The sequence below is a fragment of the Dermacentor albipictus genome, unplaced genomic scaffold, assembly GCF_038994185.2.
Source record: "Dermacentor albipictus isolate Rhodes 1998 colony unplaced genomic scaffold, USDA_Dalb.pri_finalv2 scaffold_66, whole genome shotgun sequence".
Lineage (NCBI taxonomy): Eukaryota > Metazoa > Arthropoda > Arachnida > Ixodida > Ixodidae > Dermacentor > Dermacentor albipictus.
The window spans coordinates 399,022-471,110 of record NW_027225620.1 but is presented as its reverse complement, the minus strand read 5'-3'; the positions used below and the strand labels follow the sequence as shown (position 1 = coordinate 471,110).

Genomic DNA, 72,089 nt, shown 5'->3' with positions numbered 1-72,089 from the left:
CGTGTAGTTAGGCCACCTCTTCATCAGCAGCTTCGCCATTGTCAAAGCGGGAAGAAAGATGCTTTCTCTAAACCTGTTTCAGCGGGATTTCAATCGGTTTAAGTGAAGCCCTGTGCACTAGTTAGTAGGCGCAAATTTTGTTCTCTTTCATGGTATTCATATTAGGGAAAAAATGACTCTTGCAGCGAACAAAAACAGACAAACAAGCTAAGTAGTCTCACTTTCACATACACGGTGACGCAGTCACGCACACAGACAACCGTGGAGTTCCTTATCATTCTTTAAAAATGCGGCTAAGGCCATTGGTCTACCTTCACAGGAAACATTAAAGTGGTGGTAAGAATAAAACGTTACCAATACAAAATACCAACCTGAGCGTAATTTAAGTTGATCATTTATTGTATTCAGTGTGGAAATCTTTGGAATAGAATCATCTGTACGAGGATGACATCCCGTAGAGAAACCGAGGGTTAGTGGGCAAACAAGACTCCTTAACGCTTGCCGCAGACACTATCAAGATATAGAGCTGGAACTGTGCGCTGGAAGGCGCCCCCACAATGTCTGCAGTCATTATGCTATGCCAGAAAGCGCGAGGAAGGTGGCCAACCACACCACTGGAGGTTGAAGTAACCCGACGTGGTTGCTCAGTGGCTATGGTGTTGGGCTGCTGAGCACGAGGTCGCGGGATCGAATCCCGGCCACGGCGGCCGCATTTCGATGGCGGCGAAATGCGAAAACACCCGTGTGCTTAGATTTAGGTGCACATTAAAGAACCCCAGGTTGTCAAAATTTCCGGAGTCCTCCACTACGGCGTGCCTCATAAACAGAAAGTGGTTTTGGCACGTAAAACCGCAAATATTATTATTATTATTATTATGAGGTTAAAGTAACGCCGGCTGGAACAACTATTACAAGCGTCAAGCAACTAAGCGCTCTAGAGTTATGATTTCAAATCGACAGTCGGAGCGCGGCCGCCCTGCAATAGCTTAGGCAGTCGATTGCGCAGATCTCACACTTCGTCCACCGCATTACCAACAAGTAGCGCTGCCGAAAAGAGAACGATGTACTGTGAATTTCACAAGCCTTCATCATCAGTTACTGTCATGCGTATTAGTCTGCCGGGTATGTTTGCCTGAGTCAGCAAAATGAACGCAGGAGCTAAGTTTTTGGCAGAAACTAGAGCTTCATTGAGCAAAACATTGAACTGCCATTTACCTAAAAAAAATCAGTGCCATTACACGCCTTGAAGAAGGATGACCAGCGAAGCTGTGTATGTGGGCCCCTTAAAGGGAAGATGAAACACTTTTCGAAAAAAATGAGTTGTCAACGGTATTCTACAGTTTTGAGTCCCCTGAACACAAATATCTGGTTCAAAAAGGGCGGAAATAAGTGCAAGCGGCAGTTTTTTCATGAAAACACGCACCAGCGCCTCATGGTATCGCGCGAACGCCGCTGTTGCCCGTGATTGGTCGTGGCCGCTGTGACGTCACTCGCGGCAGTCGCCGGTCAGCGCCGCCGTTTCAGAGCGTAAGCACGCTGTTCTGTTCTGGTTCCATAGCTGAGTTGTAAGCATTATGGAACGTTCTCGCTGTCTCGGACAGCTTGTATTTTCGCCGTACATGTTCGAACCGACAGCCGATACGAAAAACGATGGCGGCAACGGCGGCAACGACGATGTTGAGTGTGCCAAAAGCGAGAGCGATGTCTGCATCTTCTCGCGCGTTGGAAATCTTAGCCGGTACGTATGTTGTTGTTTTTTTCATGTAGCTGCACGTTCCAATGACGGGAGAAAAAATGCGCTAATGTGTCACTGGGAACTTGCTGCTGGAAGAATGCCGAAGCACCAACTTCTTATTAGATTGTAAACACGGGTGCAATTCCGCGATGTCAATCACCTTGCCGCTGCTTGTCTAAAGTCCCGTGGTTTTTTTAGTGTTGATACACGATCGCGAACATAACTGCCGCGTTTCAAAGCGCGCACATGCAGTGCTGCGAGGTACAATCATGGAAGTTGCTTATCATACACATCCAGAGATGGCCAGAGGTATTATATGTGCAATATTCATATTATGGTTCGACGACTTTGCGATTGCGGCTCAATCAAAAATCAGTATGCCTGCTCCATGCTAGTGTTGACATAAACATATTAGGCAGTTTTAGCACCGCCGTGTGGTAAACACGATAACTGCAAGCGTACGTCGAATGTCACTAGGCAAGCCTATACTCCATTTCATACCTCAGGTGCAACGCTGTGGAAGCTACGCCCGAAGTCCGGTCACCAAAATTTATTACTGCGCGCGTTTCCGTAGCGTGCCAGCGGCGTTTGCTCGCGCGAGCATGCACGTGAAGCTGCCGCGACGGGCTGCAATTAAAAAATGACGAAAAGGAAATTGATTTAAAAGAACGTGTTAGCAGCCGTATTGTTTCTATGGGTAAATTTTTTTTCATTCAGAACTGAGCTTATATATGAAAAATTTTCTAAAAAATCGGGTCAAGAAACACCGAACTTTTTCTAAGTGCGAACGCAGCCACTGCAATAAGTATCTCAAGCCTCTACAGCGTTGCACCTGATGTATGAAACGGAGTATGGCAACGCTAGCAACAACGCGTTTCCGCATTTGTCGTAAGGCAATCCGGCTATCGCGGAAATGGTCCGAGCACAGCACAATTGATTTCGTCGGCACGAACTTATCTCCCCTCACCACACTGCGCTGCAAGCTGCTTGTCCTTCGGGAACCTGTGAAACACCACATCGCCTCACCCGCCTCGTTCGCGCAGCCGAATGCTGCACAGAACGAGGGCATGTTGGGCGCCCTTGGCTGTAGGCACTCACGCAGCACCGAAAAGAAAGAACAGTTTACGAAAATCGCAAAAGAAAACAAACGTGAGCGGCGGCGGCAAATCTATCGTAGCGTCGTTCAGTAAAGCGCAGGACGGAAAGAGGCATGCCAACACATGCCAGCACGCCGGTCCGGCAGCTCGGTCTCCGCGCGTGACGTCGCTCTCGCCGGTTCTCTCCTCTGGCAACCACCTCCACCGGCGCGCCGGGAAGCGATGGGGGCGTGTCCGCGGGGGTGATTTAGAAAGCGATTTCCGCCCCTTATATTAACAAAACAAACAAAAAATTTCGGAACCGTAAATTATTAGGTCTGTTCTTCCCAATCCCAGCAATTCATGGAAATTGAAAACCGTTTCAGCTTCCCTTTAATGGCGAAATGCAAGTCCGCCGCGGGTCAGCCCAGCACTGCACTATCTTCGGGATCCGCCCACGTATGGGGAGTGCTTAATGGGTGCTTCACCTCCGCCGTGAGTTTGCCCGGCATTGCGCTATTTTCGGTATCGGTTCACGTATGGGGAGTGCTTAACGCCAACTTTATCTCCGCCGCGGGATGGGATGGTATTGAACTATCTTCGGCCTCAGCCCCATAAGCGAAGTTCTTCACTCCTGCTTCACCTCCGCCACGGGTCGGTCTGGCATTGCACTATCTTCGGGATTGGCCCAAGTATGGAGAGTGATTTACGCCTGCTTCTCCTCCGCCGCGGGTCGGGCCGGTATTGCATTATCTTCGGGATCGGCCCTCGTATGGGGAATGCTTAGCGCCTGCTTCACCTCCACCGCGGGTCGGGCCCGTATTGCACTATCTTCGGGAATGGCCCTCAAATGGCGAGTGCTTAGCACCTGCTTCTCCTGTGCCGCGGATCGCACCGGCATTGCACTATCTTTGGGAATGGCCCTGGTATGGGGAGGGCTTAACGCCTGCTTCACCTCTGCCGTGGATCGGGCCTGTATTGCGCTATCTTCGGGATCAGCCCTCGTATGGGGAGTGCTTTACGCCTGCTTGACCTCCGCCTCGGGTCGGGCCGGCATTGGGATCGGCCCACGTACGGGGAGTGCTTAAAGGGAAGCTGAAAGCTTTTTCAGACAAAATTAGTGAAGAGCAGTACGTCGTGGTTTTCAACCCTCTGAATTAGAATATCGCATCGAAATTGAGCGAAAGGAAGCGCAAACATATTTTATTTGGACGAAAAGTGCAGCAGCAGACACGCCCAGCTCGCGCGCCTCATTTCCGCCTGTGATTGGTCGGGCGCCTCGTGACGTCAACAATGGTGTTCGTCTGGACCGACTGCTGCCGCTACACACGAAGCACGGTGCAAGGTAGTTCGGCGCTGCTTTGCTGAGATGGTCATGGTAAATTTCGAGAGCTTGCGTTTCTCTGAAGAGTTTGGCGTTAAGTCCAAGCTCCACGAGAGCGATATTGCGCGCGACGGTGACGGGCGACGGCTTCGAGCGACAAAACGGGCCGTTGCTTGAACAGATTGCTCGGTGTTGTCGCTCGATCGCTCGTTTCTAGAAATCTAGAACTCGTCGCTCGTCGCCTGGAAGTGCTATATGAGCGACTAGCCAATAGTGCGAAGCCGGAATTGGATGTACATAACTCAAATACTACTGTTCGTCGCACGGAACGAGCAAACTATTGAATTTTACACGTGCAAGAATAAGAACCTAATGGAAGACCTTCAGAAATATTTTATGCTCCTTTTTCAGTAAAATACATCAACTTAAATTGATAAATCATACGTCACGCTTGTTTCGGCGCGTATATTGCTGCCCTCATACCGCGAAGTCGTCTCTCAAAGCCGTCGCTCGCGTGAAGTTCGGCTTGCAGGCGACGAGTGAACGCGACAGCCATCGCCTCGCTTGTCGCGCTGTCGCTGTCGCGTGCAAGATCACTTGTGAGGGGTTTATACTTTACTCCCTACATGTACGAGCCGATTGCGAAGAGCCGGCCTCTCCAAGAAGCAAAAAATGCTGGTGCAAGCACTGCTTTCCATGCGAATGAAGGCGAAGTGTTAGCATCTCCTTGTGTTGGGAATATTCTTTGGCGAGTATGTTTTTTGCTAAGCTGCATTCAGCGTTCCAGTGAGTACGTTTCCGGGCAAACAACTGTAGTGTTATGTTCCTGCATGCCTCCTCTTAGAACGTAAGCGGTGGTGCGATCTTCGGCCTTTCTGCGCTGCCCCAAAGCTGTCGGCAGTCTACACAGACGGTTTAAACGCGGGAAAAGTTTACCGGCTGTTGCAGCACGTGTAGTATAGAACCTTCATCAGCAGGCCATGCGCACGCTACTCTTAACCGGCGAATTCCGTCGGCTACGTGGGATGGTCGGTTTCTCTATGTGTACGAGAGAAGGGGGAGCGCAGCGTCCTGGCGTGAGCAGGCTTTCCAACACATGCAAACTTTACGCTTGCACTGCGTTGTGGTAGCTGCATGCAGGCTGTTTCACAACACACGTGCGAATAGAAAATTCGCGGCGCTTGGCGATGAAACCTGCGCCAAGAGTGGGAGATAAACATGCACCTTCCGTTCAGCGGGCTAACACGAAGGAGAACCCAAAGCACGCATTATTGATAAACTCCGGTAGTAATCCTCACGGAAGTGGTCAGAGCAAACACTGTTGTTCTTGAGCGCTTGAAGTTGTTTCGCTTCACAGCAGCCTCCCACTTAGCTTAAAGCTTCTTGTCTTGCAGGAACTAATGGAACATAGGAACATCGTCGCCGCCGCTGGAGTTCGTGCAAGCATAGGCTGCACAGAATTAAGGCCGGCATGATCGGCCTACAAGTTCAATTGATGCTGCGCACGTCAACTACCACTCCTATATGCACACGAAAAAAGGAATGTAGGGTCGAGCGAAGCAGATTAGGATGGCACGCACGCCGAAATAGACCCGGTCAGGCACGGTCGCGAAGACTGCGAAGGAATGGAACACCAGTGCTGACGTAACTACGGTGCGGTTTCCGGTCTCCGCTCGTATCGCCAGCGTCAGCTGCAGCGCGCGGCGCTCGACGGGGGGCGGAGCTACGGGCCAATTTTAACCGACGATTGTGTCGCTCCTTAGTGAAAAATCCCCCCCAAAATTTTACCTGCATGGTTTATAAGGTACCCGCATTCGTATATGAGCGTCTTATTGAATTCGGCAGACTCTTCAGCTTCCCTTTAACGCCTGCTTCACCTGCACCGGTGGTCGGGCCGGTATTGCACTATCTTCGGGATTGGTCCACGTACGGGGAGTGCTTAACGCCTTCTTCACCTCCGCCGCGGGTCGGTCCGGCATTGCACTATCTTCGGGATTGGCCCACGTATGTGGAGTGCTTAACGCCTGCTTCAGCTCCGCCGCGGGTCGGGCCGGTATTGCACTAGCTTCGAAATCGGCCCTCGAATGGCGAGTGCTTAACGCCTGCTTCACCTTTGCTGCGGGTCGCACCGGCATTGAACTATCTTCGAGATTTGCCCACGTGTGGGGATTGCTTAACGCCTGCTTCACCTCCACCGCGGTTCGGCCCGGCATTTCGTTATCTCCGGGTTCGCCCCATGTATGGGGAGTTTTTTTCTTACAACGGCACGAAAATTTCCTTGGACGGTAGAGGTATACAGCTTCACTGTTAAAAGAACTTGGAAGTGCATCAGATTGAACTATATAGCCATTTACTTGGATAGTAACCAGTCTGATGTTCGAGCTGTGCGCCAACCCCCCCCCCGTCTATGTTAATCACTATAATGGAAAGTAGCGTATTAAAGCTTGGACCTGCGACTACCGCTTCAAGACCCTTACAGTACCGGTGCGTCATAGATGAACGTTGTTGCCGGTACGGCCTGCAGTCTTCCTTCGTCGATGTCCGATGTCAGCGTCTCGCCTAATAACGTGTCAAGGAAGGAAGGAAGGAAGGAAAAAGTGGAGAAGGAAAGGTAGGGAGGTTAACCAGTTTAGCTTAACCGGTTTGTTACCCAACACATGGGAGAGAGGTGGGGGAGATTAAAGATGGGGAAGGGGAGGGGGAGAGAGAGCACATAGCACAGCACAGACACATCGTCCGTTGGAGTCCATCAATCTGGCATGGTACGTGACATCACTCTCACAGCCGCTTGTCCAATCCCGTCTCTTTGACGGGATTGGACGGGTATTGACGGCTGCTCTGTTTGGTCTGGCTGTTTGGTGTGCGCCAAACAGCCAGTTTAGCTTAACCGGTTTGTTACCCTACACATGGAAGAGGGATGGGGGATAATAAAGATGGGGAAGGGGGAGCGGGAGAGAGAGCACATAGCACAGCACACACACATCGTCCGTTGGAGTCCATCAATCTGGCATGGTACATGACATCACTCTCACAGCCGCTTGTCCAATCCCGTCTCTTTCAAAAACCGAAGAAGTCCTTTGTCGCCTTCACCTGCGATGTCTTCTGTCGGCGGCATGTGAAAATCGTGTCGAGGGACAATGGTCTACGGTCAAGGTGCACTAGAACAGATGCCAGGGACTGTCGCTGAACATTATATTCAGGACAGTCGCACAGGATATGTTCCAGCGTCTCCTCGCAAAGACAGGCGTTACAGAGAGCGTTGTCGGCCATTCCAATGCGGAAGGAGTAAGATTCCGTGAAAGCCACACCTAGCCATAAGCGATAAAGCAGAGTCGCCACTCTTCGGCGGAGTGCAGTTGGCATATAAAGATCCCTCAAAGAGCGCAGATGGTATTGACGGTTGCTCTGGTTGGTCTGGCTGTTTGGTGTAATAATGTGCCAAAGTTGCTGTTGCACTCCGGCAGATCGGCATTCGTTCTAGATGGTGCTCGGCTTGCTCGAGACAGCAGATGTTCCGGAACAGACGGTAAGCGCTTCACCGAGCCTGGGCCTCAAATGGGACATCTTTTGCACTGGGGCGTAAGTCAGCCTGGAGTTCCATGGCCATGTTCTACTCCAGGAACGCTGCACCACGGCCACCTCGTTCCTCGATACACACGCCTTTCTCCCCGTCTGCCAATATGGTTTCTGCTTGCCGGCATGCTTAAAGCTTTTCCTCCCCCTCTTCCTTCAGCACGTCACTTGGTCATCTTTCTCTTCTCCAGTCCGGGCACTTTCCATCGTGCGGTCGGTCTTGTTCTTCTGTCTTCTTTCTTCAAGCAACATTTGTCACTCCTAGGAGCCGCATTACGTACGCCGCATCCTACTTTACATTCACCAGAACAGACACAAATAAATTAAACGTCATGATACAACGTGCGTACAAGCGTGCGACAGGGCTCCCTCCGTTCACCTCCACCAAAAGCTTGAAACAACTGCGTATGTACGACACCGAAGAAGAAATCATTGATGCGCAGCTAACCAGCCAACGGTTGTGGCTCCCGCTCACAATGGCGGATGATCAGTCCATAGTTTTCTCGGTTACCCGTTGCAACCTAGTTGGCAGCCATATACAATGTAGCACAGTGGGAAGCTTTGCAGTCAGTGTCGACTCGTGCAGCCTGCTTATTCTGTTCCGGCCGGCGCTCATGAGATCCTGAAGACTCCACTCAGGTTCAGTGCTTCTTCGTGTGCCTGTGACATACACGCAATAAATATTTTATATTTCTCTCGCCTGTCTGGTCGTTTTGTGGCATGGTGTTGGCATTCGTTCCACTGCAAGATCTATTAGGACAAATGGCGTTATCACGATCATCATTTTTGATGTGGTACTATATGGTCCAGTCAATTGCAGAGATATTGCTTTTCATACCCCTGCCGTCGTATGTCTAAGCACAATGTAAGACCACAAATACAGGAAGTCTGTGTGCAATCTATAAAATTCAAAGACAAAGTGTTGAACATTCGATGAAAATTTCAAAATCAGTTGTTCTACGAGTGACTGTGCTTGTCTGAAGAACGCGCATTGTTGTCCAGGTATGCGACTTCGCAGGACATTGCCAACGCAGTTTGGGTTCAGTCGTTGCGATACGGCGTGTGTTACATGCGTTTGGGAAAAAGTGCCACTATACATTCAAAGCAGCCGCACATTTCCGCGACTAATCCAGCCTTGGTATTTACCATGCAACTGGGCAAAGAATTCCCATTTGATGCCAACGCTGATTTTTTTATAAGCGTCGTAGCAACTGCCCGTACCTGAAACCGAACACAGCGTCAGATTCATGAGAGTAAGTCTAGATAGCCTCTCTCCATGTACTGAATCTGTATGTTTGTCTGAATTTGCTTATCTTATCATTTCCTTTTGTCTGTTTGCATCCCTTGCGCCACTCCATCATGTGACGCTCTCTTGCAAAATCAGTTTCGCTTACAATACTACACACATGCGGTCAAGTGCCATGCGAAGACGAGCACCATGTTTTTCATCACCGTTATCACCATTGCTTTTCATCGCCACGCGCGGAGAAAAAGTTACGATGGCGCGAACTTCACCGAAACCATAACGGGCATAGACTTCCACTGCCTGTGCCAGCACAGCTTCGATTTCGCTGCAGATACGTCAAGTTAGGAAAAATACAGTGGACATAAAAAGTTGCGCCATCGTGTTTAGTGTATCCACTGGAAACGTTTGGTTTGTCGATGATCGTTCGCAGCGGTATAGCTCAGAAGCTGGAACGCTGTGCAATGCAGTGAGTTGAGACAATTGAAATAAATTCTGGGGGCTTTTTTTTCTTGCCAAAACCACGATTTGATTATGAATCACGCCGAAGCGGGACGACTCCGGATTGATTTTGACCGAGCCGCCAATGCATGGCCGTTTTCGGATTTCGCGCCACTTCGAACTCTTCGCCACGCTATATCTAAACATAACACAAAAGAAAGTTGGGACAAACGCGATTCTACTTGAAGCAATAACGGGCATGAAAGCCAAGCAAAAGTACAAGAAAAGGGGCATAAAGCATCGAAATGCAGCCGCCACGGCCGGGATTAGATGCCGCGACCTCGAGCATAGCATTGCAACCCCATAGCTGCTAAGGCACCGCGACGGGCTGGTTGAGACAGGGGCATCTATTTAAGGTACGCCGCGCGTTGGACAAACGTCGCTGAGAACGCCCACCTACTCTTCTCGCCGCGTTTCATAAAAGGCAGGTCAAAAATGACGTTACACGTTCCAGTCCAGAAATACTGCGCGTCTGTTTACTTATCTTCGCGCGACTCGTGTTTGCTGAGCACTCACATGACAGGATGTACCGTCGGGGCAGCTATCGAACCCAAATGGAAAACCCCACGCTTGTACTCTCGCGGGGTGCGTGCGCCCTCCGGTACTCCAAATGCCGGGCTAAACTCTAGGACTTCGTTAACTGTTCTGAAACATATAAAGTCAGAACTTTTCCGGGAACCCCTACTTCAGTACAGTGTCTCCTGTCTAAGTACATACGGAAAAATATATTGTTTTTCTCGCCAGCTGCTGCACCGAATTCATTGACGTTGACGGCATTTGGAAGAAACATTTAAAATGTATCAAATGTATAGACAGTTGGTTTTATGAGTTTGGTGACTTCTGTTTGAAGAAGGGTTAGGAATAGACAAGCTGGAAAAAAAGAATCTGCACTAACATTTTTATTAATCATGGTATACGGTGCAATTTTAGACGGGACGTAGCATGATAGGCGAAACAAATGCCGTTCTAACTATACGGCGTTTGTCCTGTGTATCTCGCTGTGTCCCGTCTGAAATTGTGCCGTAAACCATGATTCATAATACTCATAACCAACCAGCCCAAGTTAGAGTCTAATCACACCCATCTTCCACATGTTGCAACTTATGTGAAGCATACATTTAGGGAAAGGTCATTTATATGCTATACAAGTAACGATGAGGCGTAAAATTGGGATTAATTTCATCGTGCACAGCGTGTAGTAACTGATAGCACTGTTTATCTTCGTGCACCACAAATATATTTTAATGTGTATCCACTCCACCGCTGGTAAGTTATATAGGCGAAATATTTAGGGAAATCAACACATCCGTTGCATGTCATACGCTGTTCCACTTAGAAGCCTTGGTGTTTGGAGATGAATATAGACAGATATTATATGAACACGCTTCTTGATGTGATTAGTTGCCTCATCAGACAGACCATAGGTACGCTCACTGACATTTTTTTGGCAAAAATTCAGTGACATATGCACAGCCTATGCGGCAAGAAACAATATGAAAGCATGCAAAATCCGGAGGCAGAGGTAAACACAGCTTTGATTTTAATAGCGTAATGGGCACAGGAAGGCGCGCTGCTTGATAATTGGCTGGTATCACCGCCCGGATTGACATCTACCAAAACATTTGGGAAAGAGCTCGACTTTCTTCGTTCTTGAGCCACTCGACGAGTTACGCATATTTGCAAAAATCACCTCGTGTGTCGCATTCACTCGAAGGTAATTTTGAGCTCAAGGAGCATGTGACCATCTGACATTGAGCACGCTATCACCGAAGCAATGCTATTGCTGCTGACGTAGCCGCCAGTGCGCAATACTATTGTTTCTGCGGTGTCGGCCATTGTACACTGCTGACATGGTGGCCACGGAAATTCCCAGTGATTCTGATAACTTTGTTTGTGCAGAAGCATCTTGATGTTTTTTCTTCCTGGAATATCGGTTGGAAAGGTACTGGCAATAGCCCGAGCATTGGGACGTGAGTTTCAAAGCAAGCTGGAAATGTTTTTTTGCTGTTTCGGCAGTTCTTTTTCCGTCACTCTCTTTTTGTCGAGTACGGACAGTGCAACCAGGACATTTAAATGCCATCGAAAATTCGATCGTGCATTCTGCGATGACAACTCTAGCGACTGCGTCAAATGATTTGCGCCGTCTGTGTTGAATGAACAATCGAGGACATTGAAAAAAGATTCAAAATTCGTATATGCTTCTCCGGTAAAAATGTGCGAATTTTAGGCCCATATTCACAGCTCCTGCTAATTTTTTTGCGTAAATTTACATGGGTACGGCCATCACTTTTGAGTTCGACACATCGTAGCAAGCCCGGATCTTGGATTCATATTTGCGAGTTTACGCAACGAATCAAGGTTTTACATATGCGAGGCGTTCCTTGACCTTCTGTAGTATCCTTCGTCATTTTTTATTGATCTATTATTTCTTGATAATATCTGATGTTCTTCTCACCTCTGTTTTCATACAAGGAAACGATTTATCGCCAATGGGTCGTGTTTTTATTTGCTTTTTTTTCACCCTGAGAGGAGGTCCTGCCTATGGTTCTTCAACCATGGGCCTTCTAATGTATGCACAGTGCAACCAGGACATTTAAATGCCATCGAAAATTCGATCGTGCATTCTGCGATAACAACTCTATCTACTGCGTCAAACGATTTGCGCCGTCTGTGTTGAATGAACAATCGAGGACATTGAAAAAAGATTCAAAATTCGTATATGCTTCTCCGGTAAAAATGTGCGACACGTGTATTTATCTTTATCGGGCGACCACGTTTCGCCGCTTAACAACTGTAATCGCACAGCGATGGACGCGCCTGCATGTATCCGACGTTTCTGGAAAGTTATCGATGCTTCTACCCGGCTGTCTGTTGTCGCCGAACCTTGTGTTATCTGATTTCATCGCGTGAGGCGAATGGTGTAGAACTTCGTCGAAGGCACGCAGGTCCGAACGATTAGTCTGGAACATTCGACGACTGCTCTATAAAAGCCGACGCGCTTGACCCACTGATCAGATTTTCGACGATCGCCGACTGTGTTCGCCGCTATCGTTGCGCTTTAAGTGCAGCCTGTTTTGTGGGCACAGGTTCGCCCAATAAAAGCCAGTTTTGTCTTTCACAGTACTGCTACTGTGTTCTTTAACGTAACTACCACGTGACATCTGGTGGAGGTGCTAGTGCGTTTATGTACCGAACGCCCCCACAAAGCCGCGATCCAAGCCCGAAGCCCGAGGACAAAACTAACATCGCTCGAGACCAGCGTGCTAGCCGCATACTGCAAGGACTGCCCCCAGAGCACGGACTTCTACCTGAGTCGACAAAGAAGATCGTGGTCAAAACAACCCCAATGGCTGCCCCAGCGTCGCCCGTTATCCTACAACAACCTCGGGACCCATCGACCTTCCACGGAGCAGCGACTCAACACCCAGAATCCTGGCTGAAGACCTACGAACGAATCGCGACCTTTAACAACTGGGACTCCGACGACAAGCTGCGGCATGTATACTTTGCATTAGAAGATGCCGCCAGAACGTTGTTTGAGAACCGGGAGTCGACCTTGACGACATGGGACCTCTTCCGTACCGGCTTCCTGCGCACCTTTACGAGCGTCGTGCGCAAGGAAAAGGCCGAAGCCATGCTGGACGCGGGAGTGAAGCTACCTAACGAGAACGTTGCCATCTTCACGGAAGAAATGAAGCGTCTGTTCTGCCATGCCGACCCGGATATGCCCGAGGAGAAGAAAGTCCGCCTTCTCATGCGTGGTGTGAAGGAAGAACTTTTCGGCGCAATGATACGAAGCCCACCGAAGACCGTAGAAGAGTTCCTTCGCGAGGCCACCAGCATCGAGAAGACACTCGAAATGCGGAACCGGCAATTCAACCGCCGTACTAGCTCTACCCACTACGCAGGAATTCAGTCACTGGCCACGGACGATCTGCGCCAGGCCATCAGGGCCATAGTGCGCGAAGAACTGCGCAACGTCTTGCCTTCGTCGCAGCCTCAAGTGGCCTCGATCGCCGACATCGTGAAAGAAGAGGTGCACGGATCACTTGGAGTTCCTGAGGTGCAACCAGAATCACCACAGCCCCAGCCGGAAGCGATGACCTACGCCGCCGTCGCACGCCGTCAAGGCACCCCTCCGCGACCGCGCCAGGGCACTGTGACGCCGCAATTCCGTCATCCGCCGCCGCCGCCGCCAGCACGCCCACTGTCGCCCAGCGCACCTACGCGAGGAAGACGTACACTTGGCGAGCCCCCGACCACCGCCCGCTCTGCTATCACTGCGGAGAAGCCGGCCATGTGTACCGCCGATGCCCATACTACGACTTGGGACTGAGAGGGTTCGCCATCAACGCGCCGCGTCCACAGCTTGGCAAGCGCCCACGTGACATCGCCGATTACCTCGCCGCTACTCAGTGGAGCCCTCGACGGCCGTCCCGTTCGCCGTCACCAGGCCGCTACCTGTCGCCGCAGCGCAAACCATACACCGGCCCAGCCCGGGGCCGCTCTACGAGCCCATATCCGGAAAACTAAAAGAAGCAACCGATGGAGGTGCGGTTGCTTGTTCGTCGAACTGACGAAGATCCTCCGCCGCCGACGAAGACAACGAAGAGACCATCTCGGCGACATAATAACGACCCGACGCCGTCCCGACGAAGTCAGGAAGCCAAGACTACACCGACGAAAGACGACGAGGCGACGTTCCAGCTTCAGTTCAACACGACGCAGCCGTGATCCGACGCCAAGACCTAATTGCAAGGCCAGACAAAGAACCACCGACCTCGACGTGCTTCTCGACGGCCACGCAGTTACCGCATTAGTGGACACATGGGGCTGATTACTCCGTCATGAGTGGACACATCGCCGCCCAGTTGAAGGAGGTTAAGACTGCGTGGGAATGCCCTCAAATTCGCACCGCTGGAGGACATCTGATTACGCCGACTAGAATCTGCACGGCAAGAATAACCATTCATGACCGGACTTACCCTGCCACCTTCGTTATCCTCCAACAGTGTTCACGAGACGTCATTCTCGGTATGGACTTCCTGAACCAACACGGCGCAATCATCGACCTGAAGTCGAAGTCAACAACGCTGTCGAAAAATAAAGCGATACCACCGGAGAGCCCTCGTAGTCGCCACGCGTTGAGTGTGCTCGAAGATCAAGTGAGCATCCCGCCTCGCTCCAGCATTGTTATTTCGGTCGGCACCGAAATACCCACTGATGTAGAAGGTGTCATCGAAGGCTACCAACGTGTACTGCTAGACCGTGAAATTTGCGTCGCAAGAGGGATCGCTCGACTGCATGGAGGGAAAACTGAAGTGTTGTTAAAAAACTTCAGCCAGGAGTTCAAGCACATCAACAAGGGCACGACGCTCGCATACATCGAGGAAATTCTGGAAACCAGTAACGCGTTTGCCCTCGATGACCATGGTTCCCGAACCAGACTTCGACATAAATCCAAGTCTCCCCGTGATTAAGCGGCAACAGCTCAGAAGTCTGCTTCGATGATACAAAGACTGCTTTTCGACGTCATCGAAGATTCGACAGACAACAGTCGCAAAGCATCGCATAATAATCGAAGAGTGCGCTCGACCACTCTGCCAGAGCCCTTACCGAGTTTCGCCGCGAGAACGGGAAGCTATAAGAGAACAAGTCGACGAAATGCTGCGCGGCGACATCATCCAGCCGTCGAAAAGCCCGTGGGCATCTCCTGTTGTCCTGGTGAAGAAAAAGAACGAAACCCTACCTTTCTGCGTTGATTATCATCGTCTGAACAAGATCACGAAGAAGGACGTATACCCGCTCCCACGGATAGAAGACGCATTGTATCGGCTCTGCAACGCTAAGTACTTCTCCTCGATGGACCTCAAGTCTGGCTATTGGCAAATAGAAGTCGACGAAAGAGATCGCGAAAAGACCGCCTTCATTACCCCAGACGGCCTCTAAGAGTTCAAGGTTATGGCATTTGGACTGTACTTGGCGCCTGCAACGTTCCAGCGAGTGAAGGACACGGTTTTAGCGGGATTGAAGTGGCAGACCTGTCTCGTTTACTTGGATGACGTCGTTGTATTCGCCGGAAATTTCGACGATCACCTTAGGCGGCTTGCCACAGTACTAGAGGCCATCAAGTCACCAGGGCTCACTCTGAAGCCAAAAAAAAATGCCGCTTCGCTTACGATGAGCTTCGGTTCCTAGGCCACGTCATAAGTAAATCCGGAGTACGCCCCGACCCCCAGAAAACAGCTGCCATCGCAAACTTCCCGCAGCCCACCGACAGGAAGGCAGTGCGTAGATTCCTTGGCATGTGTGCCTAGTACAGGCGCTTTGTCAAGGACTTTTCACGCATCGCCGAGCCGTTGACACGTCTAACTAAATGTGATGTTGAGTTCAAGTGGGAAACGCCGCAGGCCGAGGCATTTGAAGAACTCAAACGACGCATGCAGTCGCCGCCGGTACTTGCGCACTTCGACGAGTACCTTGATACAGAAATCCATACTGACGCCAGTAGCCTAGGCCTCGGTGCCGTTCTAGTCCAGCGAAAAACGGAGTCGAACAGGTGATAGCTTACGCTAGCCGTTCGCAGTCAAAAGCGGAAGCCAACTATTCTACGACCGAAAAGGAATGCCTCGCCATTGTTTGGGCTACAGCTAAATTTCACCCTTATCTTTATGGCAGGTCATTCAAAGTCGTCAGTGACCATCACGCGTTGTGTTGGCTAACGAGTATAAAGGATCCTTCAGGACGACTGGCGCGGTGGAGCCTCAGACTACAAGAATACGACATCACTGTAACCTACAAGTCCGGACGAAAACTCTTCGATGCCGATTGCCTATCACGCGCCCCCATTGACCCGCCGCCGCAAGACGACGAGAATGACGACGCCTTCCTTGGATTGATAAGCGCGGAAGACTTTGCTGAACAGCAACGGGCAGACCCGGAGCTAAAAGACCTCGTCGAATATTTGGAAGGGCACACCAACGTTGTCCCCAGGGCATTTAAGCGCGGATTATCTTCCTTCACGCTTCAAAACAATCTACTCGTGAAGAACTTCTCACCAGTCCACGCCAACTACCTTCTTGTTGTCCCGTCAGGACTTCGTCCAGAAGTACTGCACGCCCTACATGACGATCCGACCGCTGGACACCTCGGATTTTCCCGGACACTATCGAGGATACAAGAAAAGTATTGGCCGCGCCTGACCGCCGACGTCGCCCGTTATGTCAGAACATGCCGAGACTGTCAGCGACGCAAGACACCGCCGACAAGGCCAGCCGGATTACTACAGCCAATCGCGCCTCCTTGCTGACCATTGCAGCAGATCGGGATGGACTTGCTGGGACCCTTTCCGACGTCAACAACCGGATATAAATGGATCGTCGTGGCGACGGACTACCTCACCCGCTTCGTTGAAACTAAAGCACTTCCGAAAGGTAGCGCAGCCGAAGTGGCGAAATTCTTTGTCGAAAACATCGTGCTGCGACATGGCGCCCCAGAAGTCCTCATCACCGACAGAGGAATGACCTTTACAGCGGAGCTCACCCAAGCCATTCTGAAATACAGTCAAACAAGGCACAGGAGGACAACGGCCTACCATCCGCAGAAGAATGGTCTTACGGAGCGGCTGAATAAGACCCTCGCCGACATGCTAGCGATGTACGTCGACGTCGAACACAAGACCTGGGATGCCGTCCTGCCGTACGTGACATTCTCTTACAACACGGCGGTGCAAGAAACAACACAAATCACGCCGTTCAAGCTGGTCTACGGCAGGAACCCGACGACGACGCTCGACGCCATGCTGCCGCACGTCACTGACGAGGAGAACCTTGACGTCGCTACCTACCTCCAGCGCGGCGAAGAAGCCCGACAGCTCGCCCGCCTGCGAATCAAGAGCCAGCAGAGGACCGACAGCCGACACTACAACCTCCGACGACGCTTCGTCGAGTACCAGCCTGGCGACCGTGTTTGGGTCTGGACCCCGATACGCCGACGAGGACTCAGTGAGAAACTACTCAGGCGCTATTTCGGACCCTACAAGGTCATCCGACGTTTTGGCGCTCTAGACTATGAGGTCGTGCCAGGCGGCATTTCGCATTCACAGCGGCGCCGCGCACGATCTGAAGTGGTCCGCGTAGTGCGCCTTAAACCCTTTTACGGACGCTGACGAACTTCGTCATTTTTGTTCTTTTCTTTGCTACGAGCGCTTTTGTTTATTACCTTCATTTGTTTGCAGCATCGGGTCGATGCTTTTTAAGAGGGGGGTATTGACACGTGTATTTATCTTTATCGGGCGACACGTTTCGCCGCTTAACAACTGTAATCGCACAGCGAGGGACGCGCGTGCATGTATCCGACGTTTCTGGAAAGTTATCGATGCTTCTACCCGGCTGTCTGTTGTCGCCGAACCTTGTGTTATCTGATTTCATCGCGTGACGCGAATGGTGTAGAACTTTGTGGAAGGCACACGGGTCCGAACGATTAGTCTGGAACATTCGACGACTGCTCTATAAAAGCCGACGCGCTTGAACAACTGATCAGATTTTCGACGATCGCCGACTGTGTTCGCCGCTATCGTTGCGCTTTAAGTGTAGCCTGTTTTGTGGGCACAGGTTCGCCCAATAAAAGCTAGTTTTTTCTTTCACAGTACTGCTACTGTGTTCTTTAACGTCACTACCACGTGACAATATGTCAAGTTTCTAATATTTCCTGCAATCCTCTGAAATAAATTGAGATCTGAAATTATCAGACACCGTAAAATATTTGTGACAGCCTTTAAAGTCTATATTTACCCCGATCTGGTCTCTGAGGATTCTGAAGAAGTCGTTAAGTAGTTGCGTATTCAAAAGGCACAGATGATGATCATCATCATCAGCCTGTTTTATGTCCACTGCAGGACGAAGGCCTGTCCCTGCGATCTCCAATTACCTCTGTCCTGCGCCAACCGATTCCAACTAGCGCCCGCAAATTTCCTAATTTCATCGCTCCGTCTAGTCTTTTCTCGTCCTCGATTGCGTTTCCCTTCTCTTGGTGCCCATTCTGTAAACCTAATGGTCCAGCGGTTATCTAACCTGCGCATTACATGACCTGCCCAGCTCCATTTTTTTCTTTCGATGTCAATAAGAATATCGTCTATACCCGTTTGCTCTCTGATCAAAGCCGCTCTCTTTCTGTCTCTTAACGTTATGCCTAGCAATATTCGTTCCCTCACTCTTTGCGGGGTTCTTAACTTGTTCTCAAGCTTCTTTGTCAGTCTCTAAGTCGCTGCCCCATATGGGAGCACTTGTAAAATGCACTGATTGTGCAGCTTCCCTTTCAAAGATAGCAGTAAGCTTGTACTCAGGAGCTGGCAATGTCTGCCGTATGCGATCCAAGCCATTTCTATTCTTCTGTGAATTTCCTGCTCATGATCAGGGTTCCCTGTGATTATTTGAATTAGGTAGACGTACAACTTCACAGACTCTAGAGGCCGACTGGCGATCCTGAACTCATGTTCCTTAGTCCAGCTCTTTATCATTATCTTTCTCTTCTGCATATTTTTCTTCACTCCCACTCCTACACACTCTGTGTTAAGGTCCTCAATAAGTTGTTGTAAGTCGACTGCATTGTTGCGTTGCACTCGTCTGCATTGTACATGCAAGTATCAGGACTTCCTAATATACGGCTAGAAAATCCATTTGCGCAGTTGGCTCTCATAAAAGAGTACTTTGTTATCGTAAACATAGATACACCTTTAGCATAAGTGGCATCTTGTAGCCTTCACTTTTCATCCTTGATCTCCGCCTCATTTAGTTCCATTTGAAACGTATACCACGTTATTGTCTCACGGTACATGGCTATGATGCCGCCATTCCCTTCACACAAAGTATCATTTTTCGAAAGCCAGTGGCAACAATATTACATCCAGACTTCACATGCTGTGTTCCCTGCGACTAGATTTTTTGTTACAGTGCATTATTCGGGCTTATCATTCCTGGCTAAATTTTGATAACAATGAAAACTGTTGTCCCCGGGGGTTGACACAGGGTCTGAAATTATTAGAGTAACTGATTCCCGTCACATCCGAGTGCGAACGGACGCAACGCCCCTTGAGCATTGACCGACAGTGCTCCTGCTTATTTTTTTTTTATATTACTGCGACAGCTGTTAAGGAAGCTTAAAACTGGCTTTGCTCTGTATGTCCTCCTTTCCCGTTACGCTATTGCTGTGTCGGGACGTGGTCAGGCCACCTTCGCATTCTGCGTTTCGCCCTCACCCAATATGCAGTGTCAAAATCAGTACCCTAGTGGTAAGTGCGAGAGGAATCCGCTAGCATCGCTTCGTATATCTTTCAGGTCCCGATTTAAACGGCATTGCACCGCCCTCCCCCCCTCCCCCCCCGCACACACGTATATGTGTATATACATACATATGCATACGTATATATATTTATATGCGCCGGAAGCAAGTGTTATGCTGGAAACATGTCATAAACGCCAGGTTTTCATAAACGCCACCTAATGACAAAAAAAATAAAACTCCGCCCAACATCCCCAGATGTTTAATAACACCCACATAATCAGTGTGTATGTGTACTCTCGCGATGTTGGATGAAGAAGGTCAGTCTGTACAGAGTCATATATGGCCTCGAACGTATTTGAGGTATATGAGGTTATCTTGTTGCGGCTGCTTTTTGCACATGAGCAAGGTACCCTCAAGTCATCCAGTAAAGGATTTTCTGCTTGGTCTTAGTTTACAATATTTTTTTTGTTATGGTGAATGAGTGAATGAGTCAGTTTTCAGAACCGTACTTATGGAAGCGTGTATGTATATAAACATATTTTGCTCCCACAACCACAAAAATTCCAGGCAGATATCTGTTATTGATCTTCAAAGGATGCAAGAAATGCCACTGGGCCTTTCTCAGAAAACAAACAAGAAACTTTGTATATTTGATGTCATTAAATTCTCGAGGTGAATGATACGTAATACCGCAACGCCCTTGTCATGGGTCATACTGCCTAGTAGTTTCACATTTTCTTATCACTAACATTTCATTCGTGTGGCTCTCAGTTCAAAGAATTTTCTCTGCAGTGGCCTTGCATGCGCCTTTTATCAGCGCATTGTCTTTAGCGGCCGGTAAGAGAATGACATCAGCTATCTTGCACAAGATTGCGCACAATGACTCGAGCGCTTCAGCCATGGTTCTTGCAGGCTACGGCTTGCTATACTGAGTATCGCTGGGCGACACACATCCACATAGCTTAATCAGCAATACTGTGAAGATTACTCGTAAGGTGCGTCTCTTTCCATCTGAAACAACAAGCGTAAATGGGCTAAGAACGAATGCAATGACGTTCTCAGATTGTTAAGGCACCCACAAGATTGCGCAACATACGCTTGTGAAATATTTATTAAGAAGGCCTTCCGTGCAACCTACGCTGTATTCTTCAACGGTGGAGTTGGCGGCTCCCGAGAGAAGTTGAAGTGAATAAAGCTGAGGCGCCACGGGCCTCGCACACTATTTGGTTTTTGAAGAGGTTGGAAAGTTTCCTCCTGGGACGCTTGGTGACCCTCTCTACCAGGTCGATGTGCGGAAACCTCCAGTGCTTCCAGCCAGAGACGTTGAAGAGTGCCTGAGGGATGGTGGCGAGCGTGGAAGGAAGATTAACTTGGGTTTATTTTACGAATTTCTGGGCATTGCATCAAGAAGAAAAAAATTACTGAAATAAATATGAGCGCTCTCAAGGGAACACGAAAACGAGCGCTGCTCTTGGAAAAGGTCTCGAAATTCTGTCGCACAAACATGCGCTGCTGCTTTTAACCACTTTTCCCCCACCAGAGGGAAAAGGGGTTTATCTTCAAGCGGTTCCTGTCAATTTTGAGTGGTGCCACTCCCCTGCACGTTCCGGCAGTCGCTCTGTCCCGCTGACGACGAGTTTTCCGCGTGGTTCTGTGCCATTCACCTCTCGCAGAGATGATTAACCATCTCCGCGATGGCATCGATGAAGTCGCTGTGAACGCAGCGGAATCAGCTTCTCTCGCGGCAAACTTTGCAGCGACTCGTCGAAAGGGAGCGCGCACTTACGTGGACGCAAACAGGATGAACACACACCCCTCCCCCATCCACACGCACACACACACACACACACACACCATTCCCGTGCACACGTTACTCGAAGACCTGTAGCGAGCAGCGCGACGTCGTCGCGTCGACAAGCCCTGCGGTCTTGCACAAAAGGCGATGGGTTGTGTCTTGCGCGCAACATAGGTAGCAAGCGAAGACCTAATATATATATATATATATATATATATATATATATATATGTGTGTGTGTGTGTGTATGTGTGTGTGTGTGTGTGTGTGTGTGTTTGTGTGTGTGTGTGTGTGTGTGTGCGTGCGCGCGTGTGTACAACGAAATTCCTTACGAGCTCTCAGACATGTTGGGCGAAGCGCTTGCTGGCTATGCTGCCGTCAGCAATATAAATATATATATTGTTGTTTCAGGGGTTACCTCAACAGAATGTTTTAGCTCGTAACCAAGACCAATTTCGCTATTCAAACGGATGTGAAACATAAAACTGTTTTTATCAGACAAGCTCAAGCTCTTTGAGTGAAATCCTTTGGGCTTTTAGCCGTTAATTATATCATCCTTGGAAATTAGTTTTGATTTAGGACCTCCATTTAGATATAAATTTGCTGAAGATTACTAATCTCTTTTTCTATATTTGAAGAACGAAATGTACAAATCCATGACTGTGCACCAAGATAGATATATAGCGGTTCTGTAAACTCCATTAGTTAGACATTTGTGATATAATAATCTACAGCTTACGTGAGCTTGCTACAATTTTTGCAAGGTTTTAGCAAAAATCTTGCCGTCACATTAGAGGTACATTTCCGAGAGTAGTACAGCATCAATTTTCTTCGCCTTAGGTGTATGATTAGGGGAATTGCAGATAATTGTGTTATCGTTTTGTATTGCTGATGTACGGAACAGTAGGTAGCTCCTGGAGCTTTGAACATTTTACAAAGTTCAAGAATTCTTTTTAAAAAAATTGAAAAACTGACGACGTACCTAAAGATTTACTGTCTGTAGGTAATTCTAGATTACTCTTTTAACTTCAAGTGTCTTCAAGATCAGTGCGGTCATTGCCCAGAAAAACTATTTATACCTTCTCGTGTATTTAGACACAAGCACCTAAGTGAAAGCATCCTATCTAGGTAATCTAGTAAAAAGTACGCGCTTACATAAATGGGTGAAACCCGGGTTCATGCAAGTACTGTGTTGGTTTGTGATGAATGTTTGCTCAAGCTCACGTGCATAAGTCAGATTTCCGGTCAGTGTGGAGGACGGACGCTTTGAGCAGGAGCTTGCAGGTTTTTTGTGCTTGGGCAGGTGGGGATTGGCGTCTAGTACCAGACTTATGGAGTTAGGGCAGCTTCTACCAATGCAATTAAATGCTTTGTGTATGTTAAAGCCGTGAGTGCGAGCGGAAGACATACCAACAACCATCTGTTTCTTTTTGTGCCTTTAGAATGACGCGTAAATAACTACTTAAATAAATGACGCGTAAACATCAGTGTATAACTTTGAATTTCGTTTTATTCTAGTAGATGTAATGCCGCTTGGCAATGGAATGAATCACTATGCACACACGTCCGTTGGTTTTTTGGTGTCTCCCTGTTTCGTAGTCCCTATCAACACACCTTGCTTTTTAATAAAAGCAACATCATTCACGTAGAAGTCTCTCCAACACTTTCGGTGCAAGTCAGGCACCTTGCCATGATGCATCCCCGTAGAATGTCACATGTCAATAAACATAGGCATCGGCTGGCAACTTGTATCAGTATAGCAGCATCGACTGTAACCCATTTGAGAAATACATTTCCCTGCAAGGGTGCTCGGTGACGCTACAATTCGAAAACAGAAGGGATGTCATTCGTACCACCTCCCAGCTCCAAGCGCTGGCGAAGCATTATTCTCTCGAATGCCGTTGACCCGATTTGTTCGTTCTCTCTTTCTCGAAGCCACCAGCCCATTAGTTAGCCTGCACTTCAAAGGTGGCCTGACTTGGGCTCACTGCGAGTAGCAGCTGATTAAACCAGAATGAACGCCGTCAGGTTATTGCGATCACGGTAAAACAATAACAATAAAAGAAGGCGCTGTATTTCAAGGGGTCAGTTACATCGCGAACGGAGCTTGCGTGCGACTAGTACGCGGTCTTTGCTGTCATTGCACTCAAGGACCGACAGGGCTTTTTTTGAAGCATTCCAAGCTGTTTGTTGCTAGACGCGGATAAACGGCTTTGTTTTGTCGTCATGCAAGCTCCTAAAATAGACCATTATATTGCTATCAGTGATGTCGACTCAGTGATAAACAACGTGGGCTATTGAGCTGCGCACGACAAACAACTCCACGCCCGAGTTAAGGCGATTGTGTCGAAATGTCTCGCTCTTGAAGTTTAAGCGAGGCAGTTGAACGCTGACACAAAAGTAAATTAAGCAAAAGAAGACTGCGTCTATCGCCTGCACTGTGTCCCACGCAAATGTACAGAGTGCTCTCCGCACACGCATGTAACACCGTATGTTGGGCCGCATGCAACACTGTTGTCGTATCTATGAACCACTGAACACCCACAAAAACATAGAAGTCACGAAGAGAACCAACACGAAATATACACGTACGCCAAATGCCTTACGCGGAAATGCGCATGCAGACCTTTTCGCCCACCTAATTTGGGCTAGTAAAGAGGGCCCAGCTCCAGCTAGCTGTTGATGCGGAGAGTCACGTTTTGAAAGCTAAATGAGGCAGGCACGGTGGCACGCATTTACACGCTGGCGTTTTATATTCGATTCTGGTGCGTAGCATCCCCGATGTTGGTTAAGCCAGAAGAGAAATGCAAAGAAACGCACTTGCGTAGTATACGTATTCTCTCAACTAATCTCGCCCGCAAGTTGGGGGCTATCAATGCAACTCCGTATTGAGCAACGAAATCGAACTGAAGAAGGAGAGGCAAGATTTTCAACGAGAACGAAAGAATACTTCACGTCCGCGCAGACCCGCCGTGGTTGCTCAATGGCTATGGCATTAGGCTGCTGAGCACGAGGTCGCGGGATCGAATCCCGGCCACGGCGGCCGCATCTCGATGGGGGCGAAATGCGAAAACACCCGTGTACTTAGATTTAGGCGAACGTTAAAGAACCCCAGGTGGTCGAAATTTCCGGAGTCCTCCACTACGCCGTGCCTCATAATCAGAAAGTCGGTTTGGCACGTCAAACCACATAATTTTTTTCTAGCTCTATACGTGTTGTCATTTCGCGATTTCGCGATATATTGAGTGGTGCGGACAACGTGTCTCGTGCGGCACGTTGCAAATGCATCATAGTGTGGCGCGACTGCCTCGCTAATCAGGAGATCGCGAGAGCCAGTGTGTGGGTGACGCGTGGGCGTGATTCACCGCAGCCGCCGCCGACAGACCTCTGAGACGACGCGTGCTACTCACGCGTCGTCTCGTAGCCAATAGAGACTTTTAGCTTGTACGCTATTCCGGTAAACGGGAGCGGTTTGGGCGGATCACCGGATGGAACGGGAGCGGCCGGAGCGGTGAAGCCGCCTGGTGTTGTAGAGCTCAACCAGACAAATGCAGAGCTAAAACTGCAGTAACCCACCATATCCTGCTTCGCTACTCGTGCAAATTTTTGGCAGCGGCGTAATTGTGAACACGATTACGCCACTGTCGAAATTTACACCAGCAGCTAAGCAGAATACAGTAATTAGCTCTGTGTTTGTGTGGTTGAGCTTTGCGCCACCAGCTGGCGCCACCCATCTGGCCGCTCACGTTTGCGCTCCCGCTAAACCGGCAAACCGCCCACGCTTGCCCGAATACCGGACACGCTAAAAGTCTCTATTGTCGCCGCACTACGCTTTCCTTCTCACGCTTTCGCCATACCCTTCTCCCCGCTTTCCTCCTCGAGTCTTCCATTACCCGCTACGGCCCGCGTTCCCGTTCATCTTTCGCTGTGCTCGTTCGCTCAGCTACGCCGAGGTACGACGCTCACACTCGCCACAGGAAAAGACGCCTAAGATCTGTGCTCTAAACATTCATCTTAAAAAGGCAAGGCATTCACGATTACAACGTGGCTGAAAATTTACGCTAGTTAACGAAGTAGAACACGCTTGGTTACTGCAATATTAGCTCTGTGTTTCTCTTGCTAAGCACCCGCCATGGTTGCTCAGTGGCTATGGTGTTAAGGCTGCCGAGCACGAGGTCGCGGGATCGAATCCTTCACCACGGCGGCCGCATCTCGATGGGGGCGAAATGCGAAAACACCCGTGTACTTAGATTTAGATGCACGTTAAAGAACCCCAGGTGGTCGAAATTTCCGGAGTCCTCCACTACGGCGTGCCTCATAATCAGAAAGTGGTTTTGGCACGTAAAACCCAATATATTATTGTTATTCTCTTGCTAAGCTCCGTGACATTATGAAGCGCCACCAATCAGGCCGCTCACATTTATGCTTCGGCTAACGCGGTAACCGCTTGCGCAAACCGGAATGCCGGGCACGCTAAAACTCTCTATTGCCAGGCGGTGGCAGTCGTATATCGATGGAGACGAAACGCAAGAACGCCGGTGTACTTTGATTTAGGTGAACATATAAGAACCCCAAGTGGTCAGACTTATTCCGGACTCAGCATTTACTTCCGTGCCTCATAATCACACCATGGTTAATGCGCGCGAGTTAACACGAGTTAACACGAGTTAACAAAACAAGCATCGCAAAATGTTGCTTTGGATCTCCATTATTTTTTTTTCTTGCGCTCTGAACATCAGCGTATCCTGATGCTCAAGAGGCTCCAACACCAGACTTGAAAGAGTGTTAAACTTTCTTCGTTAACATTTATTCGTCATTTTCGCTGAAGTCCTTCGCTTTGCCTCATTTCCATTGTGACTTCGGTGTCTTCACGGTGTTCCACGAGGACAGCCGATGAGAGAGTTAGTCACGTTCCATACGGCCAGTCTACCAGGGCATCTGAAGTCGACGAGCATGAGCATCATCTCGGGCCGGTCTTGCAGGGTTGTGAGCCAGGAGAAACCGCAGCCGCGACAGGTGAATCGGTTGCCTGTGCCGATGTTGTAAGACAAAAAATGACAGTTTAGCCAGCAGGGCCAAGCATTGATAGCGATTGCAAGGCTCAGCTTTGTGCTCGGATTTCTCGGGCATTATTCAACCTATACGCGGGTCCGACTAAAGCGGATTTAATACGCGTGTGTGCGTCAAAATTTTTGGCACCCTTTACCCTGCCGTGAACATCGCAGAGCACCACTACGCTGCTTGTAAAAATTCACGCCAGTAAAATTACGCCACTGTCTGGTTTGAGCTTTGATATTCTTTTGTTCCTTTCATATTTAATAGTCTGATAAGACTTGAGGTAAAAGCATGCGCTGTTTGTGTTATGTTTCACGACAGTTGCTTGTGGGCTGCCATTTTGAAAACTGAGGACAACTTGAGGCAAGAATGTCAGATCAGGTATCACTAAGTTTAGTCATAGAATAGTGCAGAAATATAACCCGCAATTACAACATCGCCCATAGCATGGCATGGAATATAGCATAGATATACCGAAATGCATGCAGAGTCTGCATACATTGTTGGGCCTATCTTATTTTTCTTTGAAATTGAAATTTTAAAATATTTAGTCACAATCAGCACCGTACAGCATGTCTTAATCTCATTCAAAGTGTCAGGGAGAAAGAAGTCGCTTTTCACGAAACAGATGAGATAGGCTGGGACTACAATTTAGGTGATTGCTGATTTTTCCGCGGAATCTGCAAGTGATAACGAAAGTCCAACAAACAACCACCGTAAGGCCTCACCTGCGGTGGTGATCCTGGCCTTGCCTAACTGTTTGTTGCGCTCCGCATTCCGCGCCATTGCTTCCATCAGAGGCTGGAAAACGGTGCGGCTGAACTGTTGCAGCTTGTTCAGCGTGAGGCGCAGTGTAAGAGGCGCCACTCCCTGGAAGGCCTTCTCCTCGATGCTCTCCAGTTCACCAGCGTTCAGCAAAATCTGCGTGGGATCACAAAGCCCGAGTAAAATGGTGGCTATCGCGGATCCCCCCCCCTCCCCCCATCCGGTCCAGCATGGCCTCGCTCTGCGAAGTTTTACCACCACCAGTCTATTCGTACACTCAACTCTACACTACGTTTCATGCGTAACAGGCCATGCTACCTAGGCAAGAGAGACTCCTATCCGTGCATGCCTTCACGGGCAAAGAGAAATAAAGTTTCACTCGAAAACGAAGCGTTGGCAGTGAAAGCGGCACCCATTGTTTACCGATGCGTTTTTGTTTGAACCAGACAGCCAGCCACTGCGCAGTATAGAAACGGCACCCTGGCAGGTACCAGTTGGGGATATTCTGTGAGAGTCCACCTAGTGGACTGTCCATTTAGGCCGCTCCGAATTGGGTGCAGTTGTACGAGCGAGATGGAGACTACTGGGTAAATAAATAACGCGGTGACTTGACGGGAAACCAAGCAATAGGCGCCGAGGAATTCTTCATAAATATTCAACCACGGGAGAAATTCACGCACCGCGACATGCGTGCGAATACTTGAGCTGTTGTGTAAATTCACAAAATAGTTTGCTATGTAGCATCCGGCACGAAACACGTACTCGACAGCTACCAGTCCCACCATTTCTCTTAGTGAACCACGCGTGAACTGGCAGCAGACGACGCCGAAACGAAAACATGAAGCAGAGAGTTTAGCGCTGGGATGACGTAGAACGTAGGAACGGGATGACGCAGGCGGAATGTAGAACACTGCCACCATACAGGAAGCAAAAATATGAGAGGGAGCAGTGCCTCACGCGGCCTGCCTTGGCAAGCGAACGATCCGTGAAAGCCACAGTGGAAGCTCACCACGTGACCTGTTGCGTCGAGATCACGGAGCAAGAATCGATACTGGCTAAGACGCTTGATTCCCACTGGATATGCCAGTAGATTTTATTCGGTAATGGCGCTCTTTGGCCACACCTGTCCCTTGCGCCAATAAACATCAAATATTCGTTCATTTTATTCGGTGCACGCTCGTTCAGCTGCCCTGCCTGAAGAGCGGGAACGCAAAAACCAACCGCGCACTTTGACCTGACGATCACACGTTGGGCCGACAGATTTGGCTTCAATCGCGTTGCGGTATGCTCCCTCCTCTTTTATGCGAAGCATATTACGAGAGCTCAACCCAGCTCCTCAGGCGCGGCGGTGTCACCTTCAATGACCTTTGACCCCATGCCATACCACGTGACACCGTGACATCCCGACAGAGGAGAAACGGGGCTCCAACTCGCGCCGTCACTCGCGGCGGTATATAAGCAGCTGCGCTTGTTTCTAGGTGGCTTTGGCTCAACTCTTGCAAGATGGGCTGGGTGGGAATCGAACCAGGGTCTCCGGAGCGTGAGACGGAGACTCTACCACTGAGCCACGAGTACGATGCTTCAAAGCGGTACAAAAGCGTCAAAAGCGGTACAAAACCGCGTCCAATGCGGGGCGCGTAGTCGCTGCGCCGTAGCCCATTGTCTTACACCCCTAGGCGGGTCGACGGGAACGCTGTCGCGTTCCACTCTTGAAGGCGAAGCAGAGTAACGCATGAGTTGTTTCTTCGTCTAGCCGAACCAAATATAGCCAAGCAACAGCAGTTCACCAGGCTAAACAGTGGTTCAACAACTAAAATAAAGGCTAGTATGCTTCGCATCCTGGGCTTAACCTTAGCTAAGCCACAGCCATTTTTTTCATTCCTCCATGGCTGCCACGTTCCACTACAAAAAACGGGCTGTGGCTTAGCTAAGGTTAAGCCCAGGAAGCGAAGCATACTAGCCTTTATTTTAACGCGACAGCGTTAAGAGCTCGTGTCGCAGAAAAGCCGGTGTCGTCGGCGTCGGCTCAGGCGCACATTTCGTTGTCGCGCAGAACGCTGCGTTGCTCGACGCTCACCGCGTCTGATGCGGGGCGCGTAGTCGCTGCGCCGTAGCAAAGCCACCTAGAAACAGTCTCTGTAGCACGCCGCAACCTTCGCTTCTCATTCCAACGAGCAGCTCTGTCTCCAGGAGGCATCTCACCTCGTGAGTGTCTAGCGGAGGCAAGCGCAGCTGCTTATATACCGCCGCGACGCCGCGAGCGACGGCGCGAGTTGGAGCCCCGTTTCTCCTCTGTCGTGACGTCACGGTGTCACATGGTATTGAAGGCGACACCGCCGCGCCTGAGGAGCTGGGTTGAGCTCTAGTAATATGCTTTGCATAAAACTGATTGATGTAAGCGCGAGGGTGTGTTTACTTAGTGTCGTTGTGGCTTTACAGCGAGGCTGTTGTGTCTGGGAGACGCGTTTGGTAAACGAGCTAAATCGACGTAGTTAAGCCGGGTGTGCGTAAAATGTGAGCAGAGCGGAGCGTAAGCAACTCTCGGCTAAAACTGACATTCATGCGCACTTCGCCGCGTCGTTCTTGCAGCCCGAAATGCATTGCGCGTTCCTCGAAGCGAGCTAACTCTCTACGCGCGAGCCATGCATCCACCGTCCATACAAGGGCATAACGACGGCAAGGAAGGCCCGCGAGTAGAGCTATAATTGCTGCAACAATAAAATAGTGTGTCACACACGGAAGAAAGGTATATGTATGTGTTACGAGATTCCATGTAAATGTTAGTGTCACGTGTAGTTTTATGCCGCAAAGAACGGCGCAATTCTTTCAGGGATGTCCGGCACTTGTGAACCTATTTTGCTACAGCTCCAGCTGTGGCGAGATTCGGCGACCAGCAGCCGAAGCGCAAAACTTGCTCTCGCTGGAGAAACATGGCACGTCACATAGTGAAAGCACCAAGTGCCATAATACTCCTGAGATGATGCAAGCTTGCGCCCACGAGTTGCAATATATCAAGACGTTATCCCGTAGAAAGAGCCCCAGATCAAATGCAACTGCTGTGGAAAACCCGCAAAGCGCGATTTATGTAACCAGACTCCTTGCGTTCTTTTCACAATGTTACCTGGAAATTGTGAAACGCCGCGTCTGAAGTACCCAGGCTATCGCTGGCGTGCGCCTATGCGACCTGGCGGATGAGTCAGCTTCGAAATAATGAACAGTGTGAAGCGTCCATTATGTCATTCATTATCAGGCCAATCGGTGAATATCAGCATCAAGTAAGAATGCGCAAGTCAATGCGGTCAGAGACAGAGTGCCTGCGTCTTCATCGGTTCTGCGCCTCATCCTTTCTTCTAACGCGGCACAGTTTTACTGGAAAAATGATGAGCGGTTCATGGATTTGTGTAAGCTTAGTCCTCCTACGTACAAGCGGCTTTCCTCTAGCTAACTTCCCTAGTAATGCTTTGATAAGCCAATAATTCCGCCCATTGAAATTTAATCCCAGCCCATTTCTCCTATATTCAGAATCGTGGGATCGTACAGCTGCAGAAAAGATTAGGGATTTCGAATTTATTCCTTAGCGTTCACCTGTTTATATGTTGTGTATTCCACGCGTAAGGCCTGAAAGAGATATGAGAACGTCGAAAATTTCACGTCTATGATTCTTAGAAATTATCTCTTCACAAATATGAAAAATGCACAGAATCATGTTTTTTGTTGTTTTGGCGCGATAGATTTGCTAGACTTCGGTGTGTAGCATTTGCTTATTCTGGCAGCCACATGAAAACACACGAGGCTATGACTAAATCATGATGCCGTATTGCTTGAAATACGGTTTCAAACATCGCACATTTCGTACAAGATATAATCCTGCATTCACTTTCGGTACCTCGAAAAGCTTAAATCACTGCTTATCTATAATGCGTTACAGCCTCGTTTCACCTATTAAAAAAGTGAGCTTTACATAAGGTGAAGCTATAGCTCGAAGTTAGCACCGGTACCAGCACCCAGCTTCATGGGAATACAGGCAAATGCTGAACAGAGCAAGCCTTTGCTAATGGCGGTGCCAAAATGGCTTTTCTTTCAGTCGTTTCTACGATCAAGACACTTCCACACGCGTCCTGTTCAGCCTGTCCATGTGCTTACCTGCAGGTTCGGATGATGCCTGGGGATAGCGAACGAGTAAGGGGCCAACCTCTTCACGCGAATGGCTCGCAGCTGTAGATCCTTCAACTTGGGCAGGTTTCTGAAGGCGAACGCTCCGATGCTGGTGATGGGATTCTCGTTCATTACCAGCGTCTGCAGTGAAGGGCTTTTGAACGCGAATGCTGGCACATTGCCCAGGTTGTTATTGGCCAGGTTCAGCACGCGCAGTTCCTCGAAGTTGGCAATCCTGCGTCGTTAGGACGAGACGGATATTTCAGAGTGACTGAGAGATGAACGTGCTGGTAAGGTTTGACGCTGAGGGGATAAAAATAGCGCGATAAACCCGGGGACGCTGAAAGAAAAGGTAGGAAATACATGCGGTGCATTCGCAACAAAATGTTAATTCCAGAAACAACTGACGTATGCCATGTGTCCGGCGCCTCTTCTGTGCTTCCCACGCAATTTGTGGCAATGAATAACCCTTTAACTGGCAGCTCAACAATATTGTTGACCCTACAAAAATATTTGCAGACACTATACAAAACCAAATATTATTCAGTGCCGTTCAATTTACCTTAACTTACGTACCTGTTCAACATTTGTAGTCACAAAAATACCGAGCGTGAGCAGCAGCAGATGTTTTGGGTGTCTTAGCGGACGTGGTGGTCATGTTATTGCTAATGAGAATGTTGTTCCCTTTATTTAAGAAAGTTATTTTTTTTCTCCATTGAGCTTCATCTCAAGAACACACATTTACGTTGCCAAAGCAACTACCAAACACAACTTTTGGACCATACATTTGCCTCTGACCAGCTGGTCAACAATATATCCGACCTGCTGTATCTTACCTAGTTTGCAGAGAAACGCTTTCATGTTTCATTTGGTATGTATTTGAACAACATTCACAAGAAATAAAGCAATAAAAACACGTCCTGTGAGGATGTCTTTCTTATCTTGCCAGTTAAAGGATTAAAAATTCGCAAGTTTCACGTAGTTGGACACAACCAACGTAATGTTTTTGTCCTTCGCTTGCAGCTAGCCATACTATTTTTCTATCTTGACTGATTGGCTAATTAGTTATTATTATTTAATCAACTTCCGGACTATTATATTTAGAGGAAGAGTGTTAGCGACAAAATTGTGGACCGTCTTCGAAATTTCCCGATGCAACTTTCTCTTGCTCAACAGGTCTGCTCGGGTTCACGAATTAACGGCTTTCCCATGACTGTTATAAATTACGTATACGTGATTGACGGTGCAGGTGATAATTCACTCTAGTCCCGTGTTGAAAGTGCCTTTCAATTATATCTGTCTTTTAAATGAAGTTATTTTCGTAATAGTTGTCAGAAAAATAAAAACGAGGAAGTCACACTGCGTTTAAGAGGAGTCCTTGGGTCACTTGGGGAACCTTCATTTTGTGGACAGCATCACTGTCAAGGGCATCCTTTTTGACCTTGGTGTATCTTCAGCACGCTTATGAGAATGTTCTTGTATCTGCCGGGGCTAGAATTACTATATATTCTGTGGTTAATGTGTAACCAATGTAGAGTACCTATACCAGCTGTGCTACCTGGCCGCATACGAGAAAACACGAGGTCGTGGCACGTTTTAGGGTGCGTCTACTTAGCGTCAGTACATCACGCTTGCGATAAAAGAAGCACGTTAGGTTAGTGCTTACCAACGTAGCACAGTGGTTAGCCTGTGTGGTTCCGTGTTTTTTTTTTTTTACTTCTGGATGTGCATTACTTCAACCTCAATGACGGCACTGGAAAAAACTTCTTTTCATTGTCATTTCCACTACATCAGTTCTACATGATTGGAATGCCAGCAACGTGTGTTGCTAATAGCCTTTCATATTGGTTTCGGATGAGATGACCACGATCGCATTTCATCTGTCGCACCACGTGCAGTCGTCCATTATTTCTAACAGCCTCCCAACGACGACGTGATAGCCACATACGCTGAGAAAACAGACAGTAACACTTGGGGGACTATTGAAGCTGTTCGATGCGTATTGAGTGTTCACGGCAGCGTGTCACCTGCTATAATAACATTTGGCGCTTACTGTGCGCGTACATCGCATATAAGGTGTGTTGGCTAATACAGACGTCTACCACATGACCGTGCGCTTACGCGTAGGGAGTGACTTCCTGACAAGCTTTCTTGATACGTGCCGTTTTCAAGAATACCACGCTTCCCCCAAAAAATCGGGCTAGTCGTTCAAGAGAAACTATACATATACAGTCACGAACGACATGCATTGAAATTATCCAAGACAAGTGCAATGGTATGATGCCGAAGGCCCGTGATATAATAGGCTGAGCGAGGATGGAAGGACAGCTTTGGCGCAGTCATGTGCATTAAAACGTATTCCCTGTGAACAAAATATTTGCGATCGAGGCGACAGATGAGCTGTCACACTGACCCTTTGTAATCGATGCTAGTGAGCTGGTTCCCATATAGGCTCAACTCGGACAGGTACTTGACCGATTTTGCCAGCGCCGACAGCTCGAAGGAGGTCAGGTTGCAGATTTCGACGAACACTTTGCCGAAGACGTATTCCCCGAACGTTCCGTTGTCGATCTTGATGACGGGCGCCTTCTGCAGCCACAGTGCTTTGTGCGTAGTCTTCTCATTACCGCTGAACGCCTTCGAGAGTTCTGCCACGCTCTTGGCCTTCATGCAGTTTATTCCGGTTAAGTCGCAGCTGCACGGACTTAGGGACTCTGCCGCAGGGCACGGGTTCAATTGGGCCGCAGCCAAAGCCGCGAGACAAAAGAGCAGGACGCACTTGCATGAAGCACGAGACGAACCTGCAACGAAGAGGAGCAGAGCCCAGCATTACCAAGCAAGGTTGCAGTTCAGCACAATCGATTAGTTTATTTCTTTTTCTTGCAGCAAGAATTTTAGGGCAAAAAAAAGAAGAGCCGTTGTGTTTTATTAACATTACAAGTTCTGTACAGTTATGAAACACGCATCGCAAATAGATGTTGTTCCACATATTTGGGCTATATGGAGGCAAAGAGAAAAAAAAAACTACACTCTGCGCTTGCTCATATATGCGTTAAGAGTACAAACCCAAAAGAAAAATAAGATTTGCTTTAAAAACGATGACGACTTGATTTTATAAGTTGGCGCAGAAGAGAAGCGTCAGCTTATAGTTATCGTAGTGACAAGCAGCATTATATTTCACCCTAGCCACTGCTATTTTCATCGGCAACGTTCATACTATAGCTACCATTCCTCTGTGCGAGGGTAGCTTAATGATTAACATGAGGTTTAGTTAAAAGGGAGTGCTAAAGAACTACGTAAAAAGAATATTGGAGGTTTACATCCTATTCAAACTGCAACAGGCCGTTCACACAACCCAGATGTTCCATAACTCTGTGTGCTCTCATTTATGAAAACTTGCCTGTTCATGATGTCAGCGCGAAGCCATTGACCATCATTCTTTTTTTTTTTACATTCAGCATGTGATGCAACGATCCACAACGCAATCGGGCGTACGTCGTATTAAATGTATGGGCCACTCGTGTGCACGGAGCTGCTGACCTGAGCGTCACATTTTTACACACTTCAGTGTGGTCTACGAGGCTTACCAGAAGCTGCTGATTGCGACCGCGCGTCATCAAGGCGGGCACGACACTTACCTGCACGAGATCTTGACGTCCGGCTAGTTTCTACGTGTTGTTGGAGGGAGAGTAAAGCGAAGCAGTAAGTCATTTCAAAATAACAAAGCCATGATTGAATACTTTATTTGCGATGCTTCATTGCCGGCACGCAAGTTTGGCACCAAAAGTTTCAACTTCATGGGATTTTAAATATAGAAAAAAAATCGAAACAAGCGAGGCTCACTTTTTGGCTCGTTTAGCACATGTTGTAGTCCCATATGAGCAATCTAATTCTAACCTGGCCCCTTGCAGGAGCGGTAAGCATTAATGGCATCACGACTGATCGGACAATGCGGAATCTTCAAGCCAAGCCTGTCATTCACATTGCTTTCTCCACTGTTTTCTTGCTTATTAGGCCTCATCTCATCATAGAAAGTACTTTTTTGGTTATCACGGAGGGCAATTTATTATTATGTCTCAACATTTTCCCCTTTAATGGCCCTCTAAGAAGTAAAACGCTAAAAAACGCGTTTTTATCATTTTGTCTTTTACCGCATTATTTTCCGGTTTTAGTTTTTAACAGGCCACCGACACGACGCTGGCGCCAACTATGGGCCGAGTCATCGCTGTACACAGTGTCACTGATAGATACATCATGGACCCGTACTACATGGACAACTGCGCTGCCACAACCCATAAGTAGTTGCAGTAGCCGTCATTGCAACTAAGCAGGCTTTCTTATCAAATTACACAAAAAAATAAAATACGCCCATCGGAGCATCTTCCATTGCCCTTAAACCGGTGTGGTTCTCTGTGGGACTGTAAGCTCGCCACAAAGCAGAGCCGTGTCTCGATGGCAGCACTTGTATCTAATTTACTTGCGCTTCAATAGATCTCAATAGAATTATACTATATATAGAATAGTCTAGAGGAATTTGAAATCCCACAAGTAACACCGGAAGAAGTAAAGAAAGCCTTGGGAGCTATGCAAAGGGGGGAGGCAACTGGGGAGGATCAGGTAACAGCAGATTTGTTAAAGCATGGTGGGCAGATTGCTCTAGAAAAACTGGCCACCCTGTATACGCGATGCCTCATGACCTCAAGCGTACCGGATCTTGGAAGAATGCTAACATAATCCTAATCCATAAGAAAGGGGACGCCAAAGACTTGAAAAATTATAGACCGATCAGCTTACTGTCCGTTGCTACAAAGTATTTACTAAGGTAATCGCAAATAGAATTAGGAACACCTTAGACTTTTGTCAACCAAAGGACCAGGCAGGATTCCGTAAGGGCTACTCAACAATAGGCCATATTTATCCCAAGTTCATCCGAACAAAACATAATTATTTTCGATTCTGAAGCTGCCCAGTCTTCCTTATACCCGTCATCAAGTCCTAAAAATCGAAGGTTGCACCTACGCTTTCTATTATGCGAAGCATATTACGAGAGCTCAAAGCCAAGGTTGCGGCGCGCTACAGAGACTGATTTTCTAGGTGGCTTTGGCTCAACTTTTGTAGGATGGGCTGGGTGGGAATCGAACCAGGGTCTCCGGAGTGCGAGACGGAGACGCTACCACTGAGCCACGAGTACGATGCTTCAAAGCGGTACAAAAGCGCCTCTAGTGAATGCGGTGTTGCCTTAGAAACGAGCTGTTTCTAAGGCTCAGGCGTGCGTCGCTTGCTCAGGCGCACATTCCGTTGCCGTGCCGAACGCTGCGTTGCTCGACGCTCACCGCGTCCAATGCGGGGCGCGTAGTCGCTGCGCCGTAGCCCATTGTCTTACACCCCTTGGTGGGTCGACGGGCGAAGCAGAGTAACGCATGAGTTGTTTCTTCGTCTAGCCGAACCAAATATAGCCAAGCAACTGCAGTTCACCAGGCTAAACAGTGGTTCAACAACTAAAATAAAGGCTAGTATATGCTTCGCATGCTGGGCTTAACCTTAGCTGAGCCACAGCCATTTTTTTTCTGTGTCGTCGGACCTTGTGACGATGGTTTGCAGTTGCTTGCTGATGTTGCGCAGTGGACTGTCAACCTTGCTTATCTCGGCCCTACTGAGTGAATAAAGAGTGCTTTCAAGGGTTGCAAGTTTGCTGGCCATGACAGCAACTTTAGCATATACTGCTGTTTGTTCGTCTTTGAGGATTTTGACCTCCCCAGCGGTTGACTTTTGTTCTTCTTTAATATGCTTAATTTGTCTATCAGTGGCATCCTGTTGGCCCTTTGAGCCTCGTGTTTCCCTTACTATTGCCTCCTGCCCACTGTCCAGTTTTTGAACGGTTTCCAACACAGATGCAAGCGTTTTATGCGAAGCATATTACTAGAGCTGAACCCAGCTCCTCAGGCGCGGCGGTGTCACCTTCAATACCACGTGACACCGTGACGTCACGACAGAAGAGAAACGGGGCTCCAACTCGCGCCGTCGCTCGCGGCGTCGCGGCGGTATATAAGCAGCTGCGCTTGCCTCTGCTAGACACTCACGAGGTGAGATGCCTCCTGGAGACAGACTGCTCGTTGGAATGAGAAGCGAAGGTTGCGGCGCGCTACAGAGACTGTTTCTAGGTGGCTTTGCTACGGCGCAGCGACTACGCGCCCCGCATCGGACGCGGGTGAGCGTCGAGCAACGCAGCGTTCGGCGCGACAACGAAATGTGCGCCTGAGCAAGCGCCGCACGCTTGAGCCGACGCCGACGACACCGGCTTTTCTGCGACACGAGCTCCTTAACGCTGTCGCGTTAAAATAAAGCCTAGTATGCTTCGCATCCTGGGCTTAACCTTAGCTAAGCCACAGCCATTTTTTTCCACAGTATCAAAGTCGGGTCCCGGGTTCGATTCAACGTCACCGGCGAGTAAGAAAAGCATATTCGCCAAGGCAGAACACAATCGTGAAATGACAGACAAGGCACGCCTAACACCCTCGAGCGGCTCCATTGGGCACCACACCGCTACAAGGCATCTATCGTCACTTCTTTAAGGGCTCTCTTAGGCAGTAGTGCGTCTTGCACACGTTTGCTTTCAAGTATTTTAAATTATGATAATTCTATCACAATGTCTCTTTTGTATTTTTATTAGTACTCATTAGTCGCTGCCATAACTTTATTACACATAGCTTTTATTGCACTTTACAGAGATCGCTTTTAGGCCCCTTTACAGCTATGTCACTATTACTTAAGGAATTCATCTACCCACCGCAAACCCATCATCACTGACCTGGCGCTCTTTGGTCATAATTCACCCTTGCGCCATAAAACAGCAAATTCATTCATTCATTCAAGGTTGTGCGGACTGAGACCACATTTCTGGCCTCGTGCTGGTGTCGCCTCGATAGGTGCATATTTAGCAATACAGCAACTGATGACTCCTATTCACTTTACCAGAAGTCGGGATGGTCTGGAACATAATTGCGCAGTTGGCACAAAGCGCGATAACAAGATATAGATAGCGTTACCCTGCACGGACCTCCTCAGACGGTGTTCTAACAATATTTAGAGAGGGCATATTGGCCCAGCGCAGTACGCAACATAACTTCTGCTTCGCAGCGTAATGAGCGCCCTGACGGCTACCGGACGTCTCAGAACACTGACATAGAGTTACTGTACATGGCTCCCGCAGGTATACTGACATAGCGAGAAGCGCCGCCAGTCGCGTTGTAGGCGTCACACCTCATTGGTGCACGAACTGAGACTGAAGAGAAAAGAAAAACACTAGAGGCGCTTTGTACCGCTTTGAAGCATCGAACTCGTGGCTGAGTGGGAGCGTCTTCGTCTCACACTCCGGAGACTCTGATTCGATTCCCACCCAGCCCATCTTGCAAGTTTTTTTTATTCATGAAGTGCCTGCTGGGATTTATCGTTCACGGCCAACGCCGCCGATGCCGACGACACCGACGCCGACGACACCGCCTTTTCTGCGACACGAGCTTCTTAACGCTGTCGCGTTAATAACCGCCCGCGTTTCTAGCTTGAGGTCTGTTCAGATCGGACCACCACGTGCAAGCAGAAGCACACGTGTTTTTGCGCACGACGTTCATGCCAGCTGCGGAAGGTGGAACGCTGCCCTGGCTTCGCTGCAGAGGCGACTGAGCAGAAGGCGATGACGCGTCTGCTCGGCTTCGTCGTTTCTGCATCGCCACGCATCGATAATAACACGCCGGCGTAGAAAACACCACCTCCAGCCTCAGTAAAATTGATATTGCAATAATGAGATCTTTCGTGTGTGTCTGTCTGTGGGGGGAATGCAAAGGGTAATGGCCGCAGTGTGGTGGACAGCGTTCCCTCATAATTGTCGACTTCGATGGGTGGCATTTCACTGTTGCTTCTCGAAGTGACGTAGCAAAGTAGTTCAGTGAGTTTGCGTGGAAATAATTGGACTGCACGAACTTCAAGCCAAGCTAGCAGTAATAGACACGGACGATTTGTACAGATTGCTAAGTTAACGCATTATTTAGTTTTTAGCGAAGCTCTGACTGCTTTTCTCGTCAAACAAATCGATAGTGTCCCTTTCAGAGCTGCTATAGGTAAATTAATGTTAGCTGCCGCGACAGCGGATGATTGCAATGAAAGGGTCATGGCTAATGATCACAGCAGCTGCGATTGTTAAAATAAGGAGTCACGGCCGCTGAATGAGGTGCACATAGCACATGACTAAACGTCGAGTGAGCAAAGTTCTAAAGATATAGAGCAAATACAACCGAAAAATCTTTGGAGACTATGAAAGAAAGGTGTAGGCACGTTATAATTTCTTGAAAAATAAAAAAAAATGTAAGACGAGAGTGCATCATCCAAGTCGCATTACATCCTGTCTTTCTTTTATCAATTCTGAACACTTGGCATAGCGAAGATTTTATGCTTCCACGACCACCTTAGGTAGTCGTGGCAGCATGCGGTTCTTGAAACGAGCAAATTGAACTGAGGCATAATAGACGCTAGAAAACTACGGCACCAGCCGCTAAGCGCTCATCCTATCTCGTCAAGTCCTTCGCTTTCCCGGAGTCTTCTTGCACGTTTACTGGCCGAGCAGGCAATTCGCAACAGTCACCAGAGGCAGAGGAGAAAAATCCATCTAGGTTAAATTTTATAATAAGCGAATAGACTTTGCTTACATGCTACAGTGTGCACGTTGTTGAGGCTATAGAAATGCTGAGCTCCCTTAATTGACCACCAAATATGCGATGATTGAACGACCAGGCGACGCGACAGCGGGCAAGGAACCTGCTCGAAGTTTCTACAATGGTTTCTGCGCACAACTTTCAAGCGCAGTCGACCACGTAGACACGAAGCATGCGAACACAAAGACGCTAAATTGAAATGCCTTCTAAAGCTATAGCTTTCGTAGTCTACTTCGCTCACTTAGGGTATTTCTACCAGAAATAGCTTCGAGCGAACTCTCATTTGACGGACGACATTCTGCAGTTATAAGCGGGAGAGGGGGAGGAGAGCAGAGTGGAGGAGAGTACAAAAGCGGAAAAGAAAGTGCAGGTGGGTCAGTGCAGGTGAGAGCAGCCATGCGATGCGTGAGGCCACCAAAATTAGCTGCGGCCCGCACCTCATCAGGGTGCACGGCGTGAGAAATACGAGACATCACGTGTGTAATAGTGAGATATTTTAATTTCACCATATTGTATGTTATCTAGTTCCGCTCAGGGAAAGCCTACTGCATTGAGGTTTCTTGAATGTTGTTGCTGATTCTTCTCCAAAAGAGCCTTGTATATAAGGTTTGTCGTTAATCATGGAATGGCATGCAGATAGGCAGCAGGGTCACATACAAAAGCTAGTATTGATTCTGACTGTATTTAGTATGGTTCCTGCCGAAACGGTTTTAATAGAGGCAATATCGTATTCGCATTATTAACTATGCTCGTTTTGTAACATTCACAAAAACTGTTTCTAGTTTACACTTGACAAACTTGCTTCCTCGCCCAATCGGCATGCATACTTCGTACCTCACCATCGCCAATACTGTCAAAAACGATCAAACAATTTTGTATGCCAAATGCTGGGCTTAAGACAGCAATCATTGGAGATCGGTTAGATATCCCTTCATCCTGCAGTAGACAGAAAAGTTGATGATGCTGATAATGATAATGATGTTTATGTCCACTCTGAAATAAAATTTTTTGAAGCTAGCGTATGTGGGCTAGTGCACTCACTTTCACCGTATACTCGACCAAGGCTCAACATTTATCAATATGTCTTGCCTAAAAGGACAAACGTCTGCTTTTGTTCAGATTTGAGCGATGTCTATGAAATCTACAGCACAAGATAAACGCTCAATTTAGCAATGTTTTCGAGCTCTCATAAGTTCCCTTACAGATGCCTCTTGTGGTGTATGCTGTATGCATGAGATGTGCATGAATAGATTTTCGTCTTTTTTTTTACGGTGGAGCTTTCTATGACTAGGATCCCGGGACTTCTGCAAGGCGTAACGTCGATAGAAAAAATCATGAGCCATTCCATTCAGTGAAGGTGGTTGACCAGAGAAGGTGTTTAGCACACCACACGAAGGTGAGACATAATTTTGAACAAAGGTATGAACTCATTTATTGTCTTGATCGGTGGTCATCGTGTCGAAAGGTATGCACACTCATTGTCTTGACCGGTGATCATTATTTCACTCTCAACCGCAATCACATTCTTTGATAATGTCAAATCGATGAACGTACACCGCTGGGTGGTCAGTTGGGCCGGATAGGTGCGGCATCGCAAGGGTTATGTATGCAATACGGAACGCATAAACCACTCCCTTTTAGTTACCGGCCCATCCACATTGATATCACCGACCACGACAACAGGGGGAGTGTCATATTAGCTAATTCACGCAAAGTGAGTAGCCACGAAGCTTACGGGACTATGAGTCATTGCATTTTTTGCTTGCTTATGGGAGGTATGAGCTATTGATGGTGATAGTTTTCGACATGTTTTTCTGTATGTTGTATACGTGATTAGAAAGCATTTAAGCCTTATTCGCTTCCCTTTTCTGAGTGCTTGTAGCTTCTGCACTATTGGGCAATGAACCATTGCAGGTTTTGCTTGCTTATGGAGGTATGCGCCATTGATGAAGATAGCTTTTGTTCACGGACGGCTCAAATGCACAGAACCTTGGCCATATACAGCTTCGCTGCAAAACAATGGTGGGCGGATCCCAGGGGGAGTGCAGGGTAGAGCAATGGCTAATACCCCCTTGAGGCTGAGGCTACGAGCAGTGACTCATCAATGACTCATGCCCCCGTCAGCAAGCAATAAGCCAGAAGCTACAAGCACTCAACAAAATGAAGCTAACAGTGCATACATCCCTTAGAATCATCCATACAACATAAGAAACAGCATTCATTTCAATGAAGAACATGCTGAACACAAGCATCCGAACCATAAAATGATCATAAGGCGCTCCTTATAACAATCCAAAGCATGTAGCGCTCCCGCATACGCTTCCCGGTAACAATTACTCTAGCGCAAGCTGTCATGGCAACAGAAGCTTAGGATATGGGTAAGTGACGTCACTAGCTTTTCTAGTATAAGTTAACCAGCGTAGCAACTGGTTTCATTGTTCTTTCAGCACCGCTATGGGCAATGATGTGCTGTCAACATTATCATTACTTCCATTACTGTAAAATAGTATTACTGCCATAGTATTAAAGCCACAAGGCACTGCATACCCCCATCAGCAGTTGTAGGGGTGGTTTACAACAGCTTCCTTGGAAATCTACTTTCGCAGAGTCGGGATGGCGAGTTACTTTTTATACCTGGAGAAGTATTTTGTGCTGTAGCTAGCCCTAGGAAAGGGTCTAGACAATGCCATCTATACATAGCTACATATAAAAGGTTGCTCCACCATCTTTCATGCTTCAATGCAATCACTTTGAAACAGCTTCAGACTTCTGACTCCTGAACCATAAAGCGCATGTACACTGCTCTCACATTGAAGTTTGTGAAATAAAACTTGCTACATTATCAAGGACCAATGGGTCAGAAATTGCTATACAGTTGTCAAGAACACATGTATTTAGTGACCTTAAAAAGAAGTACTGTAGCAAACACTGCGTGAATTGTTACAGCACATTCGAAATGTCAAGATTCGGCTACTTTAGTGGTGAATATAGCTCATATGAAAGCTCAGATCGTACCAATCACAGCATCAGAAAGCAGATAGGACTGTGGCAACACCATTGAGGTGGTTTTGTATTGCCAATTCAAAAAAGTTTGCTTCTGTGTCTTAAATGAAAGGCTGGTGCTCCGCCAGCTTTTCCTTTATTTCTCGAACGTACTTAAAATGAATCGCCGATGACACTTAGCGCTGTATATCCTTTTCTGGTGCACTTACTGAGCAGGTGAAACTTACCTTCATGGTAAATCAGAATACCCAAATGGCTAATGAAGAAGATTCGCTCATTAAGATTCTGATTATTCACTTAACGGCACGTGTTTCAAGTGTGAAACTGAAATCGAGCAGTATTGAAATATGTAAGAGGGTTCGTAACGCAAGCACCACTTTGAAGATGTGCCGCTTCCATGTGCGAGACGAAATACGTTGGTGTTTTGTCTAACAGTACACAAAGCGTGCATCAAGCAGTTCGCGATTATTGAAACTGTACCCCTAATGAATGATATAGCAGATATTCGGGACGGCTACTTCGAATCTGGTAGTAGCTGTAAGATTTTTGCTGAGCGGACATGAATTCACTAATACGCGCCTTCAGAGTCATGTTCCCTAAGTTCAATTACTATCTTCGCTGTTGCATGTTACGAGAGCTAAACCCAGCTCCTCAGGCGTGGTGGTGTCGCCTTCAATACCAAGTGACACCGTGACGTCACGACAGAGGAGAAACGGGGCTCCAACTCGCGCCGTCGCTCGCGGTGTCGCGGCGGTATATAAGCAGCTGCGCTTGCCTCTGCTAGACACTCACGAGGTGAGATGCCTCCTGGAGAAAGAGGTGCTCGTTGGAATGAGAAGCGGAGGTTGCGGCGTGCTACGGAGACTGATTTTCTAGGAGGCTTTGGCTCAACTCTTGCAAGATGGGCTGGGTGGGAATCGAACCAGGGTCTCTAGAGTGTGAGACGGAGACGCTACCACAGAGCCACGAGTACGATGCTTCAAAGCGGTACAAAAGCGCCTCTAGTGAATGCGGTGTTGCCTTAGAAACGAGCTGTTTCTAAGGCTCAGGCGTGCGTCGCTTGCTCAGGCGCACATTTCGTTGCCGCGCCGAACACTGCGTTGCTCGACGCTCACGGCGTCCAATGCGGGGCGCGTAGTCGCTGCGCCGTAACCCATTGTCTTACACCCCTTGGCGGGTCGACGGAAACGCTGTCGCGTTCCACTCTTGAAGGTGAAGCAGAGTAACGCATGAGTTGTTTCTTCGTCTAGCCGAACCAAATATAGCCAAGCAACAGCAGTTCACCAGGCTAAACAGTGGTTCAACAACTAAAAGGCTAGTATGCTTCGCATCCTGGGCTTAACCTTAGCTAAGGCACAGCCATTTTTGAGCAGCCAAGTGGACATGGCATTTCTTTTCTCCAAATAGTGCACACGTCTTTGGGTGAACCACCTAAACCGGCCATTAGCTCCACGCAGTATTTTTAAAACCCTCTACAAATTAGAAACAAAACACACGGAATTAGTATTTTCCTGCGCAAAAAGACAAAATATTACCCATTCTTCTCATTTGAAACTGAGTCAATCCGCGAAAGCAAGCCTGCTGTCGGTTCTACGTTTAAAATTGCGTGCGAAGTTTCTCACCCATGTCTTTTCCACTAGCCTGATGTTATTGGCAGCGGATGGCCTCGGACTTGATAGATTCCTTCAGCTTCGAACGGAATTCTTTGCTGCAGTGACACGCAGACTGCTATTGCCGCCCACAGATTGCTTAACGGTCATGTATCCATCATTCCCTATTGGCTTATCTGCATGCAATCGGCACACTATCATTGCGCTGGCCCATTGACGCACGCTCCGCAACTGTAAGACCTTATCAGAAGCATCGTTGTCTTTTCTTTACATTGTCTGCCGTAATCAGAAAATAAGTGCAAGGTTGTGACCATAGTGAGACTAATCTATATGCTGTTCATTAGACTCGTGTTATCAGCTCCATTCTGAATGGGCAGATTCGGCGGAGATAACACCTTCCGTCTTCTTTGTTTCTTTCTTGTTTAACCCCCAACGCAAGTCGGTCACCGTTGCTTGCTTTGAGATCCTTTTTTTATAACAATGCGTGTACTGATGCCCTCGTTAAAAAGTGGATAACAAGACCAAAGTTCATACTTCTGTAGAATACCTGTCAAATACTGAAAGCTGACGATCCATTTTGTGTCCCAGCTACCACGGACGAACCTGTATTGAAAGACGGCCCATGCTACGCGAGCTAGTACAAATTCACATTTCTCGGAGTCCACTTGAGGCACCGCCAGTAATTTCTAGTCTCGGACATCCACATAGTTAACTACAAATGATTAGCTAACATTGCATGTCTTCTAATAATCAAAATGTCAATTAGGGGATCATAGATAATCATAAGATATGTCAAAATGACGTGTTTTCAGCAAGGTACGCACCACGTCCTCATTTTTCCCTTCCAATGCAGAGGGACCACGAAGTATAAATATGCTATGTGCCTAAGCGTCCTCGTTCAAGGTACAGCAGCGCCATTAATTTTGATTGGAAAGCAAGCTGTTCATCTGCATCTGGGCCCAGGGGCGAGAACAGCAGATCATTTGTCTTTTCACATACAACCGATTTCTCCCGGCTGTGTTTGAGCACCAAGATGGAGAGAGCTCGAGGCCCTGACCATGAGCCTCAGATGAACTGCTTGCTTCTCAAGTGAGATTCTTTTGTGGTTTTGCGAACCCTGACACGGGAGTGGCCAATCGGATTCTGTTTTTCACATTTCGCTTTCTTTCTTCGCTAGAAAAATAAACATACAGCCTTTACCTCCTTTCAAGCATCTATATTTTACGTGTCTGACGATCCTCTCAGCTCTTCATTTGGCATCTGGACACCAAGAAGAATTAAAAAGTTCACTAATTCATTTTAATGAACTAATACCCGGCTGTCAGCGCTTAGAAGAATACTGGTCGTTCAGCAAACAAGCACGAAAACATGTATTTCGTCATATTGTCGTATAATGATCCCTGTGTTTTAAATTATTGGTGTAGGGAAGCTGGGACAACCTGTATAAATACGACAGCCTGTACACTCGTTAGCAACGCAGGAACCAAACTCAGCAGAACCAAACTCAGCCGATATGGGCCATATTACATATGTTAGCTCTGTGCTACACACAACAAATATATAAGGTTTTCACGCTTCATCAAAATTTGCAATTGTGCTTCTCGTCCATCTGCATCGCCGACAGCCTTTTGAGCAACAAGGGTGAACAGATTACCTATTTTCGGAATTTACCACATATACTAAAACCTTGTGACGGTCTAAATCTCCTTTCGCCGCTTCGCTTCTCCATTCATCGTCAATGGATAGCCGCGGTAATGCGTAAATTAGAGTGATTTTGATTGCACCCCGTAAGTAGCCCCTCTAGGATCGCTTCAGAAGATGACTCCTTTGAGAGACCACAAAACCGGAAGTGCACAAGAACTTCGCAGTTCTACCGGAAAGGCGGAGCACCGAATGCGATAGCACATTAGTAGGTAGCAGTATGAAGTAAGGATAGTAGTTTTTTCGGACGTATAAACTTGTGAACATCCACCTACTAGCTAAATTAACAATGATAGAATATTAATTGTGACTCAACGAGGACATAGAAAGAAATGTACATACGGAGACAGCGCTGTCTTTGTCTGTCTGCTTCTTTCTACGTCCTTGTTCAATCATGCTTACACATTCTATCATGGATTCAAACCAACTGGCCCGTCAACGTGTGTTAACTAAATTAAGCAGCACGGTGTCACGCGCGCATAGGTAAACATGAACACACATCGCTCGATGACAGCGGAAAGTGTCTGTCATAGCGCTGGAGCTAGGAATCATGGTAGCAGCCGCGAGGCAATGCACCTACTTGCATCTGTAGCTTGAACGCGTACGAAATGTCGAAAGCACAACACATACGAAACTACCGGCACTACGCGCAATCTGCAAACATCGCAGATCGCTTTGAAGATGAGGCCCGCGCCGGCGCGCACTTTAGCCACGTCGGAAACCACTTTCAAGACACGCGAGCGCCGGCAACACGTCCCTACGGCGTCCGCCAAAGGCGTCTACTGCGGCGTCCGCAATTCGCGTGGCCAACGTCGTAGCAGACGCGGCGGTTGTCTCCACTCTGTACGGAGCGGGGGGCGAGGAGGACATCGAGGCACCATAGCATCCGCCGGTGAAGAACGCCCCTGCTCCGTCGCCTTACACCGCTGCCTCGCGCGCGAAAGAATAGGGCACGCATCAGTGCCGCGTTCCTCGCCCTCACACGCTCTCACTTAGACAGAACCTGCCAACAGCGACGGCAGAAATGCGCCTGGAATGTCCATATAGTTGCTATAGTACTAAAACAATGTTCGCAATAGTGGTTCAGAAGTTGGCATGCTTGGAATGTTTTGTCTGTCTAAATAATAAAAAGCCGCAGTTTCACCCGAAAGGCGAAGCATCGATTACAATAGCAAATTAGTAGACAGCTATAAGAACTAACGCTAGTAAATTTTTCGGCAGTATAAGCTTGGTAACATTTTGTTACTAACTACATTAACATGCACAGCGTCACGTGCGCACAAGCAATCATGAGCACATCTCACTCGACTACCGTGGAAACTCGCAGTGAAAACGCGGGAGGGAGGAAGCGCGGGAGCTGCCGCGAGCGAATCGACCGTCGTGCTGCCTCTCGCTTCAACGCGAACTGAGCGTCGAGAACAAAGCGCACGCGAAACATGGAGCCTTCCGTGCACCTAGACTGGTTCGCTTTCCAGGTAGGGGCCCGTGGTCACGCCATACGCAGAAGCCGCCGAAGTATAACGCCCCCTCCCCCCCCCCCCCTGCATCCCTCACCGCCTCCCGGCGCCTTGCGGGTGACCAAAGATCGCTTTCAAGATAGGGCCCGCGCGGCCGCGCCATAAGCAGCTGCAGCGGGAGTAGACGCCACCCCTCCCCCCAACCTACCTCCCCTGCCCCCGGTACCTTGCGCGCAACAGTGGACGGCGCGCTTCCTCCCAGCATTCCTCCCTTGCGCGCGGGAAACAGCCGCCATCGTAGGCTCACACTGACGAAACGAAGAAAGAATGAACTAAAGAAATAAAGAACCAACCAAAGAACAAAGAAAAAAGAAGGAAAGAAAGAGAGGAAGAAAGACGAAAAGAAAGAGAGAACGAATTAAAGAATCGATAGGTAGAGCTTTAGGTGCCTGCATGTGTCGCTGAGGAGGTCGACCTACAGCGCCATACGTTCACTTTACACTGCGGCTCGTTTTGTCTTGCAGGAAGACCGACGCCTCCGATCGTATAACTTTATGTATTACCACCTGTCAAGCAGGCTTTCGCCTTCAGTGTTACAGGTGTGTGACGTGCTGCCGAACTTTTATCATCAGGCAAGGAATTACTTTAGTTCCCGGTACACATTATAACAGGAATTCGTTTTAGAGCGCAGCTCTTTGGCGTCCGTTCCTGGGTTTCGCGTCGTCGTCGGCGTTGTCGTCAGCATCGTAACCAGCTCCGCCCCCCTTTCATCCCCCCAGCGCTAGCAGCGACCGACTGATACCGCTGGATGCCGCTGACGCCGCTAGAGAGTCAAGATAACGTGACTGCATAGAACACCGTCGCCGCCATGCAGAAAGAGGAGGAAAGGGTCCCTCCCCCCCCCCCCTGTTCTTGTGTGGCGGATAGGGTGCTCTTCAGTTGCCGACGCGCCGGTTATTTCACGTAGGCCCCGGCACGTCGACGAATATGTGACCGCCTTCCCACGGCTAGACCTGGTTCTTAGCGCTGCGGAAGCGAGGGTATCATATTGTTTGTGTCGGCATCGGCGGCGTTGTCCCTGAAACCAACTCCGCAGCTGGGGTTGACTCACTATCGGCGTCAGCGGCATCAGTCAGTCGCTGCTATCTCTTCCCTCCTCCCTTTATCGTGTTGTCCGCTTGCTGCGCGCGCTTCTGCCCCCATCGTTTGCCGCTGGGTGTACACGCCGCCCCCCTCCCCCCTCTTCCTGCGAGTCTCCGGTTGTCAAAGCGCCGGCTCGAACTTAATTCCTTTCTTCGTTCCTCCTCCAATGCAACCCCTGTGCGGTGGCAATCAGAGAGCCAGATCGGTGGCGGAGGATCTGTATATGTGCACCGCCCGAGCCGAAATTGCCGCTGCCGTTCGCCCTGTGCGGTGGCAATCAGAGAGCCAGATCGGTGGCGGCGGATCTGTATATGTGCACCGCCCGAGCCGAAACTGCCGCTGCCGTTCGCCACTGCGAAATTATCTGCCAGTTCTTTCTGAGCCATGAGCGAGACGACCGATGGAAGTCCTCCGTCTGCTGCTGCTGCTGCTGCTGCTAAAGGCGTACCGTCACCTGCGTTATCGATAAGAAGACGAAGGTATCGGTAAGAAGATGCCAGCTTCCCGTTGTGCAGGCGAGCGCCATTACCATTCATAAATCCCAGGGTGGCACATAAGATGAAGTCGTGTACTCCTACGCCAAGAATCATCCACAGAAGTTGGTATACGTGGCACTGAGTCGCGCTACAGACATCAACGGACTCTACCTGACCAATGTTGACAACGACTTCACATTCTACCACGGAAAAGCCAATCCGGACAGAAAGCTAGCCGATGAATTTCGTCGCTTGCAGTCCCACAAACTTGACACCATCACCGCCAAGTGCCTCGCCATGACTGAACAGCCGCACTACTTGTGGATCTCCGCTCTTAACGTACGCTCCCTTGCCGCACATGCCAAGGACGTACACCACGATCACATTCTGCGCCATTCCTCTGTACTTTGCTTTGCTGAAACCTGGATGGATCCCGAAGAGCCTCTCGAAATCATAGATTTCCTATACTGCTGTGGTGCTCGCAGAGACCACAACAGAGCGGCGGGAGTCGCTATCTACTTGCGCACAGGTCTCTCTGCAATACCAGTCGAAATGTTTGGCACGTCACATGAAGTTGGCGAACTGTGCGCCGCAAAGTTGCCCAACGGCTTGCTGGTAGTAGCTGCCTACTTCGCCCCTACCGCACTCACGAAAGACGTCGTGCACTTCCTGCAACTCGCATTAACCCGTTAGGGACCGGTTTCTTTTTTTTCTTGCTATCTTGAAATAAATCTAATATATTAACTTACCTTTATACTAATAATTCACATGCAAAACATTATTACTCTTGCCTAATTATTTTTTGAAATATAGCCCGTGACCATGTGGTCACGCTGGGCCCTTACGCTACAGCAAAATACGCGAAGTGAAAAACATTTATTTCAAGCCATGAAACGCCACAAAAAACATACATAGCGAATAGTCGAGCACTTATTTAGTGCGATATGGTTTAAATCATGGAATACACATGCCGACGTCATACTTTGTGCGCTTTGGGTGCACCGCGTTGTTGCAATTATCTTATGCAAACCTCCACCTCTTGCCATTAGGTATTGGTGCAACAAATTGGGCCACTTGGTCATACCCTGCACCAGTCAGGACATGACCAGTCTTTGGGATTCTGCGTTGACCAGGCCCTGTAGGCTTATTGTCCCATCGCATCAGGTAGCTTTCTGCAATTTGCCTGTGGAATTCCACGTGCGTGACGTTGAACCCTGTGTTACGAATTAGCGTCCAAGTGTTGCTGATAGATACATCACAAAGTCAAGTGAAAATCGGCCACCACCACTTTTGGCCACGGACTGCAAACCTGTAGGCACCTACATTTGCATCCATCTGGTCCGTACCTACCATAAATCTTGTACTGAGCAACAGTGTTTGGACGGGCCTCCTTGATTCGATTCTTTTGAACACGAGAGTACCTGTCTGCAGATGACATTGGCTCTACGCCTTGAATGGTGCTTACGATCGTTACTACAGAATTGTCCATCCAGCGGACAACAATTATCCCATTGTCGCTCAGCACGGGCTCTTTGTGCTCGCGAGGTTGGCGCTTGACGAGTTCTGGTCCAGCGATAGGGCATTCTTTGTGAGAACGGTTCTGCTTCACTGTGGCCGTGCCTTCATAGCCCTGTGCCTTGAGATGCCTGAGTAGCTGCATGCTTGTGGATAAATTATCAAAATAGAAAAAGAAAGGAAGGTTGTGCGTCTCTGCTGCGAGTTCATCCCCCATTTGAAAAAGTGGCGCCGCTGCTTTTCCGAAGTTCATTTCATATTTTTGAGATGTTCCGCGATCACCTGCTTGCCTTGATGCCCTTTGGAGTTTACAAGGTATCCTTTCTTGGCATTTAGCCGCCATACTTTATGCCCGAAGCGGATAGGCTTTCCGCGTATGAACTGTTTCCAGTCATGACGACCATTCAGGTGACGCACAGAACTTGAAAGTGCTCCAGAAATATTGTTTTCAATAGTGCCGTCAATGGGCGCAACTTTGCCAAATTGTCACTAAGTGTTAGGCTTGCATTTCGCTCCGTGCAGGAATCACATTATCTGTATGAAGCGATTTCTTCGCATAGCATTCTAGGCCATCCTGTTGCACATATCCGTGCCGCTGTCCCGATAGCACTTTTTCTCTGGCAAGCGGTTATAGCCGGGAAAAACAAGTACTCCAAGAAAACTTATCTTAATTCTTCTTTGGTAACCTTTGGATCAGGCATATTCAAAATAACGTTTCTTGTTCGACTAACAGCTCCACGACGGCTTCGTCAAAAAAGAGTTCGAACAACTCAACAGCTGAAAAGTCCCTGTAAGCACCAAAGTTTGGGTCGGGAAATATGCCAAGGCTTTTCTGGAGGTCACCCTTCGTCCACTTAGAAGCAGTGGATAATTTAGCAGGAATGGCCGCATCAACTACAGCAGAAGAAACCTCTGATGTTCCGTCACTTTGCCCGCCGGGGTCGTTGTGGTCAGACTCGCATCCACCAATGCTGCGTCCGTCGGAGAAAACAGCTTCAGCGTCGGCTCATTGCTGCCGCCCACTTAGATTGTCAATGAGCCCGTCTGAGTCTTTTTCGGCCGAGTGTTCATCCGAATAGGTGCTAGCGTATATGCAGCTGCCAGATCTGACAGCTCGATATAAATCACTGACACATCGTCATCCTCCTCTTCGAGTATCTCCAATATTTCTTCCGACATCTACCTATTCAGACAATAAAATAACAAATAACCACTGTGGGAACGCGCCAGCAGCCATGCAAGAGATGACAATGCAGTTAAAAAAAATAAAAAGTTCGGTATCCTAAAGGCCCAGCGTGACCATATGGCAACGCACAAGATAACGTACTCGTTCATGGATAAATCAAACATAATTCTTTCCCAAATGCTCATCGAAGGTCATATATTCAAAGAGCAATATGGAGGTAACAATATCCTACAATTGCATAAGCAAGTAGTGAAAAAAAAACACTTAACCTTTGGAGCGACGCATCGCGACGCTACTCGCATAGCAACACTTATTCCCGCCTCTGCGAGGGGCTCCCACAAAACGACTGACAGCTGCTGACACTTGGTATCCATAAAGGCGACTCTAGTCTGTCAATTGGCATGTCAAAGGCGATTTTGGTGCCATTTTGGTAATCTTAATTAATTGAAATCCACTGTGCAGACTAACGTGACCATATGGTCACGCTGGTCCTTAATGGGTTAACCGTCCATCGATCCACACCGATGTTAGTAGTGGGGGACTTTAATGTTGACATAAAGACAAACAGCAATTTCCTAACACTTATGCGGGAGAACATCCCGTTCCTCTCGCTCGTAACGCGTCCCACGGCTGTGACAACCTCGCGAGGCACTTGTATAGATCTCGTCTTTGAGAATCAAGCATTGGTGTACCAAGTCGAACATATATCAGTCTATTTCTCCGACCACAAAGCTTCCTTCATGACTGTCAAGAACTGTTAGTGGAGTCTTTGTTAAAGGAATACGTGTGAAAAATAAAAAAAAAATTCTGTGATAGCGCATACATGTGTTGCTCGATTTCTTTGCCTCAATCCATCGAAAAGGTGAAACAGCTTATTTGCTGCGCTCAAATTTCGCATTAGGAAGTAACGTAATCGTCGGTAATTTTTTTCTAGCTTCTGTCACTTTATTCTTCCCTTATCGCTGTAGTTGGCGTCACCGAAGTAAAATGTTCACAAAAAGAAAAAAATGCGTGTTGCATGCCTCAGGGCAGTTTCTTCAGGCAATTAGGAATTATAATAGGGTTTATTGCTTAAAGGGCCCCTCACCAGGGCATATAGCAAATTTCGGTTGTAAGTGGAAGTTATGTGCACTCTAGAGCTGTTAAGCGGCAAAAAAATTTACATATTAGTTCAATAATAGCAGAGATAGCAACATATGAGGTGGTGCTAACCCGTCATTTCAGGAGGCGAGCGTCACCGCCAGCATAGACACTCTCTCCACTGGCCCCGTCTAGCCCCGGCAAGCGAAATTCCTTCCCTGCGTCCTCCCGTACCAGAGCCGGAGTATCCCGTGACACGTTCGTCACAGTGCCCGCCTTCTTTTAGAGCGCAGCTCTTTGGCGTCCGTTCCTGGGTTTCGCGTCGTCGTCGGCGTTGTCGGCCTCGTAACCAGCTCCGCCCCCCTTCGCTGGAGTGGGAGACGAAGGACGCGAGCCGCGAATGGCGGAGACCAATGAGAGCGGCCCCTTCAGTGACGTGCGCACGCGATGCTGGTGTCATGCGGACCCTCCTTACGGCTCGATGCGCACTCGTGTCTGGTCTCAGCCGATCCGCTCGTTTCGTACTATCGTCTGCTCGCGCCAAAGCTCTCGCCCGCGCCTGTTTGGTTCTGTTGGGTCGGTCTCGTTCGCGCGTGTTTTGGTTGTTATTGTGTGAGATCGTTTCTTAATCTGATTGTATGCGCTATGCGAATTGTATAGTACTTTCTGGAAGCCATGCGGCACCAGCGATCACACTGGAACCTTTGACGAGTCATGTATAAACGCCGGCTCGCTTGATCCGCAGATCAGATTTTCGACCATTACCGACTCTGCTACATGTCTCTCTCAAATTCTTTGCTTCAAAATATCGCGAAATGGAAACACGTATAGAGCTGCGCTCAAATTTCGCATTAGGGAGTATCGTAATCGTCGGATAATTTTTTCTCTTGTTTGCTCTCGCTTTTTTTTTATTGCTGAGTGGCGCGCATCCGGTGACTGTCTCAAGCGCGAGCTGTTGCCTTTCACTCGTTTCGCTCGCCCGACGGTTTTGCGCGCTCTGCACGGGAACACCTGATCAGTGCCACAATCACGAGCAACTACTCAGGCGTGAGAGGACGAAAGAGCGCGATCGCGACGCTGGAACACGGTAGAAAGTGAGACACTTTCGTTCTCTGCGTGCGCGACATCACGACGTCATCACGACGTGGGAACAAGCAGATGAAATGAAAGTACATCGTTCTTGCTACGTTACGAAGAAAAGCAAACACACACAGGCATTTGGTTTCTTCGTTTTATTGCTTCTCCAAACTTTAATTCGTCTATTGAAGCAACAGATTAAAACAAATAACTGAGCTTGCCTTGAATAATTCTCGAAGTCACGTGTCACCACATGGGTGAAGTCACAGCACAGCTGCCATCTACGTAAGCACAGTTGCACGATATACGTCGACTCTACGGCTGGGAGCGCGGCGCACGCGAAGGGAAGGGAACACGGCGTTTGGCTTGAAATTTTAACGCGAAAGCCTTCAGTGGCTCATACTCGGGGCGTCCGTCCTTCCGTCTGTCCGTACCCTGGAACGGTGCCAGCTGTGGCCTGTCCCCCCTCACACTCTCTCGGCAATCACGTGATGGCACAGGGGCGCATAGCAACAGTTGCGCCGCCGCAGCTGTGGCCTCTCGCCCTTACACTCTCTCAGCAATCACGTGATGGCACAGTGGCGCATAGAAACAGTTGCCGGAGCTGTGGCCTCTCCCCCTTACCCTCTTTCAGCAGCCACGTGATGGCATAGTGGCGCGCGCCGCAGCGCTCCTTCAGGCCCCGTACACTCTCAAGTTCAACAAATGGCCATAGAGGGCGAAAAATCAATCGAGGCGCGTTTCAGCGTAAGCGCGCAAGTGGAGCTACTGTAATTTGGTCGAATACTTTAATTTGTGCTTTCTCTGCTAGGGGCGCTGAACATGCTGAATTTTTTACTTTACACAAACCATTGACATAAACAATCGAGGCGTCTAAGGTTGTTTTGATACCTCAGGCAAATAGGCAGTTGATTTTTTTTAGTTTGATTGTTGAAGCTGCTTTTTAGTCATAGCATCAAGGTTTTTGTACTTGATTAACCACCGACAGCCGACAGCCTATTGGTATCGATGTGTTTCCTGGCCGTTGGCGTTCGAATACTGCGGCGGTAAAACCGGTAAAACATTTTCGAAAGCATGCTGGTTTCGTCTGCGAGTCATTACATAGACTTGCTGTAAAGAGGTCTAATCTTGGCAAAAAATAGTGCCTCATTTTGTTTAGGCGTTGATTATCATAATGAATGCGGCGGAGGTTGAGGGAGTACGCTTGAAGGTACGTTTTTATGCCGTTGATCTCCATAACACCGTAAGTACGCAAACCGATGTCACAGAACACCCGATGCAACGTTATTGTGTGTTCTCCGTCATCGCTTGTTTGCTGTACGCCTACTAATTCTTCATTTCTTCAAGTTTTGTGCCCTCCTTTTGTTCTTGTTCTCTTGTGCTTCACTTACAGTATGTCGTTCCGTCAGCTGTAATGCGCATTTGCAAAACCAATACGTTTGATAAGACGCAGTGGTTATCATAATTTCACTACACATGTATTAAGCTGGCACATATGGTTCAGATACAGATGCCTGTATGCGGACTTGCACGACGTTGATGCGGAGATTAGGATAATTATGACACCCGTAAGGAAGAGGCAGCTGACGGCCGTAAGTTGTTGCGTTCTTTCGGCCAAACTACCCGGCCTGGTAGTGCTGTAAAGATGCTGTATAAAAGTGACACGCGGTGACAGGGAAATTATTATACTTAGCAGCCGACCGTACGTTTTGTAGCTTAGGTCTTCTTTCTTGTGCCTTTGTGCTACCCTTATTAATGAGCCATTTCTTGTAACCGCGTTTGTGTGGATGCGTAGACGTGTGCTTTCTGTTTGTACTTGTAAAATGCAAATAAAATATTTTCAGGCTTACTCAATCTTTGGTGTCATGTGCGTTTATTCCAGTCGAGGCCATCGTGCCACCTGGAAAGCGCATTCTGTCAGTAGCCCTACACGAAATGCAACAGCTGGAGCGCGGCGGCACAACTCAGGGTAACGGCGGCGTAATAAAAAAACCGCTCGGGATGCCCTTAAAAGTCAGTTCAGAGTGTGCCTTAACTCGATATGACTCAGCACTGCATGTATTCTGCTGCGCGTCGATCGCGCTCCCGCCAGTTTGGTTGCTGTGTGGCAAACGTAGCGCCTATATATACACGTAGGCGCTATGTGTGCCACACAGCAACCAAACTGGCGGGAGCACGATCGAGGCGCAGCAGCCAGAAACCCAGTAAAGCCACAGTACACCTGGTAAAGCGTGTGCAAAACCCCGTTTCCGTTTTCTGTTGCACAGCGCCACCGGTGGTCGCATGCATACTTTAGTTCACGACGCCACCGCTACGCTTATTTCTGTAGCACTGTGGAAGGTACAGTTTCCCTTCTCTAAGTTTGTATAGGTGTTCTGTGGCTCCTTTCTCAGACGTCTCGTTGCAGCAGTCGAGTTAGTCGGATGACTCCCAAGCGGCCCGGTGACGATTCCACGGCAAGCGGTGCGGAGAAGCGCACCAAGAATGTGCATCTCCCCGATACCAAACGCCAAAAGAAGAATGAACGAATGCGCACGTGGCGGGCTAACATAACTAACATAAAAAAAGGCACGGCATAGTCCGTCGAACGAGCACAGGCTTTCGTGGAACGCACTTTGGAATTTACAAAGTGTCCTTCAATTTTTTTAGCTTTTTCCGCAGCTCCTAGGGATGTAATGTTCAGCAGACACGGCCGTTAGCGCGCATTGTATGCGCTGCGCTTGTCAGCTCAAAACAGCCACACCTGGTCAGGGGCCCTTTTAGAGATCGGCACAGCTAATTTCGCTCTTTTCAGTGCACTTTGTCTGAGGACTGGTCTTCCAGAATATAAAGTGCGGGCAACACTTGTTTATTTTAGTCGTGGCCTTCCTTCATCAGAAAAAAAGTATCCAAAAACTTCATCGGAAGTTCAATATGCAGGCTTTAAAATTTCGGTATAGCAAAGTGCACCCATGGACTAAATGTTGTATAAACAGGGAGAAACTGTCTCAGACAGGATGGCTGGTGTTTCGATAAATGGACCTATATTTGTCAAAGGACACCTTGTCATCCTTGGCGTGCTAGATTCGGGTGGTTAGTGGGATGCCTTTGACAAAGATAGGCCCATCTATTCCAACGCTGGCCAGTCTGTCTGAGGCATTTTACGCATGCTTATATTGCTTTAATGTCACAGAGTATTTCCATATGTGGCCCCCATTTTCGTTATAGGCAAGCAACTTGTGGCATCGCATTCGCACTGAATTGTTAACCGCATAAACCTGTATTTACGCGGTGTGTTTTTGTTATCTCAGCGAGGGAAACAAGTGCCTGCGAAAGTAGCGAAACATTTGTTTATTGAAGCACTTCAAAACACCAGAAAAAAAAAATGACGCTAATTGTGCCGTGTCGAAGTGCCCTTCCCATTATACCGTTGCCTTGGTATTTAAATGAGTATTTCTCTGTGCTTTATTCTTTTTTTTCTTTTTTTGTGAACTTCTTCAGTCCGCCTCTCTATCCTGCTTACAGAGCTCTCTTTCTTGACTGATTGCTGGTGAATGGTGCAGCTTGAATGCAACACAGCCCGTCACGTTTGAAGCAGCTCACGTCAGGAAGCGTGCTTTCAGGCAATCCTGAAATGTTAAAAATAATCTTGTGCAAAGGCCTCACGGTAGGAGCAATAAATGCGCTGCTTTGGGGGCCAGTTCTGTAGAGGTATTAATTATATATATTCTTGGCAGAGCGTCTCAGGCCACCATTACTCCTACGTGAGTGCCACAAAATGAAGAAAGCCATGCTGTAGAGCGTCATTGATTGAGGAAATTAGTTTATTCAGGCATGTCGAGATGCTTCCATGTTGCATCAGCCAGTATCGGTTTTACCCTGTTTTGTTCAAAGCCGTATACACTGTTTTTGAGTCGATACAATCGGGATATATCTGACAAGGCTATGAAAGTTAACTGCTTTTGGCTTAGCGTGAAATGTAACAATTCGGCTAAATGAAGTTGACTACTCGAAACGTTCTGTAGATCTCGCGACAAGGACACCACAACGGGATACACACAAAACTAAATTTCGCTCTATCGATAAACCTAATATTCCCGATAGCAACAGTTTTGTTTTCCAAGTGAAGATTTGCATACGCGTTTTCTCAAATTGTGTTGCACCAGGAGACAATAAAGGTGCGTAATATTGCATTCCCTCACAAGTTACTACCTATAGTGAAGGAACTCTTATAAGAAATGTCGCACTTTCGGCGCTGCAGTAATTAGGAAAAGAAGAGAGGTGACCCTTGGACACAGATTTTATGACGCTTCATCCCTAGTGTACTCTTGAAAGAAAACTGCTTTGAGCTTATGCTTCTGAAGGCCAGTTAATTCGAACTGAGTCCTTTGCACCGTGGTTAAAGCCTTCTATGTGTTCACAGTTGATTTCGAAATCAAATTCTCAATAAACCCATTAATTTACTTGCTGCAATACATATACTACTATGACACTGTGATGCGTTTTCGCGTATCCTCAGCTCCACAAGACCACCTATTATTTCATGAACTTTGGTCTCATGTAAGAGTAATATGTTGAAAACGGTAACACTGGCACAATCTAACCTTCACTCTCTATGTGACGCTAGTTTCTCTCCTGAAGCATATGATTAACAGGATATTTTCAGTGATATAGGGGTGATGCCCCCATATGCCAGCAGTGTATCTAAAGCCGTGAATAAAAAGAACAACTCGTGTCTCAAATAAGACAACAAAAGCGCCACACTGTCGCAAATCGACAAGCCAGTACTTTGAATAGCTTCTTGCTTCGTCCAGCAACATTGAATTCACATTACTGGCGCAACGGTTACATCCACCCATGATCAACCCCAGTATGTCCATTCTATGATGAAAAACAAATGGCACATGACATCTTAGTTTTGTGCCTTACTGTATGAAGTAGGGACAGAGCAACTCACCAGAATTTAACAATTTTTTTTTGTACTCTCGGGATTTGTTATATCACTTTGATTACCAATGAAACTCTCCCACTTCGTAGCTTCTACGGGTTGATTCATGAGCGCACTTACAAAATGCCCTTACAAATTACTTTCAGTTCTTCGCAACGCCCCTAAGTTTGCAAAAAGAACGGTGCCTCTTCGTGAGTCTACATGGCGTCTCGCGGCGGCCTTCTGATACGTGCACTCAATTTCCCCTACGTATAGATACGCTTGAATGTGTGGTTTTTTTTTGTGCGTAAGTTCTTAAGCAGCATATCTTCACAAATTTGTGCATCTTCTATTCTTATAAATTGAAACGGAGTTGATTATCACATAGAACAGTGCGTCAAAAACCAGCTAGTAGCATTTAAGTTCTGTCAGCGCACAACTCTCTATGACAAGTCTAGCCAGTGAGCCAAGTAGACGGACTCGCATTCCCGCAGAAGAGTGTTTCGGACGCCATCAATACGGATAGTGGTTAGAGCCCCTCCCCCCCCCCCCCCCCCCATATGACTCTAATATGCACGTGATGCGTGGTCTCGCATTACAGCATTGGGATGTTTCATGCGAGCCATTAAAAGGTGCTCAGATGGGTCTGACCTTTACTACACATTCCTGGTTTTTGTTTGTTTTCTGAAGTAATTCGTCTGTTTCTCTTTTTTTTATTCTGGAATAGCACGTTTTTGTATTAGCACGGTTCCTCCTCCTTATTTTTTCTCCTTATTGTGTCAATGCTTTAGATTTCTTTCTTTTTTTATGGGCATTGCAAAGTGCATGCACCAACTCACACGGCTGGCATGAGTTCGCAAATTTTAATTACTCTAATAGCTCGTTTTACTGTATGTTTAGTAAATATGAGAACCCGATGCGATTAGTAGACATAGCACAAACGTTGGCATGTGCTGATGGTATTTTCTTTCTAGAAAAATGAAAACACCAGGCGCGCGTTCTAGTCAGAACACAAATTTTACCATCTCCTGGCTGGAATTACTAATGACATTGAAATAATAATATGGAAAGTCACCATATATAGCGTGAGAATAAGTAACATGATCGAAAATATACTTCAACAATATAGGGTAGTGATACGTACAATGGCGGCGACGACTTTCCTTACTTGATCCATCGGTAATCGCGTTTCTTTCTGTATAAGAAATAGAGATATTGGGATACTTATTATTTGAGCGATAATATAAATCGATATATTATAAGTACGCTAATTCACGTTTGCATAGGCACAAAAGTTTGGCAGTGTGCAGCTCAAGTGGTGGCTGTAATACACCATTTGTGGCGTCGTACCATGGACACTGCGATCATATAACACATGACTGCGGCGACATTGAGCTCGTTGGTACTCCCCGTCCTTATACCATGCCGTTTATTTCACAGTCATAAAAACTATATAAAGATTAATATTTCTGCTACTTGGCAGCATCTTATTTCACCTTTCCACATAGTTTGCTCGGGATATAATTTCCTATCATCATTTCGAATTATTCGTGCTATTTTTAGTCAATCGGCTACAGCGCGTACGAGCCATATTTTTGCTGGTAACAACAACAAGCTGTGTAACACTGCAAGAATTAAGCCAGATAATAATGCTAGGACCAAGCCATGATCATAATATATGCACGAAACCATCTTGCGCTGCCTCATTGACCGTATTTGAGCGATTCAAAGTGACTGGTAGGGCCAATATGCCGTGAGCCTTTTTCAGGTTTTCAGAACTCGTTTTGCACAGTGAAGTTACAATATCCCTCTTTTTTCCGATATCTGAAGTGGTTGAGCTTTATCACTGAAGCAATACCAGTATGCAGTTCAAATCAACACTGCAGACGCTGCAATGTTAAATCTAAAGTCTTACCTGGAAAAGAATTAGTCTCCTGACGAAGCAATTCGCTGCCTGTTAAAGAAAGCAATCAATATGGTTAGAACAGGTTTTACAAAATGCGAGGAATCAAACACATACGCGCTAAATTCTCTAAACTTACTCGTTATAAGAAGGGAAGAACCGAGTAGTGTAGTGCACTTGAGAATATCAGAAGCAACGTTGTCCGTATGACACATTGCAAATAGTTACGCAGAAATACAATACAGTGAGGGGGACAATATGCATACGGTAGCCACAATGTCAGAAAGATCAAAACGGAGACAAGTGAAAGGCCGTTTCACGTATCACAAATGCGAGAATGGTAGGGACTCGAACCTTTTTTTATCCACAGCCACAAGTAGTTTTGGCATTTGGATTTCTAATTACAAAATAAGCGCCTTCAACATCATCCTTATAATCAACATCAGCACCAACTAGATACTGAAAGCTCATCGTATCAACAACAAGGCGAACACCGTTCTTAGTAATAACCATATTATCATCTTTTACTTCATTATCAAAAGCAAAAGTATATTGAAATCCAGAACAACCTCCACCTTTGATATATACTCTAAGGCTAAGAGAATTATCACCCTCTTCTTCAATCAACTCTTTGACTTTTAAAGAAGCAGCCTGTGTAAAGTTTATTGGCTCAACACTTTGAAATTCTACACTCATTAAGTTACCTCACTACAAGAAAAAGTTTAACTCTACCACCTCTATCAATATATTGCTAAATACGCCAAGAAATAGTGCAAATAAACAGACGGACGGAAGGAGGGCGGAACACATTCTCCGCTTACATCCACAGTAGGCTGCTGTCCCAATATGTCAGTATATTACATATTGTTTTCTCGAGTGCCATCGGGAATGATACTAGGATGAACCACCGCTGTGGGTCAGTGGCTATGGAGTTGCGCTGCTGTTGTACGAGGTCGCGGGTTCGACTTCGTCCTCAGCGACCGCATTCCCACGGGGGCTTAAGAGGAAGCTTTAGCTCGGGCCCAACTCCGACGCGGCCTATTCAAATACATATAAAAACGCAAAAACTTTTTTCTGACATAACCCCTGGACCGATTTTTATGAAATTTGTTGCATTTGAGAGAGTAAGGTAAATTCTAGTGACTGTTGGAAGCAGAATTTTGATTTAGGGCTTGAATTTTGTTAGAAAGATTTTTAAAAAATTCAGAAGTTTGAAAAAAAAATAGAAGCCACCAAAACCATAGAGACGGATCTACAGACAGACAAAATGGATAGCAGGCTAGCACACCTTCTCGAGGCTAAGCAATCACTTCTCGAGAGGTGGAAAAGCCAACGCTTGAATCGCAAGCTCAGAAATAAGATAGCCGAGATCAACAAGCAGATCGACGAGCACTGCCAAGCCTTGTCTAGGCAGCAATGGGACGAAATTTGCAATTCAATCGACGGGCAGATGCGCACGGGAGGGAAGTGGAATCTTCTCAAACACTTGCTCGACGACTCCGGCACCAAGTCAAACCAGAGAAGTGTCCTCGCTAAAGCGCTCCACGAAGCCAAGAAGTCGTCTTCGGAAAAGGACATGCTGGAGTTGTTGGCTAAGAAGTACCTGCCGCTCAAAACTGAGGCCGATGAGGCAGCATACCCAATATACAAAGGGAAGCCGAACTCCGCGCTGGACGAGCCTTTCAAAATCAGTGAAATCCGCCGTGCCCTACACGACCTCAATGGTAGGTCAGCACCCGGCCCGGATCACATTAACAACAAGGCTCTCAGAAACCTAGAGGACGCATCGATCGAGTTTCTTACAGATGAGATAAATCGGATTTGGAAGCAGGGAATTGTACCTGAAGAATGGAAGTTTGCGAAGGTCATACTAATCCGAAAGCCCGGTAAACCGCCGAGCCTGGACAACCTCCGCCCAATCTCACTGACGTCATGTGTAGGGAAAGTGGCCGAGCACGCCATCCATAACAGAATTGCCGAGTATATCGAGACCAACGACCTTTTCCCTCACAACATGATAGGATTCAGGCCAGGCCTCTCCACTCAGGACGCCATGAAGTTTATCAAGATCCAAATCCTGGAACGCTGCACTCGGGACGTGAGAGCCATCCTTGGTTTGGACCTGGAGAAGGCCTTTGATAACATCCGTCACGAGTTCGTCCTCGACGCCATCTCCAAGCTCGACCTTGGCTCGTCCTTCCATGCCTTCGTCAGGTCTTTCTTGAGCAAACGACGCGCCATCCTCAAGGCTAGAGATTTGGAATCGGAGACAATGGAGCTGAGTAGAAGAGGCACCCCCCAGGGATCAGTCATCTCACCACTCCTCTTCAACATCGCATTGGTTGACCTCTCAAGGTATCTAGGCAAGGTCCAGGGCATCGGTCACACGATCTACGCGGATGACATCACTGTCTGGTGCGCGGGTGGCAGTGACGGACAAGTCGAAGCCGCTCTCCAGGAAGCTCTCGACACCAAAGAGCGCTTTTTAACCAACACGAGACTCCGGTGCTCCCCAAAGAAATCGGAGCTCCTTCTCTACAGCCCAAGTAGAAAGGGCCGCAAGCCACAGAACTGGAAACCCCCCACTGAAATTGACATTAATCTCTACACCAGATGCGGAGATCCCATTCCCAAAGTCGCGTCCATTCGAATCTCGGAATGTCTTGGGAATGGGCTGTCCAGAGGGCCCACGATGCGGCGGTCGGGCAAGGCCTGACTGTCCCAACGTGGGAGCGGCCCGCAGCGCGCTGAGTCGCGTACCTCGGGACCTTATTAAAGTTTCGCATCCATCGATCCATGAAGTTTACAAACTAATAGCTCAGCATCGAGAACAGATATCGCGGTTCTGTAAACGGCATCCATTAGATAATTCAAAGCGAACAAATATTATATGTCATTTTACATCTTACGTGAATTTGTTACATTGTTTACGAGGGTTCTGCAAAAGTTATAATTACATATCATGACATTTTTTGAGGTTCATGTGTAACACACGAATTTTGTCCGGCTTAGATGTGCTATCAGACACAATTCACAGAATTGCGATATCATTTTTTCTTGTTGAGTTACAGAGTTGTAAACTTGATAGTTTCGTTTTCTAAAAATTTGCAATTTTGTAAATTTTTTTATAAAATATCGACTGCCTAACTCGAAAATTCGAAACCAACAGTCACTAGATTTTACGTTTTTCTTTTAAATGCAGCAAACCCAGTCAAATTTAGTGCAGTGGTTGCCGAGAAAAACGAATTCTTCTTTTACATGTATTTAGATAGGAGCACCCGAGCTAAAGCTTCCTCTTAATGCGAAAATGCTCGTACACCGCATATTAGAATTACGGTGCAGCAATTAATTATTTTTCCCCCAATGCGACCTCTTTCTTCGAAATCTCTAGGCAGCCCGTTACCTCGTTTCTTTATCTGTAGGTACGGCTAATTCGCCAGTCTTTCCCATCTCATGTATTTCTCTCTCTCGGTGTAAGTAGACTCTTATTCTTCGAAATCATCCAGCGTAATGTCTTTTTATTTACAGCGTACTTTTGTTCTTGATGTATCCTTATGTGGGCCGAAAGAACTCAAGTGAAATAGTCAAGTGCTTAAAGCCTAGTGCTCAGCCACCAATCTGTCCACCAGAGCATCTCATGCTGTGTTACCACCGGCGTGTCGCCAGACGCTGATGAACGCAGCATGGCGAAGGAAGGCAATTAACTGGCTTAGAATTACGTTCCTGGTTACTCCGGTTCTTTCAGGGACCACTAGGTCTTGAAATCTCTCGCGTACAAAACATTTCTTCTCTAGGCTGTGAAGCAACGTGCTTCCCTCCACGCCGAACTGCGCGAACAACCATATGAAGTGTCCCACATCACCGATTTCAACAAATAAGGCAGGAATCGGACAAACTAATCGCTCAGTCTTTAATATCTGCGCGTGGGCATGGCTGTCAATGTGGTGCTCTAAAGTCAAACCCAGATATATCGAATCTGAAGCGTATCACAAGAAAAGTCCGATATAAAAATTTCGAAAATAAGAAAAAATTCTACAGAAATTTTCAAGGTGATTCTACAGTTGTCCCATACACACAATAATTCGTTATATGTGGGTTCGATATATCTGGGTTCGACTTATTAGGGGCCTACACAAATCGCTATAGTTTCGGAATTTGTTCAACACAGCACACATTTTAGCCGTTACCTTGACTCGCTGTTTTTGGCTCTTAGCAGAGAATACCATGTCAACGCAGTCGAGTGCTCTGGGAATCCCAGCAATGAACTGCAACAGAAAGACCCAATGTAAAGAAGGTAGCAATGCAAAAAAAAAATATGCACCAATGTTACCGCGCAAGAAGAAAGCTATAGATTTCATTTTATATACACTCTAGTTGTTGCTGGCAGCCACCCAAGATAGAGCTATGTCGAACACCTTGTTCAATGATCTAAGAAAACAAGTACCCCCACGAGCATAGCTTCCTCCGGGCATGTCATATTTTTCAAAGACTGAATAAGGCCTTCAATGGGGAGAACTTGACGCGAATGAGGGCCGGAACATGTGCAAGGTACACGACGTACGTACGATTTGACAGTCATGTGTGTGCTTGGAGGTGGTGGCTCCTAAAACTGATTGCCGTAAGAAAGTTCGATAACCTAATCAAATATCTTTCCGATAGCCTTTGTAGAAAGCCTTAATCTAGCGCACTGAGGATGCACACCTCGAGAGAGAAGCTGCGAAAGAGCAGGACCAGGCTTCTAGCCGGCGAGAAAAGCCGCACTTGTTATATTTTATGTTACTTATTATTTTACTTCGCTGCCAAGTTATGCCATTGGTTTTGTTTTTCTTTTATTGTCGAAAGAATAAATGTCTATTGTTTACGAAACATAGCAAAAATTTGCCCTTTTATACGCCGTGCATAAATTGGCGGACATTGCCGAGAGGCTCGGCCTTCCGGCTGCAACGTGGGAGCGGCCTGCTTTGTGAAGGGCCACAATATGCCGGACTTCAATGAAGTTTTACCATACCATACTCGAACAACGAATCGCGCAATGAAACTGTGGGCGTAATCAAGAATCACTAACTAATTTTGAATTTGAAATGCTTAAACGAACATGTTCCAACTGCGTCGATAAAAACGACCAGTGCAAATGACGTGCTCACTACTGAGAAAAAAATCTTGAGGCATACACAAGTTTCGAGGTATTTCTCCGCAAAATCTGCATATGCATTGTCGTTCCACTTAACTATGTATTGCAGTGCGGAAATGAAGCATTCTGGTGCGATATTCAGTAGAATGATGAATGCGATATTGCAGTACACTTGATCATCATCATCATCATGAATTTTATTTTCACCACTGAATACAAAGTGAAAACGGAAAGCCGGAAAAAAAGCCGAAATTTCTTCGGCTTTTCGACAAAGCTCCGGTCTCCCAGACAGGCACGGTAGCGGCTTCTGTGCAATACAATCACGCATAAATTGTGGACGTAACAGCATTTTAAATACAAATATATGCAGATACTTTCATGTTATGGAAACTAGTTATAATACAATTGTGTAATATAACTCCCAGTATAAAATTACACTCTGTTATCTTCTATATTATTTAAAACTGACTCAATCGCACATATCACAAGAATGCATAAGCTACATACATAAATACAAACAAACATACATACATACATACATACATACATACATACACACACACATAAATATATATATATATATATATATATATACATATATATATATATATATATATATATATATATATATATATATACACACACATACACGTGCACACATGACAGCGTTAGTCATTTCTATACAGAAAACTTTTCGTAACAGCGTTACGAAAAGCGTTTCTCGTAAGCAAGGATAGCAAGAAGTTAATGCTGTTACGAAAAGTTTGCTGTATAGAAATGACTTACACTGTCATCTCCTACCCAGTTTTGATTTCCCTGTGGTACTGAATAAAAAAAAATGTGGCACAGCATTTTCACCGCGCAGATGCATCAATAACACACCCCTTTTCTGTAGAGCATCTTAAGTCTTAAAAGGAGCAAAGTCAATATGTCGAACTGCGAGTTTGTTTTCAACAACCCCCACTGAGAATTAATCTTAAAACTCTTACGAAGCAATGTTGATGTTTGGTTTGTGACTGCGAACCGAATAAACCTACTTTCGACCTAATCCGTTTTCTTTCTACCAACTCTCGCTGCTTCAAGAAGAGACAGAATGCCCTGCCTTGACCTTCTATATATTTTTTTCTTTAACACTTCTACTCTAGAACGATGAACCGACTACGGAGCTTGCCTGGCGTATGAAGTGCAGCTGTAGGCCTTCAGCTTTCCTCACGCAGATTGTGGCCGTCTCCAAGTGTTCGTGGAGATTCTCCCGCATATCGGGTTCTGGCACCAGGAAATCCGCAAGTATGCGGATTACGCTCATGATGTTCCTCACTGCAGGAGATTTTTATACAATATATTCAATTTGAAATAGCACAACAGTTTCAAAAACCAAAACGGAAAATTCACCGTTCATGAAATTTGAGTGCAGCTCTATACGTGTTTTGACGATGATGATGATGATTATGATGGTGATGATGATGGTGATAATGGTGATGATGATTTGAGTTTATTGGCGCAAGGGCCAGAAGTGGCCAAAGAGCGCAAAGACTGCGGTAATAGACTGCCATTGCTAAATGAATAGTGACTATCGAGACGTGGATGAAACATGCCTGTATAGAAGCCTAAAAATATTCGTTAGAAAGTGTGCAAATATATTCGTAATAGAACTAGACAATGATGCATGTCAAATGCTATGGCAAAACGATGTAAAACAAAGAGATGGTGTACTAAAATATGGCGCTACAAGTAGCACTACTGCCCCACCAAGGCCCTTAAGCACAAGGGCCTTGGTGCCGCGTGGCTTGCAGAAAGTACTACAATATTAGCGTCGCGCATACAATCAGTTTACAAAGCAATCACAAGCCATGACGATCGGAACATGCGTGAGCCAGAACAAAGTAAGCGAACCAAACAAGCTCGAGCGAGAGCTGTGTCGATATTTTGTAGGGATGCCTTTTCCGATTCTATGCTTTTTCAGGCTCTTCGCGCTTGGGCAGTGGTGAGAGCGACGGTCTGCCCACATTATCAACGGGATCAGGTGGCTGTGTGTGGTGGATGATAAGAACAGCATAGAATAAGGCATAAGGCATCGCTACCATATAGCGGCCCTGATGCGAGTAGACGATGGTACGAAAGGAGTGGTCTGGCTGAGACCAGATGATCATCATTATCACTAGCCTGGTTACGCCCACTGCAGGGCAAAGGCCTCTGCCATACTTCTCCGACAACCCCGGTCATGTACTAATTGTGGCCATGCCGTCCCTGCAAACTTCTTAATCTCATCCGCCCACCTAACTTTCTGCCGCCCCCTGCTACGCTTCCCTTCCCCTGGGATCCATTCCGTAACCCTTATTGACCATCGGTTATCTTCCCTCCTCATTACATGTCCTGCCCATGCCCATTCCTTGAGACCAGATAAGAGTACGCATCGAGAGGTCAGGCGCGACCGCATGACACCAGTTTCCCGTGCGCACGTCACTGAAGAGGCCGCTCTCATTGGTCTTCGCCGTTCGCGGCTCGCATCTTTCATCTCCCACTCTGCGTTCGCCCTTTCATCTTTCCCTGTCCTCGTTCGCTTGGCTACGCTACCGACGCCAGCGTTCACCGCAGGAAGGGGCGCCTGAGAGCTGTGCTCTAAAGGTATCTGTTAACGTAAGGTCAGTGCGAATTGTCGCATACGTTGTTAGGTTTTCAATAAAGTACAGCTGACAAGGATAAGGATAGGCAAATGTCATAACTATGCAGGAAAGCTAGCTGAGAAGTGGAAGTCGTACTTCATTACAGTACTGCAACAAACGGTAAGAGGTTGTACAGTGGACTGTTTTTATAACATGCACGACAGATGATACATGAAAACACGAAACATGAAATATTGCATAGTTAATTCCAATATGGCGCTACAGATGGTCACTGCGACAACCATCGCAGGTTGGTAGTGAAGTTACGGCCTCTTTTCGTGTTTTATTGTGTTCGTCTTAAGGCACCAGTTAAAAGGATAGGTACCTATGTATTCCAAGTAACTGTCGTAACAAATTCATTGCACCTCCTAAGAGATCTAAGGCCATGATTATTTTTTTGCCGCATACTTGTAATGCACTGCATTTGATAGTGCCATAGTTTACATTAGGGTATCCAGAAAAGCATTGATTTAGTGCCATCACTGCCCCCAATCGGAGGTCCCAACAATAACGCCTTATAATTATTTTCACAAGAAATGTCAAACTGTGCAGGCGAACCGGTAAATCTGTCTGCTAGCTGAGGACGCGCATCGATTGTGGACCTCTCGCTTTACGCTAAATGCTTACCTGAAGTTTACTGAAACAAAGTGGTGAATTAATATACACCTACGCGTATTTCTGCCTGCATAATTTTTTTCTCATGATTGCAGCCAAAGGTTTCGTGATTTTGTTCGCAAATCGAATGAAAGGTAAGGCTAGAAGACTTCGTAAAGTGCACACACAATGGGCAAAATATACGAAGCTTTAACATGATTACTTCTTCAGCGCTTCATGAAAATTGTATGTCAGCAGAAACCTGTACTCAGTCGATAAGTTGAAATGTTTGCCTAAGGAAATAGTTTGGTAGAAATAAAACTATCCGATAGTAATTCTTAGGCTGCAGGAGTGATAACCACGCATAATTGTAGCCGAGCGAGCATGTAACAATACCTCGAGTAACTTAAAATCATTTCGAGTAATTGAGAGGGTTTAGAGGTCTGGTTGAAGTCGTTCCAGACACTGCTTAGCGGTGATGTGAGCTTGTTAACTACATTTATCAGTATTTGTTTCGTTCTTGTTGTTTGTTTTGGAATTCTTTAAGGTTTTGTGCATAGAATAAAATGTTAATAAATTTCGTTTTCAAATTCTCATGGCCTGGACAACCTACTTGGAAAACGTCCCACAATTTTCGGTCGTAGAATTTTCCTCGCTGCCTTGACGTCAGTACGCTCGCATCCATTTACACGCTACGCCTTGACTAGTTTTTAAAGCAGTTTGCAGAATCCTTCGAATAGGTATCAGCATTACGGCCATTCACGGTGACGCCCGTGAGGAATGCGAATGATGACCGGCATTGGTGTACATAAATAAAGACGGAATCGTACACGTTCCCAGTCACATAAGTTAAACGCCCACTGCATGAGATGCGACCGTTTTCATGACTACTGTTTCGGAAGTCACTTTCACCGCTCGAAAGTCTATGAAATAAAACATAGTGCCCTCAGGTTGCGTTCGAGCACGGCAAATCTAAAGGCCGCATTGTGTAGTGCCTTAATTGTAGTTAATGGTTGTCTCCGAGCTCTTATTAGTCAGGCCATCTGGTTGCATCACCTACTGCTTATACAAGGCTCCTGAAGACGTGCTTGCTTTCTGTGACGCAAGCCTAGGTTGCTCTACAAATGTAGCAAAGCTCATGACGAAGGCGCAATTCGAACTCCAATTAGCAGCCTATTAAGAGGTCGTACGGGCACAGTTACGCAGCGCCTGTGAATTTGAGAAAGACCACACTGTTTCTAATGCAAGACGTGGCATATTTATTGTAGCTAACATAGATACATTAGCTTCATTTACATGAACTTCAGGCGAGCAGGTACAGTCATTAGTTCATCTCGACTCGACCTCTTTCATATGCACCTTGCTACATAGTTTGGGCAAGTCAACGCACTCATTTCAGGCTGATTGGTAGAGCTCGTGTTGACGCAGGCTCGACCCGAAGGGTTACCATTCGGGCTCACGTAGACCTAGGTAGCGTCGAAATGCACTTCTGTGAAACAGGTTCAGCAAGGAAACATAGGTATCCAGCCTTTGGTAAATACTCACTATCATTACCTGTGGAAGAAGTTGTATACAGCATTGTCATAGGCTCCATGTTCACTCTGCCTTCAAGAGAGATCGCCTGTGAACTTTTGTGTCCGATAGTGCAACGTGGTATGCTATAAATTTCAGTGTACCATTACTAACCAGGCGCTGTAGATTGCAGCATAAGTTTTTAATAAGCGCATGCGCATCCAATATTTGATAAATATATACCTACACTAGGCGTCAAATCAACCACTTTTCTATTTCGCGAGAACTAAAAGACATTTAAGACAGCAGCCGTTCTGCTTGAGCAACCGAATGGCGGCCTAGGAAAGGACGTCACAATGCCTGCGGAAATATCATGTGAGGTCGCTCACCTACGTCAGCAGTTTTTTTTCGCCCTCTGCCCATGTCGTCATTTTCTTCGCCCTGTGCATAGGATGCAGCGAACAGCGTGCTGAAGCTCAGAGCCAGTACAATCGTGAACTTCATTCCTATTCTACTTGAGCTGCGTCGAGCAGCCCCCATTCCCATGCGCTGCAAACCAACAACCCTGGCTACAACCGCTGTCTATGCTTAAATAGCTTCATACGCATATAGAACCAGACAGAAAGAGAATACGTGAGTGACAGCACCAATTTTCTTGCGTTTCTTTTGAAAAGTAGCAGAATAGCGCCTTTTCGTCGTTAGGGCTAGGAAACCCCTCGTCGTCTTCATTTTCGTCGTTCAAAACGGGTACGCTGCACAGCCTGTATAATGGTGCCCTTTGTGGAGAATTCTATGGCCGCATTTCCATCACTTCATTCGCGAACATACGGCGATCGAGAAAGAAATGTTTCGTCGCTGTGGTCTTTTTCGTCTTTGTACGCTTTTCGTTTCGCAAAAGTGACTTTTAAAGCAAGCGTACACACAC

General features: G+C 47.3%; 2 protein-coding genes and 1 pseudogene across 2 annotated transcripts; 1 reads left to right on the top strand and 2 right to left on the bottom strand.

Annotated features, from left to right (window-relative positions):
* Positions 1-26,312: 26,312 nt before the first annotated feature.
* On the bottom strand, positions 26,313-44,985 carry LOC135916306 (oplophorus-luciferin 2-monooxygenase non-catalytic subunit-like). Its single transcript, XM_065449638.1, has 5 exons — positions 44,833-44,985; positions 33,916-34,303; positions 31,491-31,737; positions 27,311-27,503; positions 26,313-26,556 (listed from the first exon to the last, which is right to left on the bottom strand). Exons 1-5 carry the CDS (start codon positions 44,834-44,836, stop codon positions 26,396-26,398), a joined length of 993 nt encoding a protein of 330 aa, XP_065305710.1. The 5' UTR covers positions 44,837-44,985; the 3' UTR covers positions 26,313-26,395.
* Positions 44,986-45,853: 868 nt separating this feature from the next.
* On the top strand, positions 45,854-53,047 carry LOC139053070 (uncharacterized; annotated as a pseudogene).
* A 4,715-nt stretch (positions 53,048-57,762) lies between these two features.
* Positions 57,763-71,743, bottom strand: LOC135916317 (uncharacterized). Its single transcript, XM_065449651.2, has 6 exons — positions 71,554-71,743; positions 67,567-67,712; positions 65,452-65,529; positions 61,277-61,315; positions 60,506-60,556; positions 57,763-58,063 (listed from the first exon to the last, which is right to left on the bottom strand). The coding sequence occupies exons 1-6, from the start codon at positions 71,708-71,710 to the stop codon at positions 58,034-58,036; spliced, it is 501 nt and encodes a 166-aa protein (XP_065305723.1). The 5' UTR covers positions 71,711-71,743; the 3' UTR covers positions 57,763-58,033.
* Between the last annotated feature and the right edge of the window lie 346 nt (positions 71,744-72,089).

What these genes read in the sequence shown, in the direction of transcription:
- LOC135916306 (XM_065449638.1), bottom strand. An exon ending in ACTAGCATCGATTACAAAGG is followed by an intron (nt 31,738 to 33,915) that starts GTCAGTGTGACA and finishes CTAACGACGCAG; the next exon opens with GATTGCCAACTTCGAGGAAC. An exon ending in GGCCAGGATCACCACCGCAG is followed by an intron (nt 26,557 to 27,310) that starts GTGAGGCCTTAC and finishes ACATCGGCACAG; the next exon opens with GCAACCGATTCACCTGTCGC.
- LOC135916317 (XM_065449651.2), bottom strand. Translation starts at nt 71,710, where the DNA reads ATGGGAATGGGGGCTGCTCGACGCAGCTCAAGTAGAATAGGAATGAAG. An exon ending in GCCAAAAACAGCGAGTCAAG is followed by an intron (nt 61,316 to 65,451) that starts GTAACGGCTAAA and finishes TTTCTTTAACAG; the next exon opens with GCAGCGAATTGCTTCGTCAG. An exon ending in GGAGACTAATTCTTTTCCAG is followed by an intron (nt 60,557 to 61,276) that starts GTAAGACTTTAG and finishes TTTCTTATACAG; the next exon opens with AAAGAAACGCGATTACCGAT.